This window comes from Strongylocentrotus purpuratus, unplaced genomic scaffold (genome assembly GCF_000002235.5).
Source record: "Strongylocentrotus purpuratus isolate Spur 01 unplaced genomic scaffold, Spur_5.0 spur5_scaffold_6, whole genome shotgun sequence".
Classification (NCBI taxonomy): Eukaryota; Metazoa; Echinodermata; class Echinoidea; order Camarodonta; family Strongylocentrotidae; genus Strongylocentrotus; species Strongylocentrotus purpuratus.
Window position 1 is genome coordinate 25,063,265 of NW_022145612.1, and position 57,321 is coordinate 25,120,585.

The 57,321-nt window shown below is 35.8% G+C and overlaps 4 protein-coding genes across 4 annotated transcripts; 2 read left to right on the forward strand and 2 right to left on the reverse strand.

Annotated features, from left to right (window-relative positions):
- Window positions 1-314: 314 nt before the first annotated feature.
- LOC592923 (splicing factor 45) lies at window positions 315-10,647 on the reverse strand. Its single transcript, XM_030972454.1, has 12 exons — window positions 10,494-10,647; window positions 9,581-9,697; window positions 8,582-8,955; window positions 7,560-7,711; window positions 6,833-7,014; window positions 6,089-6,160; window positions 5,108-5,297; window positions 4,393-4,547; window positions 3,871-4,007; window positions 3,099-3,197; window positions 2,171-2,243; window positions 315-1,548 (listed from the first exon to the last, which is right to left on the reverse strand). Exons 2-12 carry the CDS (start codon window positions 9,660-9,662, stop codon window positions 1,451-1,453), a joined length of 1,614 nt encoding a protein of 537 aa, XP_030828314.1. The 5' UTR covers window positions 9,663-9,697; window positions 10,494-10,647; the 3' UTR covers window positions 315-1,450.
- A 78-nt stretch (window positions 10,648-10,725) lies between these two features.
- Window positions 10,726-14,938, forward strand: LOC115917899 (ribonuclease P protein subunit p14-like). The gene is made up of 4 exons (XM_011671047.2): window positions 10,726-11,107; window positions 11,906-12,067; window positions 13,533-13,611; window positions 13,975-14,938. The coding sequence occupies exons 1-4, from the start codon at window positions 11,070-11,072 to the stop codon at window positions 14,044-14,046; spliced, it is 351 nt and encodes a 116-aa protein (XP_011669349.2). The 5' UTR covers window positions 10,726-11,069; the 3' UTR covers window positions 14,047-14,938.
- A 344-nt stretch (window positions 14,939-15,282) lies between these two features.
- On the reverse strand, window positions 15,283-21,678 carry LOC115917898 (cyclin-Q-like). The gene is made up of 6 exons (XM_030972391.1): window positions 21,525-21,678; window positions 20,152-20,327; window positions 19,307-19,515; window positions 18,369-18,483; window positions 17,749-17,997; window positions 15,283-16,907 (listed from the first exon to the last, which is right to left on the reverse strand). The coding sequence occupies exons 2-6, from the start codon at window positions 20,263-20,265 to the stop codon at window positions 16,821-16,823; spliced, it is 774 nt and encodes a 257-aa protein (XP_030828251.1). The 5' UTR covers window positions 20,266-20,327; window positions 21,525-21,678; the 3' UTR covers window positions 15,283-16,820.
- A 23-nt stretch (window positions 21,679-21,701) lies between these two features.
- On the forward strand, window positions 21,702-47,590 carry LOC592899 (POC1 centriolar protein homolog A). The gene is made up of 11 exons (XM_011671044.2): window positions 21,702-21,844; window positions 22,926-23,010; window positions 23,354-23,525; window positions 24,112-24,220; window positions 25,250-25,428; window positions 26,528-26,643; window positions 36,035-36,168; window positions 37,333-37,401; window positions 38,808-39,074; window positions 45,867-46,085; window positions 46,965-47,590. Exons 1-11 carry the CDS (start codon window positions 21,830-21,832, stop codon window positions 47,064-47,066), a joined length of 1,467 nt encoding a protein of 488 aa, XP_011669346.1. The 5' UTR covers window positions 21,702-21,829; the 3' UTR covers window positions 47,067-47,590.
- The last annotated feature ends 9,731 nt before the right edge of the window (window positions 47,591-57,321 follow it).

The window sequence follows — 57,321 nt, forward strand, 5'->3', positions numbered from 1 at the left end:
GTGTCTGAAAATAAAATTTCCCCAATGTTGAGATTATGGATTTGTGCATGAAATTGGTTAACGTGGTGTTCAAGAGAAGACGAGTCCTTTCTGTCTATAAGATTGCAAAATATAGAACAACACAGTCACTTACTTACAGTAAAATAAGTCCAACCATATATCTTCCGTTTTGATCCGAACAGGGCGTTAACTCATATACTTTCACACAGAGTTAACACCCATCTTGCTCTGAACAGACGATATGGTTATCATTGCAGTTTGTTAAATTTGTTTAAATAAACAATTACGATGAATAAGATCCACAAAACATTCCATTGAGATTTATTTCTTCACATTTATTTACATGACACTTTATGTACACATTCATCAACATGACCAGTCTCGAATTATTCATGATACTTGTTACCAGAGAATGATGATACAATTGAATCAATGTACACGTAATACCCTTGCACAAAAAAACTTGAAAATAAGATGATTTAATCCAAATTGAACTATTCCATAGAGATATATTTTTTCAGTATCAAGCACCTCTGTAACATGGAACTACATGTACCTTACTGCAGTACGTGTAGTTTTTGTTAAAGAGTAAACCATGATAAATCTGCTTTAATTTCTTTAATTCCTAGAATACATGTACATCTTTAAAGTAGCAAATAATCACAAAATACACTGTAGAAATGATCATCATGATCAAGAAAATACAAATTGAAAGTTCTTTGAGCCTTCATTTCTGTTCTAGTGTGTAATAACCTCACATTTTCATGAATACAAGTACCTACACACCAGTTTTAGGATCTATATTTTGCAAACAGTTCTTCTTTGTATATAAGTAAATATCAAAATAGCAATGATTGTGAATTGTTTCTCTTATACTTATTTAATAAATCATCAATATTATGTTACCATGAAAATAAACTTCAGAACTAATTTTAAACATCAATAGACTGAAATGGCTTTCTGTTTCACTATATTATGACTAGTTTTTATGGCCTAAAAACTCTTTTATTGTTAAGACAATTTTTTGGTTTCAAACTCTGCTAAGCAAATGCAAAACAGCTGTAAGATGGTCCAATCAACCATCCCATTACAATGGAATCTCGTTAAAATGGTGTTATACATGTATATCATCCATAAAGATCACATATTTTTTACTAGGAAATAATAATAATGATAATAATAATAATTAACTATTTTTGTATAGCCCATAGGAACACAAAGAAAGTCCCTATGCGCTTAGAAAAGAAGGAAATAGAAATGAACATTTATGCCTGATACATGAAAATAATTAATCAAATAATTAAATAAAACATGATCTGAGAGCAGTCCCAAAAGGGGGATGTGTTAATAGGTAGCATAGATTTGATGGTCAGTCCTAGTCGTGGAAGATGCTTTGGGATTCTTGACCGTCACTGGTCCGGCCAGCTGCTTCTTCACCATTTAAACAGGCTCATGCTGTGAGTTCAAACTTCCCAAACTTTTGCGGATCGTAGAAGGATCCCTTCACAATCCTACCGCCAAAGAAACGGCCGTTCAAATCCACCACAGCTAAAATGAAAAAGTGTCGAATATAGACAAAAGAAATTTGATTATTTAAGGCCTTCATAACTTTGGGTAGCCCACAAAATCAATGGCATTGAAGAATGTCACCTTTTAACTGAAATTTTGAATTCTGGGTATACCAGAATTCAAAATTTCAGTTAAAAGGTGTTTTTTTTTAAGTGGTTACTCAACAAATAGAATACAAAATATATAAAGGATATATCAACTGAAACAAGTATTTAAGTTTTCCTTGGAACTATGAAATCTCATTCATAGAATTTCCAATAAAAGGCCATTAAAATGTTTTTCATATCTAAATAAAGAACAGAATCGAACTCTATTTATTTGTTACTAAAGCATATACTGTGGCTATTCATGACAAAGTGCACTCTTGGAAGCATTTTCAGCAAAACCTCGGGGTTTCAGGACATAGATCTTCATATGCAGGGGGAAACCCCATATAACAAAGACGAAATGGAAAGATCTCCATATCTTATCAAGATATTCACAACAGGGCGATTGTTAAGAAAATCTTATCAATACATATCAATATATTACTGTCAATAATGAGTACCATGAACACTCATTAGAAGAAAATTGGTTATCAACGAAATTGATGTAGTGTTACCTTTTACTGCTGCTTCCACCCGTGTGAATTCTACAAATATCCTTACAGCTTCAGTGGCAACTTTGAGGGGATCCTGGAGAAAAACAAAGTTTCAAGTTTCAAGTTTATTTTATTTCACTTTATCAAAAATAACATAGTTGAACATAATGAACAAAGGTAATTATTATAACTAAACATACAATATAGAAAACATAATGTACATGATAATAGTTATAACAGAGGATACAATCATATAAATCAATCAATAAAGGGGGGGGGGGATCTACTAAAAAGTAAAGCTTGTATTATGTAGGTCCCGGTTCATGGGTTTGTGTATAAAGAAGGGTATTTGAAATAACATATTTACAAAAGCATATTATTACACAGTGTGAACAAGCACTAATTCTACAGTGACATACAATATTTGAAGAACATACAAAATCTTAATTGACTGGTATCACAAACTATTTATCAATTCATTTTTTCCGTCGCTCTCTATACCCAAGTCATGACAAGCTTGGATTTGGAAGGAAAACATAAAAAAGTGTAGCTAATTGCTGCTTTCAAAAGCCCTGGCGAACAATTTCAAATGTGAGGATGTTTTATGTTTCAAAGTATTGCTGAATGTTCGGGTGAGATTTATTTCAGTCTGTGGTTTAATTAACCCATCATCCCCGCATAATTTCTTTCAAAATGGGATCATACTAATTTCACCAACTTCATGCATGATGGAGATATTCCCCAAGATTCTCTGGGTAGGTATCCAACACAAATGACTCTGGGGCCTGTTTCATAAATTTTTTAATCTATAACAAATGCTAAATATCGATGACAAATTTGCTCTCAGCCAATCACATGCCATGATTTCAGTAGCTTATAACAGTAGCTTGTAAGTTGTTATTGATAACAAGTTTTATGAAACAGGGCCCTGATCCTTCATCACACTTACTTCATAGATGAGGACCTTGACAACCTCTCCATACTTGGAACATTCCTCGGCTGTCTCTGGCTGTAGATCATCATCTACCTCACCGGGACCTACCATATTCTGTAGAAAGAAAACAGGAATGGTACAAAAGGCTATGGTAAAATCGAATGAGGAAGAGATCAAATACTACATGTACTATTTTCTGACTAGTACCCCAAAAAACCTACGGTTGTAATTAAATGAACCAGTGATAAAAAACTATAAAAATTAATATTTGAAAATGTTAAGTTCTACCTCCACCATGATGCAATTATGCAAAGTTGATAACAAATCGGCATCTTGATTTATGCTTGCATAACGGATACTTAAAAATAAAAACATTGAATGAGATCACCACCTCACCGAGTCTAACAACATTCAGCAGAAATGACGAAAGGAATTTATACAAGGCCATCGGTACAACCCTAATTGTTAGGTTGAGCGAGGTATCCATTGACTATATGTTTTTTAATAATTTGAAGTGCTGTACAGACCAATATTCAATATCGGGAACATACTTAATTTGATAATGTAAAGTCTACCTGATCCATACTGCAAAGAGCGTGGAGGTGACTATGAAATAGTACCATTATAACAGGATGACCCAATTTACAAAATCTCTGGGAGTGTAAATTTGCAAATGAGTATGACATGCCCTGAAGATAGGGTCAGATAAAAAAGAGAGTGTCTATTGGCAAGTGGAGTTGTGGAAGAATACTCTCTGGCAGTCTCTGCCCCTATTTCATGAACCTACTGTAAGAAGAAGGATCTTGGTAGGATTCCTGAGAACATCTGTGATGGGTGCTGGTCCTGTCTTTGGGGCTGCTGGTGGAAATGCTGGAGGTGGAAATGCTGGAGGAGGCATTGGTGGAGGTGGCATCACAACTTGCTCTACAACAGGAGAAACATGATAGATACATTTATAATGTGACTTCTGAAAGAGTTAGGGGTCAATCATGCTATACATTTTTAATACTGGTTACATTGACATATTCTTATAATATAAATGTTATTATGTTGGTAGTACCGGTAGAGCTTTAGAATAAGTATAAGGTATCAATATTACATTTTAATAGTTCACCTGTATTTCAATTTCATATATTTCAATTTTCTTCTATTTCTGTCTAATCAGATCATGATTTATTTTCCTTCCATTTTTGTATTCCCCTGTCTAGTGTACAGCTGACATAAATGGAATGCAATAACATACCACGTACATTATAAAGATTACTTTTATATCAATTGCTATTCAAAAGATCAAATCTAACGATCATACCTTGTATTTCTTTGTCTTTATTGATGATCTTTCCTCCTCTCCTACTTGTCTTCTCCACCTGTAATGCTGTACTGATTCCCTGTTCTGACTTGCCTAACCCTGCTCCTTCCTTGAAGCCATACTTAGCCATGATTTTCATTGCCACTGAGTCAACACTGTATACAATAAAGGGGGAAAAATATTTATTGAAATTGCTAAAAAGAAAAGGTTGTATTTTTAAAGCATGAATACATAAACAATTTCATCTTTATTTAGGGGAACTGCAGGGAAAATGCCATTATCTCTCATCGAATTACCAACCCATCTCACAATCTAAATATATCTTTATTAAAATCATATCCAAGTTGAATGAATTGATTTGATACAGCAAGTCGTTTTATGGTTCTAAAATGTTGATAGATGACTATATTTTTCTTTTTTTGATCCAATGAGATTATGTATTATGTGAGAAACAGGCAGAAAGCATGTAATTGAAAGTTACCCCAAGTTATCAATTTTTTATTACAAAAATGCCACGAGAAGATAAGGAAGGATGCATGACATCTTTTTTTATTCATGCAATGATACTTCCGATAAAAATAAGTTTTAATCCCTACACAATTTTGTTATGAATTAGGCATAAATCCTGACAGATTTAGGCTTCTAGTCCCTGCAGATTGCACCCCCCCCCCAAAAAAAAAAAAAAAAAAAATATTTTTAAAAAATGACCACTTACCCCAGCCCTACTGGGACCTGAAAGTTTGCTTTCGGTGTCGGAGGCTTGACAAATGTATTCTGCTCTTGAGGCGGGGCAAATTCACTGATCCTAGGGGGTGTCTTAGCACCCTCAAGATCATCATGGTCGTGGTTCTTTCTCTTCATGTCTGCATAAGGCCTATCTCTTGCAGGGGGTAGAGGAGCTGCAACTGTATGAAAATTAGTGTGAAATTATAACAATCGATGTAACATGTCATATATAATTAACACTGCTAATGTTTATGGTAAAATTCCATGAGTCATGATTATTATTTTTTGAAATCAGCATACCTTTTTTCCTCACTAATGTTGACTTTTCTTTATAACTGATTTTTATATCGTAAGAAAACTCAAGAAAAAGTCAAAATGTTGAAGAGCTCCATTATATTTCATGCTATATATCCAGGATAGATAATATGTATCAATATCCGAATTATTTAACACAAATGATGAGAGGGCCAGAGGATGATCTACCCCAAATTTTTGTTAATTTCACAAGAACCAACCCGCATTTATTTTGCACCATCAAAGGGATCCGGTAACTTTGTCTTAGATCCTTTAGAAATAATCCTTGATTTAGCTCATGCTGCAATGATAATTATAAACCTTTAGGTCAGTCAGGAACTCCATGACTTTTACAAGCCAATCGCCTGTCTGATTATCAAGATATCTATGATTGGAATTAGAAATTTCAGAATTCGTTTTTCTAACGGTTTTTATAACACTACAGCCTATTGGGGAAAACGAGTACGGTAAAACCCGTCACTCAAAGATTTTTACTTTTTCGAGGCACTTCATGATCATTTTGAAGCGCAATTTTTGTAGAGCTTCAATATTACACCATATCACAGACACTGATAACATGTAGGGCCATGCATCTCAGATTTAACATCGTTAAACGATGACTTTAAGGTCCAAGTCTTTGTAAATTCATTTCTAGTATTAATCTAAGGATACTTACATCCATCATCTTTAGACTGGGAATCTTCATTGATCAGTGAGGAAGGAGGGGCAATAGCAGCTCGCTGTGCAGCTGTGGAAAGACAGATATACACAAGAGAAAAGAAATACATGTTATCTTCTTACTGAGAATATCAATGGATTTGTAGGAGCAAAGGTAATCAAGACATATGCTGCATCTGATCTTGATCCACAAATACATGTTTTAAAATGAAAAAGAATTAAAAATAAATTATCTTTAAAATTTGAGTATAATGCTTTACTTAATGACTAACATTCAATTCCATGACTAACCTAAGATTTATAGTACTACTTTTTAATAACATGTATAAAGCTAACTTGTGTAATCTCAAATGGTTGATTTAAGTATCAGGTGAGAAATGAAAACCCAAAATATATGTTAATTACATCAGAATTGTTAAAATAGGGCCTCTAATCATCCACAGGTCAAACAGCATTTTATGGTGATGCCTTACCCACAGACTGCAATGCCCCTCTCATTCTTTTGAAATGTCTAAAATTTGCAATGTTTTGTTTGTTATATATTTGTAAAAATGCAAAAGAAAAAGAAAATCAAACAGAAATAAATGAATCAAATAAAGACCACTTCAGCCTTGCCCTTTTGTTGTATTGTTTCTTCTTCTTTATCCCTCTCATTGGACAAATGTAATCTGTCCCTTCTTCAGGTTCTCTTCTACCACAATGTTAATATGGACCAAGGAAAAACCAGTGCATTTATACATACTGTTTCTTCTCCTCTCTCTGTCTCTGTCATCCTCATCATCCTCCATGACTGGACGTCTGGAAAATCCTTGTGGTTCTCTTTCTCGATCTCTTTCTCGATCGCGGTCACGATCACGGCGTTCCCTATCGCGGTCACGGTCCTTTTCTCGGTCTCGTTCACGATCTTTTTCACGACGTCTCCTCCTGGAGAGTTTTTAATTTTTTCAAATATTGTTGTTATGATAACACTTTTATAGTGACAACATAATATAAATTAATTTGAATATTTAGCAATTATGAAAGACTGAAAAACTGATGGAAACTAGTTTATTATCGAAGATAAAATATGGGGAAGAATTCTACATTGTAAGTTAGATATATATTAAAAAGTAAAACAATATTCTTCCTATATTACATGTTGTTCTAGACATGAAGTAAAAAACCAATAGTCAATGAAAAATAATCATGAGAAATTAATCAATGGCAAATCAAGAAATTCATGCAATAATATATCAGGTGATTCAGGTCATGCAACATGGGAAAATATGCATTTTCAAGTTTAAGTTATTCAATTTATAATCTACATTTAAAATTTGTAAACTTCATTATGATTCACAAGCTTAAAATCTGAACTAATTCCCCAAATGCATAGTGTTATCAAACCCCATTGCCGAAGACATTAAATAAAATTGTGGATTAACTGTAAATAACACATCATCGCGTTCCTAGTGATCACACCTTGGACTTACCTTTCTTCTCGTTCTCTTTTATCTTGCTCATCCCTCTCCCTTTCCCTCTTCTCTCGTAATTTCTTTGCAACCTTCTCATATTCATTTGGATAAGCTGGATCATACTCATTTTCACCATCTGAACCAAGGCTACTTGATGGCAAATAAGGAGCCTAAATACACACACACAGAAGAAAAAAGGGGGGGGGGAATAAAAAATTACATAAGTTGTCAAACCGGATTTCTTTTTGCAGGTCTACATCTTGTGATATTGTTGAACTGAATAATATATAAAGTTTATTTACAATGTCAGAACAGATGTGAAATATAGATCATTACATCATTTACTACAACTACTATGATGTTTTAATTGTTTGAATGGTGTTGGGAGTCTGGGACATGCAGAAGCTAATCACTGGGATTAAACCTGTTTGCTTGGCATCCAGATCAAATATTATACAAATAATGAATGGTTATGAGTTCAATAGTGCGAATATTGTCACGAGTTGAAAGATTAACATTCTATTCAACGAGGCGTCAGCCGACTTGAATAGAATTAACGTTAATCTTTAAACGAATGAAAATATTTGCACCATTGAACGAATGAAAAACATTCATTATTTGTTTTATACAAATTCGAAGAAGATCTAATAGAATGTTAATCAACAAATTATGCTTTACTCCTTGCATTAAAGATAAATTAAAGTTGGAGTCAAGCCTTCTCGATTACATTCAGATTGCCTTCCCGTCAGATACACACAGGGATACGTGCGCGCACGGCAGAGAGGTACGCAGTCTGCATATAACCAAAAATGCATGACCGTGCAATATAACATATTGAATATCATGTGACCAACAATCCTCCAATCAAAAGACAAGGATCCACGTAGGTGTTGTATAAATTCTATTATTTCTATCTATAAGAGTTTGTCATGACTCTAATAGATAGTACATACAGAATTCATGTACTTGTTTATGTTTTCTGCGCCAAAATGGACTTGATAACACAGCACTGCTTGAAGATGCTATTGTCAAGGGCTTACCAATCTTGGTGAAGATGAAGATGATGGTCTTGACGGTGGTGGTAGATTTGACGGTCTGAACCTGGGATGATCATCCAATAGTCCAGTACTTCCACCAACATCTCTTCCACCGATATCCCTTCCACCAACATCCCTTCCTCCTGCATCCCTTCCACCGACATCCCTTCCTCCTACATCCCTTCCGCTTACATCCCCACTTGACCTGGAACTACTTGCAGGTGCAGTACTAGAACCAAGACCAGGTGCTGGTACTTTCTTTGGGTCAAGGACTGGACGGCCGGATGGCTGTTTCATCTTGCGCTGGGCTTCAGTTAGAGCAGCTTTCTTCATGCGAAGATGCGACTGCATCATCTTGATACCCGCTGACCATCCAGCTGAGAAGAAAAAAATTGCAGGGTAATACAAGAGTTTAGAAGAAAGTATCATACAAAGTCTCTGAAAATGGCGATTCGATGGCCTGATTAATCTAAATGATCGACCGAAAATATAAAGGATTAAACAAAAACTTACATAACCAGTAGCTTAAGTTTCATTCCAATTATACATAATTTGAAATTTAGGACCTGTAGAGTATTGGACTCTATTTTGGTAGGTATTTGTATAACTACCCTTGCAATGAAAGACTAGGCCTAAAAGATGATCTAAAATTTAATCAAAACAAAATTAAAACAAAATTGTGTGGAAATTTGTGTTTGTATTCAAATAAATGGGGCTTGTTTTGAATGCAACTGGACAAATACTTAGCCTGCATATAAACACCCTGCAAAGTTCAATTTGAAGGTCAAAGAAGGATTTTATAACACATGCTCTAGCAGCTCTAGCAAAAACTATTCTGCTATCATTCGTAACACTATACAAATTTCTAACTTCAACCGTCGCCAAAACATAATACATAAATCCAATGGCAACCCAAGCCCTGATCCCACATCTCTGATGAAGGCCCAGAGCAATTGTCACCGAAGTAAATGTCGGATTACCACGATACATTTTTTGACTTACACACATCGCCCTTTTTGTCACCAGCAGAGCTGTCCTTCTTTGATGGTCCTGTATCCACTCCCAATCCATCATAGAGCGACATTGTATACAAACAGATCTGCAGACTTCCTCATCAATCTTCTGAAAATATATCAAAAACAAGGCAAAAATTTCCTTTACCATACCAGTAGCGTTTCCGCCACCAAGCCTCCGCATCATCATCGCGCGAGCCCCTTTTCTCGTTCATCACCAGTCATCATCTTCATTGGACTTTCAACATCATTTCTACTCAGTCGTATTCAATGAATTAATCATGTCCATGCATTTCATTTATTATTGGTCAATGTATCTCCGAAAATTTCTGACTCTTTCGTTCGTCAGCCTCTACTCTGTCTAGACCTAGACTCTAGATCTAGACTATCTCCCTGCAATGCCAATTCTCATTTCTTCTCATTCATGTCATTTCGAATTCATTTTTATTTGCCTGCATTACCGTAGAGTCTAGATCTATACTCAGTCATAGTGCACTAGACCTAGATCTAGATCTAGATAACTTAATATTAAAATAATGATAAATTAAGGGAATACAATTTAGTCTATCTTGTTTTTTATTGTCTGTGCAACCTTGCTTCCTCGTACGTAGCGAGAATAAAAATAGAGTTATTTTGTGTGATCAGTGTGAACACGCTTTCCAATCTTCATTCACAATACCCATCACATTCTGTACAACAGCTCTAGCCTAGATTAGATCTAGATCTAAGTTAAGTTAGGAGTCTAAGTTAGATCTGGAACTCAAGTGTAAAAAATGGTTCGTAGGTCTAGATCTAATCTAACTCCGGGAAGCTCCAACACCGGCGCGCCGGTGTTGGAGCTTCCCGGAGTTAGATCTAATCGTAACATGTAATATGCGTGAAACCTACACATTTTTACATACCTTGATGTGGCGGAATGTCAATATCTGTAAATATATGTGGTTGCGTACACCTACAAGTGGTTAGAAAAGTTGAATATAGATACGAATGGTAAATAACAGAAGAGAAATCGTGGCTGTCTTGCCTTGGTGGTCGCCGAAAAAGCCTAATGTGTAATCACATGATTTGGTAATTTACTCCAATGAAATGACAGACTTTGTTAATTAAATTACACTTTAGCGTAATTCATAATTAAATTTCGTAATAAATCAATTTTAATTTATTTCTCACATTTGAATAGTTGCACTTTTCATAAGTATTAAAAGTGTACTACAAAATACAAATTGTTCGAGGACATGAAGAGCAGACAACATACGTTTAGCGCGCGTACATTACCCCTAGAACAGGCAGATCAGAGTGAGCCCATGCGCCGAAGCTTCGGCTGGATTATCGTTGTCGAACCGCGTATGTGTCAGTAAACACGTGCCCTTCACTGGTGGTGTCTAGCTACTCCGTCTTCCGGGCTCTCCCCAACTTGTAATTCAGGATAACCAAGAGAAAAGAACTTAAAGAAGTCGACTATCAACCTTCTTGACATTATGGACAGCAGCGCAGACATTTATCTAGATGTCATGTTGTGAGTATCAAGTAATATGAGTACCATGTCTTAGATTTAGAAGTAGATCGAGAGTTGGACATCCACGACATCCACACAAAGCTGCATAGTGCATTATCCTGGCTGCATGTGATATTGATTCTCAACATTTCAAACACCACTGTACAAAACTCAACTGATTTCACTCAAATCGGTACTTTAGTGACAATTGATGACACCTAAATAGCAGTAAAATACAATTTTGGTCAACTTACTGATGTTAAAAAGAATATTTTTAAAATTCAAATTGTAAGTCTAGTACTAGTACTGTCAAGCAACATCGTCTTCATCGTTTGCATTTATAGTGTGCAATACATAAGTGTCGACTATCAAATGCTTTGCTGGAGTGGTGACATCCAGTGGCGGGGGGGGGGGGGGGGGGCCTCTCAAGTTCAAGATATCAATTAAGCTATAAAACAATGTTTCTAGACAAAAATCGATCGATTAGCTATTCCCGTTTGGAAACAACATCTTAGATTTTCATGGTCGCAGCTACCATTGTACGGCCGTAGGCGCTATTTGAAATTTATCAAAATTTACCGGGAGCACCAGTAAATTTTTATATTCAATTTTTCTTGAAAGCAGAAGTGTTTTAGGACCTAAATTTTCTAGTGCTTGTAATGCATCCACAGGGGCATCCAAATATATCAAAATTGTAAAGAATCACTATCCACCCAATTTTCAACATTTCCCAAAACTTCATATTACCTTAAATTACTTTTAGACGAATTTACCAAGTTGTCGATGTTGTAATTTTGTTTTATTCATATTTTGTGACAGAGAGTTTGAAAGCTCAGCACCACATGTTGAAGAGACAATGTTTGAGGGGATTGTAACTTTGGCCTTGAAGCAACTGCATGGTGATGTTGGGGCAGCAATGGCGGTAGATCTTGTGATGTACAATTCTGGGAATTTGCAGGGAGTTCTTAGAGTTCAGGAGAGGTGGGTATTTGTTCACCAGATCATGTCTTGGACTTCATGGGATATTTTAATGAAATTATAATGGGAATATATTTTTCAAAAATTCACATACTCTGTTTCATATCAAACAAACAAAATGTACACAAAAACAGCTGAAAATTAAAAATCTTGAATGGTTACTTCAACAGTATATCATATATTTCCTCTTTACCTCCATTATATACAATTATTTTAATTACTGGTACCATTTTAAAATTGTTTACTAGTCAATTGTCTTTGAATGCCAAATGCACAATTTTAAACATTTAAAAAATATGACACATAATGTACATGTACATGTTGCAAATTACACATGCCATGTTAAATGAATCCCGGACAACTCGCCACAAAGACAACCCGCCCCAAGACAATTACCCGCCACAATACCCTGGACATCCCGCCACAATACCCTGGACAACCCGCCACAATACCCTGGACAACTCGCCACAGCCTTTTCGGACAACTCGCCACACTTTTTTCCCCTCATGATTTCTAGATCTAAAATCCCTCATCTTAGATGAAATTGTCATTTTTCATGATTTTCGTGCTTTTAAAAACACAGTTATGACAGGAAACATGGAAATTGTGAGTATTTTGAGAGCTGTTCTAAAGAATAAAGATGATTTTCCTTGCGCTTGCAACAAGAATCTATTTTGGACGAACCCAAGCCAGGCGTACTACGACTACGAGTTACGACTACGATTTTTAAGTTCATGTCTCAGGAAACTTTTTAATGGTAGGAATATGCTGCTATGTATCTTTGGCGTATCTTTACATTCTAATATTACCTGCCCCCCCCCCCCCCCCCCCCCCATCAGTACGCCAGTGCTTCCAGTATCCTACCATAAAAAAATTCTGGGACAGAAAAATGCAGCTGTTATAGACCTCTAGATCAAAAGTATATTATTGTTACAAGGGAAATCAACTTTATTCTTTTTAATGACTGTTTATAAAAGCACGAAAATCATAAAAAATGACAATTTCATTTCAATATATATTATTGTTACAATTAGGGAAATCAACTTTATTCTTTATTCTTTGTAATGACTGTGTTTATAAAAGCACGAAAATCATGAAAAATGACAATTTCATTTCATTTTAGATCTAGAAATCATGATGGGAAAAAGTGTGGCGAGTTGTCCGAAAAGGCTGTGGCGAGTTGTCCAGGGTATTGTGGCGGGTTGTCCAGGGTATTGTGGCGTGATGTCCAGGGTATTGTGGCGGGTTGTCTTGGGGCGGGTTGTCTTTGTGGCGAGTTGTCTGGACCCCTGTTAAATGATTGGAGGAGAATTGACTGAATTCCAAATAATTTTGTGATCCAACTATGGTAATTATGTGATGTCCTTCAATTGCATTCAGTGTACATTCAAAGTTTTAATTCATTATAAAATGACTGATTTAGTATATGATGCCTAGTATATAATGCTCCACATTTCTTATCATTTAGCGATTTGGTGAAGCTGTGGAGTGCATTGACACTGTATGGATATTATGAAAGCCAGAGATGTGCTTTCACTGTGCGAAAGGTGAGCTTTATATTACACACTTAACCTTGCTATGTACACTCTGCAGTGTAACATCAGTCTATGGAAGTGGTAGTACATCACAACCAATTAGTCCTGATTCATGATTAGGGACATTAATATACAGATGGAAAATTTGAAAACCAAAATGCATTCATCACCTTCTTGTTTTTTAAATAAAATAGCAAAAGATCACTACAGCTGTAAATATTGATAGTGGCGTGTGTGAGTTGTGCAAGGGAGATATCTAGCCATTCTTGTGAGTAAAAATAGAACTGTTCTAGCCTTCCAGGGACCCTTTGTGAACTTACTGAAATGGATTTTGAAGTTTTAAACAGTTTTTTCTTTCATGTTCACATTTCACAGGAGCCTTCTGATTTCATCCCACCGAAAGAATTCAGAAAACTAGAGGAAGCAGAGCTCGGCGGATGTGGATGAATGGAATTATAAAATCGAGATGTACGTTTGAGAAATTGGTTCCAGACATGGACCAGCAAAAAAAAATATGCCATGGACAATGGAGATGCTACTCATTCATGGTGTTGCAATGTCCTTTAACACACCTGGATTAATCAGGATTGTGTTAGGGTGTACCCAAGGCAAGCTAGTCCAAGCTATTTTGTCTCATATGTAACTGACCAGTGACCACATCTCAGATTTTCATGTGTCTGATCATATATGTATTAAGAGCCCTTCTAGTAATCAGATCGGATGAAATATGAGGAGCAACGGCACGTTCGTTGTTGATTTAAGTTCAGAACTCCACAATACTTGGTAATGTATGGAACGCTGAATGAATTTTAGGGACCTTCGACTTGCCCATGAATACCAAGCTTACTGTGTTCTCTAAGCAGGTTATAATGCCACTATTCTAAACATTTCAAATCAATTTTGAACTGAGAACCATGTGTATTGATTTCCACATTTTGCCCAATGTCAAATACATGTAGTCACAGAACAAGAAAGGATTTTGTGTTGTAGACTCAAACTGAACAGAGTACTGCGGTATACATGCATTTGTGTCTGTGTATTATTAATCAAGTGTATATACCATGCCTGATATATTTCTCATTTCTCAATCTTCATTAAAGCCCCTCTAAAGTGTTGGGACTCTTGGGAGCCCCAAAAATTTGATGGCTAAATTTCATAATGTGACAGTGAGAGAGGATGTCATTCAAGACACATTTCTGCAAGATTTTCAAAACAAATGTGTTTGAAGTCTAATATTGATGAAAGTATACCAGTACTAAATGTAGGTTTTCTGCCTACAACAGAAAACCCAAATTATGTTTTCTTTTATCAATATTTGTCTTCAGACACATTTTTTTTTTTTTTTTTTTTTTTTGGGGGGGGGATTCTTTGCAGAAGTGTGTTTTAAATGACATCATCTTTCAAACTATGATACAATTTAAGTGAAATTTTGCCATCAAATTTTTGTCGACTTTGGGGCTCCCAACACTTTAGAGGGGCTTTATTATATAATACTGAGCAGTGATGAAAATTGTTCAATCTTGAATGTGTACCGGTAGGCAAATATGATTTTCTGTTTCATGATATACATGCATCAAAGAAATACCTCTCATGGACAATTTACTTTTTCATAAAATGTCATTCTGTTTGTTAGTGCAATTGAAAGGTGTGAAGCAATAAACTGCGAATTCTCAGAATGTAATATATGTTTCTCTATGTTATTTGTCCAAGTTATTCAAAATGAACAACTATATTATTTATTCATGTATTCACCCTTACAGATTTGTTACATAAAGGACATATTCAATTTGTCATTTGAACCCGACGATAACCTAGAGAATAAAAAAACAAAGAATTAAAATTTTAGAATCTCAAAAGAAATGCCACTTTTTAAACCTACAGAAAAGCTTTAAAGGGCTTCCTGACCATATCTTTTTCATACTTTATTAAATAGTCGAGCAGATAAACTACACACGAGACATTTTGTTGAATGAAAATTTATTTATTTTATGAGGGTGTAACAAATCTCATACAAAATTTAAAACAAGTTGTAGATATCATCATTTACCTCACCTTTAAAATGTCAAGGTAACTGATCATTGATTTATTACTGTACTATCTTCAAAAATGCAGGTACAGTACCAATAAAGACTCGTCCACCTTATTGCAGGGTGTAACACTTTACATTCTTCCAACTTTATTATTTTAAAAGGGTAAAATCAATATTACAGAATCTGTTGGGACCGCAATAAATACTTTTTGTTTGACTTACGCAAAATTCTAATTAGAAAGTGTAAATAAAATGTGTAGCATAATTTGTTCCAAGGATAGATTCGTCTTGGGGAGAATTTGAGTTGTGCAGAGTTAACTGTATTTTACAAAGGGATATAAACTGCTGTGGGTGCAAGTAGTAAAAACTTCCTGAATTGATTACAGTACTCTAATGATTAGTTATCACAATTGAAATCTACTCCTCCAAACTGGCAGCATTATAAAGTTTCACTATGCAGCATTTGGGTGTGATGCCCTCACAGTGGCATTTTAGCCATGCGGTAACGCTATCACATCAGTTGTCGAGTCCTTTCAAGAAGAAAAGAGTCCATGTACTACACATAGTTTTTATCATATTAAGTACATGTATCTGGAAATAGCATAATTAAGAAGGGATCTGGAATATCAATTTCTCAAATTCATTCAAATACACATTGGAATCAAGTTCAAACTTAACTTGTGTAACCAGCCATATAATATTTCAACATGGCACAATTTTCTTCCTCATTAAACACTTCTCTGTCACTTAAAATGAAACACAATATTTAAAGGGTTCAGGTGGACAACGCCCTTTAAACCAAGTTTTTTTTTTAATAAAATGGAATGAAAGGAGCTGGAAGGGGATTGGAGCTTATGTGTTGAATTCTTCATTAAGGAGCACAACTGAGGTTTGGTTCTTGTCCAGCAAATTGCATTTACTCATATATGTTGCACTGACCAAAATTCTTGATGTGTTGAACCAGAGGCAGAATAATATCAGAGTTGGGAGAGAATTGTCATGGTTGGCATGTTCTTGTCTCCTTGTCATGAAGCTGAATCCACTCCTGACTCTACAAAGACATAAAAATATGCCTTAACTTGGTTGCACTTTTGCAAAACTGTTTGGACCCGTTCTTAAGACTCAAGTTCACAAGAGGCGAGATGCACAATCTCTGCTGCTATCGTCACACTTAATAAAGCTGAATTGTAGGTCACCTTTTATCATCCAGTTCGTAGAGTTCAATGAGTTCAGTGACGATCTTCTGAATGATCTCTTCACTAATGTCCTCTGAAAATGCCTGCAAACAGAAGTTAAAATGGATGTCATAAATCACAGTACATGTAAATTGGAAATGGGCAATAAAGAGCTCTGGCATTATGAGATACTTGATAAAACAATGTCATTTTCATGGTTCAAATGTCACTCATTACAACACGTTTCCACTGTAATGGGTTCAGTGCAATGCGTCGCCTTGATAATCGACAGCGATCTAAAACCATAGAGTCTGTAATATTTAAAGAGATTAAAAATCTGGACAATTTCCCCCTACATGATCTCAATACAGGCAGGCCTGATGTTTTTCCTCCCCCTTTCTTGTTGTTGAAACCCCCTACTAATTCCACTTTCTCCTCTCATATTGGAGAAAGTAGTGCACATACTTCATGTGTACTTCATGTACACAGAACCATAGTTCTGAATAGCAATCTGAAAAATGCCCCTTACGTCCTTGATATACATGCAAATATCCTTTGTGCACATCCACAAAATTTAAGTACCCGGTAACTGCACACACTAAATCATCGTCATCATTTATTAAAGTCCACATTTTCCCTCTTATGAGGGGTTACTGACTTTCTCCCCGTGATGAAACTTCCACCCGCCACTTTTTCTTGTGTTCACGCAAATAATGCCTCCTGTACATCCAAGCTTGAACACATATCACATAAAATTATTCTAAATGATTCGGGATAAAACACTCTTTCATAATATTTATAATAATTTACTGTTCATAGATGTTTTTTAAAATAATTAGCAATTTTATAGGTGTAAACTTTTTTTTGACTCACACTGTATACGAGATTAATTATAACGTCATGAGGTCTACTCAAAAGGATTTTTTCATTCAAAAAATAACAAACCTTCCACCATGGATTGGCAGCCTCATCATTGAGTGGCACCTCCAGACCATAACATTGTAAAGAAAAGTACATGACAGCTACCGCCATGTGTTGAGGTTTGGTACGCAGGGCAATGTCACTATGGTAGCTATCCCTCAACATGGCCCAGGCTGTCCGACAGACTGGTGTCTGATCCCAAACATCTCTGTCCATCCAGTGTGACAGGGACTTCAGGTAATGTACAAGGTACTTGTGGGGTAGGTCACCAATCTAAACAGGAAACGGTTTTGCAGTAACAAATTCTGGTTACAAACTAGATAATTTTTAAAGACAGTTTTCATTATACCAGGGAAAACACTGTCCCTGTTTACACATGGATCCTGTACAAATTGATGAAGCTCCTATTTCAATGTTTGAAAATACAAATGAAACCACATTACTATGTTTATGCTTATGGAGGGGAAACATAGGGCTCAATATGTTATGTCATACTTTTGAACTCAAAGTGTCCCACTATGAAAAATTATGTGGTACAAATTATGTGTACAACAAAGAAAACAAGGAATTCATCCCTACAGAGCTGAGTAAGTTTGATTTATTGTAAATATTATGTCATTATTTTTTCTTTAAGGACAACATACCTTTGGGTTATACTTGAGCATACGGACCAAGAGCAGTTCGCAGTTGACAAGACTGTCCCTGAGTTCCCAGTATTGTTTGCCAACTTCCAATGGAGTTTCTTCTTTATGTAGAATCCTGAAAAATTATTTTGAAAAAAAAGAAAGAGATGAATGAAAAGTTGGAACAACAGAATGCTACTCCCTATGTCTTGAATTTACCAATGAATGACTCTTTAAATCTGACACTGTGACCACAGTTTATGTTATGCAGGTAACTTCTTTGAGATCAATAATGAATACAGAGTTTCATGTAACTTGAATTTAATGACCCAAACTTATATTGATAAAAAAGATCTCAAATTGCAGTACACTTCTAAAAGTCAAAATAACAATGAACAAATAATCATATAAAAAACAGCATTTATAATGCCTTCATCGATCCAGTAAACAATTCTGAGAGGAACGTTGAGAATGATTTGCATAGATCAATAAATAAGAGAGAGAGAGAGAAGTACATGTTTAACAAACAAATGTTACAATGACACAGAAAATATATGAACTTAAACAAATTGTGACCCACTGAGCCTTGACACTAACTTTCAATTTGGAAAGACAAAACATATAAACCAATAATACCAATAATAATGTTAGTAATAATGAAATTCAAAATAAAAATATTTTGATTTGTTTTCTAAATTTAGTTTGTACGTACGGATACATGATGCAGCAAAACACTTAAGGCCAAGTTCCTGTGATTTTGTTCTTTCTAAAAACAATATAATAATTTACGTCTACGGTCTACAGACAACTTTAAAGATCTGGTGTTTTTGCCAACATATAGCTACAGCAAAGATTTGTTAGACCTCTTATTGTTATATTGAAGCCCATGGTAAATAAACCACAGAGCTTGGCTCTGCTTTTGAATTAGATATAAACATGGTCCATCATTTCTGTCATACCTGTAGCAGACATTGATGATGTCTCTAAGTTTAACATGCTGCTCTTCAACTTTGGTGGCCAGGTAGATGGCTGTAGCTCCTATCAAGTATGGATCATAGTTGTTCAGCTCACACTCTGCAAAGAAGCGATGGTAGATACAGCATGCAGATGCCAGCGTCACAGATTCCAAGTGTAACTTGATTCCGGCTTCCATCACATAATGGATGACCTACACAAGGAGGTACGATGTGAATGAGCATGTCAGCACAGGGATGTGCTTGGCCGCAGGCATATTTGTTTTAATATACATTGGTTTCATATGAAAGAACTTCCTATTTAAAACATGCTAAATGCAAGTTGGCCCCACAACAATCTACAGTTTGTATACATGTTGATGTAAGTAGATAAAATCTATGACCAGAGTATTTCATCACTAACCATAACCTATAACATTAATCACAGTGGTGGTAAAGCTGACATGGTCAAACATTTGCCTGACTGTCTAACTTTGGAATACATATACACATGTATGGAGGAAGAAAGAAATGTCTCTAGAATGAATGCATTATGGAGAAATCTCTTTAGGATATATACTTAGGTACATGTATTTCTCAGTTGTGAATATCTCATTGATGAGTCGATTTCAAATTCATTATAAGAGGTATGGTTCTATTAATGTTGTTAAATTCAAATAATTGTTTATAAATTTGCCAAGTAGTGTATAAAAAGGAAAGAACATGTTTATCCAGCTAGATATGCAAACCTAACATATCTCGTCCTCTAAACCTTCAAAGTTTATTGAAAAATAAAACCCCCAAACTTTCATGATTTGGTTTATGAACATCACTTTAAAGGAAGCACAAACCTTAAAATGGGTTTTCTTGTCTAAATCTTCTCTGGCGATATTGAAAACTTCACCGCCATCAGCATCCATATCTATGTCAATAACTGTAGACTTTTCAAATTTGATGTGATTCATTGCTGCTTGCAGAGTTTAGGATAAGTTCTAACAGCGCTTGAATGTGACCTTGTCTCAGTTTGCTGTAAAAGAATAAGAAGATACAAGGAAAAATAGATTATGATCATTCTGTTTTCAGAATTAATAGTTATGGATACTGAGGTTGAACATCAGTGACACGGACTGGCTCTGAAAGGGGAAGTCCATCCTGATATTAAGTTGGTTTTAATCGAAGCAGAAAAAGAGAAAAAGAGAAAAACAGGTAAATGAAAGTTTGTTTGAGCAAATTTCAATTAAAAATAAGACAGCTATGAATTTTGAAGTTGCGATCAATCAAACAAAACTTATCAACACCTCAACGTACCTTGGGAGCTCCTCACCAATTTGCTCTGTACAGAAAAATGTCATAGACATTAATTTTCTTCGTTATTGATGACGGAATAGATTTTTTCATACTTATTTGCAATATGATACTAAAGGCCAAGTCCACTCTAAAAAAAAAATTACTTTCAATAGAAGCAGAAAAATCAGACAAACCAATCAAAAAAGGTTTGAGCAAAATCGGATAACTAATAAGAAAGTTACGCATTTTTGCATGTCAGAGGGTTAGTACATCGAAAGGAAGATAATAGGCAACATTTCAGAGATACCTAAATTACGTAATTTTTTAATCAACCTTCAACAATGTTACCACTGAATACCACATCACTTTAAACCAGATTACCTACCGACTACAATTTTTGAAGTATTTTGCATCTCGTATCCCCTGGCCCTGCTCCTAATTTCAATCTTTTTACTTCCTAAATTATTTTAATAATTGCAGTTTTTCTAAATTGGCAAAAAAAAAATATATAGATTCTAGGGTCTATAAATCAGGTGGTATTGCAACTGAGGCTGATTATTTCTTCAATCAATGTCTGAATGACTCACGCTTCTTGATTTTACGAGATGTTTGCTAGTGCTACCATGGCTACAGACTCTTTCAATCTTTGTTCATCAGTTTAGGAAGATCAGAGACACAAGACATCTCCGTAGCTTGGCCCATGGCCACCAGCAGCCGGACCAGTGCAGTGTAAGTGCTTGCGCTGGCGCTACGGCTCCTCAGCCTCGTCCTACCTTATGGGCTAGGGCCAGGATGCACCGGTAGACCGAGGCACAACCCGCGAGCGAGGCTCGGCAGGCTGCCTTGCGCTGGCCTGGCCTGAACTGAAGCCCTGGCCCTGAATTATAATATAAAATTACCAAGTTAGACTACGCGCGTCTACGCTTAGAAAACTTACAGTCAAACTAATCGGGGTATAGATTCGAATCTAAGTATGATGTCATGGAACCTGGACATATCTTCAGAACAGAACTTCCTTTCCATCGAGAGTCAAGAGCGTCGTGTAACTCAAGCTTGGCTCACATTTCCTAAAAAATCCATGGGGGCTGCCATTTTTCTCAGTTCACTTTACGCTGTGCGCATGCGTCGAAGACGGAATTTGAAAAAAGAGTTCTCGCAGCAAGACGCAGAATTCAGAATCATCAAATTTGGGAACTGATTTTGTTTTTATTGGCTCATTGTTTGCTGTTTCAGGTTATCGCCATGGCTAGTGTTTTGGTAAGTTTTTTTTTCTACATGTTTCAAATTTAATACAAGATTTGTATCTTTTTACGGCAATTTTTACTATGTTTGTCTTGGAAACAAATTGGTTTTAATGTTACCCACACGTTGAAATTCATGTTGGTTAAAATTTACTCTGCGGTAGTGTTGTCATTCAGCAGGGTCATCATTAGGATCATGGATGTGGTCATATTTGTTCATGCTCTTTGCAATTTAGGATCTATCTGTAAGCTGTTAATTCTCTTTGTGTGTGTGTGAGTGTGTGAATGCATTTCAATTATTTATGTAGACAGCTATGGGGACGTAGACTCTAGACCTCTAGACTAGTCTAGATGCGAAAAACAGATTCCGTATTGATTTTCTTGATGCATTTTACAATGACTTTTTACAGAGACTAGAATTTCACGTTATGACTATGAGCGATAAATCCTCTGGAAGACGGACAACCCATAAAAGTAGACGGTAAACTGGGGTTATTTTATTACGCAGAATCCTTTTTTCGCATTGCCAGCGCGGGGTTCAGGGGCCGAAACCCGCAGAGCGCTGATGAAAATAAAAGTCAGTGATGAATTTTTGATATTTCCAGTTTTTAACCAAAGTCTAAATCCTGTCAATATTTTTTGACATTTCATTGGGTTTTTTCCCAGCGATAGTCTTGGTCGTTCCATTTATCAACTTGGCCTCAGCCATTGTACAAAATTAGCCACAAAATGAGTTTTTGTTTCAGTGTGTTTAGCGCATGCACAGACTACAGAGTTCACTATATTTAGCAGGCTCCCTGCTTCCATGCCATTTTACACTACCGGTAATAGATATTATCACAAAGTAAGTATCAATTTGGCAACATGAAAAAAGCTGTATTTGTGTCCAAAGCTTGATTGTATTTAAGTTTCCTGCAGAACACTGGGGGATTAAGATTTTACTGTTAGATTATATTTTTTTGACCAAAGCTCAGTGAAAATATCACAAGTTCACAACAACCACACAAAATTTAATAACAAAATCTGCTTGCATTTCAATAAAAGTTAATGAAATTGTGATAAAAAATTAATATATTATTATATTTTCATCTTTTTAGGAGGATCCCACCTTGGAGAGAAACTACAAAGGTCATAGAGACACCATAACATGTGTGGACTTCAACCCAAACATGAAGCAGCTCGGTATGAAGTCATTTCATTGTCATGCAAGAATTTGTTCTGTATTTCAAGTTTTCAAGTTACGTTGTAATTTTGCCATTATGCAAATCTGTCACAATCAAATGCCATGATTGATATTTTTCTACTTCTTCCATCTCATTCAAAGTGGTAATTATTTGTTAGTTTGATAATTTTCAATTTTATCAAAGGTTGCTATAAAATTATTTCTTTTATAATGTCATGCTATGTGAAAAACCTGAAGTGGCGTAATATACATGCTCCTGCCTGGGCTGCCATACAGTTATATTACTTGTAGGATATCACCTTGACCAATAGTTCTGTTTTTTTTTCCTTCTCAATGTTCTAGCCTCTGGGGCCATGGACTCGTGTCTTATGGTGTGGAACTTCAAGGCTCAGATGAGGGCTTTCAGGTTTGTGGGTCACAAGGATGCTGTCCTCTCTGTCAATTTCTCTCCGTCAGGGCATCTTGTAGCATCCTCGTCAAGAGATAAAACAGTCAGACTTTGGATTCCTAGTGTGTACGTATCCTTTCTTTTGTTTATTTGTTATCTTTGTTTTGTTTGTTATAATATGTTTCATCTTGCATTGTTGTACAATACAACTTCTGAAAATGAAAAATTTGCAATTGGTTGATGAAATCCTAACAAGAATTACTCTTCACAAACAGGCCTGGTCCATGTTTGACCCCACACCTCTTACAGTAAAACCTTACACATTTCTAGATTTTAACAATAGACCCACGCATAGAATACGGAAACATAAAAGCCTCCTTGTTTAAAAAAAATTGTAGCCTCGTCTGTCATTGACATTTGTGTATTTTCCTCTGTCCGTCTCCCTGTTGAATAGGCCATTTTCCTAATTTAATGAGTTTTAATGCATAAATCTTTGTTAAGTGCAATGTTACATATTATTTCATTCACCAATTTTATTTCTATATCGGTAGTCAGAATGCAAATTGCATACATTAGTTGTTGCGAGGTAGGCTTAGAATCATGGCTTTTTCTACCTAACAACACGTCTATCGGGAGAGTTGGCTCTTCTTCAACACCCACACTCTAACCCCATAGATTCATATATTATTGTGCTATTCTATTTTTACTTCAGGAAAGGAGAATCTACTGTTTATAAAGCTCACACAGCCACGGTCCGCAGTGTCCAGTTCTCTAATGATGGTCAGCATCTACTCACTGCTTCAGATGATAAGACAGTCAAGGTAAGGGTGTTTTATAGCAATGACAAAACAAATTCTTTAGGCTTTTAGCTCAGTGGTTTTGGGTTTTATGGCTCAGAGGATGTAGTCTATTATGTTATAAAATGGTTCTTCTTTTTAGTCATTCAGGACAACATAATTTACTTACATTGACATCTATATGAGTACTTTTCATCCTAACATGATTTGTTAAAGTTTAAGTTACTTTGGTGTAATGGAAAGAAGTCCTATTATTTCATTTATGAAAGTTTGTGCATTTAGAAGGTTTGCTCCACTCAAGAAGGTTCTTAAACAGGTTGTTCTGTTAACGTTCTGTGGATTTCACAAAAAGGAAACTAGTGAAAATGTTATGAGAAGAGTTATTAGAAAAAATATATGCACATTGATTGTACATTGTACATGTACATGCCTTCTCTTTAGTAGTAAGCAAATAATTACCGTTGGTGAAGGTGATGGGACAAACTATCACTTCCGAGGGAATCTGGATGTAGCTATCTTTCCCAAGCTGAGGAAAGATAGTGTATACATTCAGATCGCAGAGGAAGTGATAGTTTGCCATCGCCTGAAACCAAAAGGTGATTATTTGCTTTATATTCCACATCAAAAGCATTTCACTGGTAGGGTATAATCTCATTGTTTAGGCCTAGTTCTAACAGTTACTAGACCATGGTGGCCGTGGTCGCCTGCTGCGTTGAAGGTAGTACACAGTACAATGCACTTTCACCGAAGATAGTACACAGTACAACACACTTTCACTGAAGATAGTTCACAGTGTGACACACTTTCACCAAAGATAGTACACAGTGTAACAAACTTTTCTTCTCTCATTAATGATGGGCGAAACTATGTTTCATCACGTGATTAACTGTTGACCAATCGTAGAGCAAGATTCTTTGTATGTGGAATGTAATGCTTTTTTTCTATCTTTGATTTATGAAGTATCAGTTATAATATTGTATACAATCTGTAAATCTGTTAGTATGCAGTAACTTCAGATGTTTTGATAATGCCCCTACATGATTTCATTTGCAGGTGTGGACAGTTCACAGACAGAGGTTCCAGTTCTCCCTGACTCAGCATAGTAACTGGGTGCGATGTGCCAAGTGGTCACCAGATGGTCGACTGATAGTATCTTGCAGTGATGATAAGACAGTCAAGGTGTGGGATAGGACCAGCAAGGAATGCATACATACATTCTTTGAACATGGAGGGTCAGTTGATTTACTCTTTTGATTACTTTTATTATCATGTAAACATTAAACAGTGTAAACAACATACTTAGATCAGTAATTTCCAAACTCATATAACATAAAATGAGAACATTCACAAATTTTGAAAGGATGATAATTTTATGGCAAGAAGATGTCATAGATGGCATTATCAAGTATCATTGTTGTGATTCATTTATTTTCTACATTAAACTTTTGATAATCTGGACTACTCATGAAATAAAGAACTTTCATGCATGAGAATATTGCTGGTTTATCAGTAATCTGATTGTTCAACATCCCATATCATGACTCTTGATATTGCTTCGGATAACAGTACATTATATGTTGATTTTTTGTTTTCCTTTATCAGGTTTTATGATTTAATGTAGACGTATCATTCATAATTTTATTACCAGATATTGTCAATTAATATCAGGCTGCTGATAAAAAAAATTTAAAAAATTATTTGTTTACAAATGCAAATTCAGACCTTTTCGTTTAGGAAAGAGCGCCCTCTTCATATGAATTTGATCTGGGGGGGGGGGGGGTTGCTAATACTACCAATTGAGCTCCTTTTAAACCTGTTTATGTATTGTTTTTTTTTTCACTTTTTGTAGCAGTGGTTATAAGTAGGGTCTGTGGTGTTGATACTATTACTGGCCCAGTATCCAAATGGGAAACTAATAGAAAAGCAGAAAATTAGCTTTGAATTAAATAAATGAGAAAAGTCTGAACTATGATGTTTCAAAGAGGGCTTATGCACTGTGCTTGGCAAGCATAATTATTTGTTTTAAGTGCTTAAGTTTGAGATTTAAATCACTCGTTTGTAAAGAAAACCCCATTGAAAAAAGACACATAATTATCTTGTTTGTTTTTTTTATTGTATTTGAGCAGTACTTTGTATTTCCTGAATTTTTTTCATTTACTTTATTCAGAGTTGCTTCATAATTCAATCCATATTTCTGTTTACTTTTAAGATTTGATATTGATATATGACTATATGACCCTGAATCGTGAATAATAAACATGATGTAAAATATGATAAGCAACATGAGGAATACACAAGGATTTTGAAGAATTTCATGTTTTTTTTTTCTAGGTTTGCTCATTCAGTAGCATTTCATCCCAGTGGCACTTGTATCGCTGCAGCCGGTACAGATAATACAGTCAAGGTGTGGGACATCAGAATGAACAAATTATTACAGCATTACCAAGGTTAGTCGACTTACTATTACAGTCAAACCTGCATGAGCGACCACCTGTATAGAAAGACCACTTTTCATGTTTCCCATGAGCAGTCTTTGAATACAGGGACCTGTTTCACAAAGCCTTTTTTCAATGAAAAACGACAAAAATCAGTATCAAATCTGCCGATAACCAATCAGAAGCAAGGATTTCACTAGCTTATAATAAAAACTGTCATTTGTCACTGGTGACAAGTTTTGTGAAATGGGGCCCTGGTTTCACTGTACCACTAAATGCATTTATCACAGCTACAGTGGCATAATTGTGGGGATGCAAGCTAGATGCGACCATTTTGAATTCGTTCACACTGCAAGAAAACCAAGAAATCAGGATATTCATCTGTCGCTAAGTTATTGTTTATTGCTCTGGTGTAGAGGCTACTGAGAGCATAGCACTGAGCTGTTCAGATCTATTGACCCAAGTTCATGAGAGAATTTTATCTTAACCAAAAAACATTCGTAAACATAGTGCGTGCGAGTCCTCATGTCCAATGGCAGGCAATGCACTTCAGTCCATGGTTTTAAATTTTACAGGCCTGATAAAAACCTGATTTTATTTTATTTTTCCCGATTTTCTCCTGATTTTTTTTCTTCCCGATTTAAAAAAAAAAAAAATCAGATTTTGTTTTTATTTTTTTATTTACTTTTTTTTACCAGATTTGTTTGTCTTCCCTATTTTATCCTGATTTTCGCTATTTTCCCCTTATTTTTTCAATTCTTCCCTGTTTTGCCCTATTTTTTCCCAATTTTTTTTTTTTTTTCCCAATTTTCTTATTTGAAAGGGGGGAATGTTGTTAGATGCCATTTTTTCCTCACGGATCCTCTTCTTTTTTTTTAACTCAAGGGGGGCGGGGTTGCGGGGGAAAACAAAAAAAACTATTTTTTGTTTAGTGCTCACTATCACCCCTGATTTTAACCAAGGTCTTTATAATCTAAACCTTATTGGTGAATTCAGGCCGTTGATTTGAGAAGATAAATGTTAATGACTCTGCACCCTTTTTAACAAACTACTGATACAGGGTTGTCTCCAAAGTTGCTTTGATAGCGACTCAGACACGAATAAAGCATTCTTCATTGCATGCACACCCGCATGCAACGCTAATTTATCTGCTCAGGCTTCAAAATATGACAATCTCCCTGTACATGTGTAGGGGCCAGGGGGCTGCAATTTGAAAGTAATGCTTGAATTTCGATAGTAATAAAAATGAATTCCAGCAGAATAAAAGCAAACTAAAACATGAAATTTAATTTAGTTTTAAGAACTGTTTATCAAAAGAGAATGGAAAGTCTTCTCTTCAACACTATAGTATAGTTCTAATATATATCCCAGTATATTAATATGGAATTTTGTATTCATACGTAGATGGTATGTATGCCTATAATGCAGTTTGAATGCCAGAGAAAACAGTATGCCTTACTTATTTCATTTTAAATGGCAACCTTTTAAAAGTAATTTTCTTAAGTTTGAAATCAATTCCCTTGTGATCATTCTAGCATTGCTCTTTAGATGGAAGGATTTTATTAAAATGATGAATGAAACCTCTCAACTACAGACAGAGCCATGGTAATCATTCATTATTGTCTACATTGAATGGGTTCTTATTGTCAGAATACCACAGGTGACATTCCAATTTCTTTGTAGGTTTCATTCAATCTTGCTAATGCCTCCTATTACCTGCTAATTGCTAAATGTCTGATTACAACATTTTTCCAATTAAAGAGAGAACGAAAATATTGTGAAGGTTCTCCTCCTACTCTACGGTTTCAGCCAGGCTCAATCCAGAAAATTGCCTGTGACGGACATTGAATGATTAGATCTTGACGAGGAAATTGATGACCCTAGTTGGCTGCTGTCCCATGGGAATGAGATGCTTGCTTGCTTGCGTGTTCTTGGAGAAATTGATGCTTTCCAGGAGCCCCTTCCCCTTAGATTTCCCTGGCAATTTGCACTAACCCATCTCATGATCTTGGAAATGCCTGGAAATTGGCACCAAATTGAATGTGTCCTGTATGGAGCTATATTTGAAGGGCAGGAAGGCATTGGATGTACGCCAACATTGAGCCAATTGGGTGGAAGTTACAGTGGGTGTGGTAACTAAAATGCAGTTTGTGATTCTAAATGCAGATCTAAAGCTTGGTCCAATTTTTACTAATGTCTTCTTTCCCTCTTTGCTTGATTTTTTGTTTATTTTTTTGATTATTTCTTCATTCCTTAGAGCTGGTTGGTTTATGTTGTTTCTTTCCTACAATTTACCATCAATTTACCACACATCAGAATCATGTGTAATATCAAGCCTCTTGCTTTCACTAGTCTTAATGAACCTGTAATATAATTCTGCTACTATACCTTTATCATAGCTGCCAACCACTCCTATTTTCGAGGAAGGATTTCTTTTTGGGGGTCTTCAAGCTACTGTTTTGAACCCTAGATTTCTCTCTCTTTCTGTGTGAAAAGTATATACAAAATAGACTGTATTCCTAATTTTGCCTTGAGAGATTCCTAACTTTGACTGTGAAAAGTTTGCAGGTATGCATTATGTTAATAATCACATGTCTGTATTGCTCATGTCTTCAATTCTTCCAGTCACTTCCAGGAAGTTTAAAAAAAAGATAAGCTTAGTCATTCATCTCAGAAGATTACCAGCTAAGGTTCATGAATGGATATCATTGAATTAGGTGTTAATACCTCCAGGTGTTACAAAAGAGGTGGAGCTGCTAATGTTGTATGAAAGGTGCTAACATGGATTATCCAATCAGGATTAGATGGATTATTAAGATTATATTTATTGTCGCTCTTTAGTCACTTTGGGTGTGGATGAAATGATTGTGCTCACGATCCAGTCATAACTCCTATTCTCAGATCATCCTCCCCGTTTTGATTTTTTTTTTTAATTCTATGATTTTGTATCTTCCTCATCAGGGGCAAGAATGTGTTTTCCCCTCTTGTAATCACTGTTTTCTTCCCATCTCCTAAAAGTTACATTATAGACATTTCATAAATATTGAATTAAGTAAGGACAAAGTATATCATGCCGATACTTGGATGTTAATATGCTTTCTCAGAAGGTTTGAATGATATTTTTGTAAATTACTTTTCATCAAGTCCTAGAAGAAAAAAAAATCAAACTTATAACTAAAATGGAAGCCAGTTTGTACAAATCATGTTGTGTATATATATTTCCTTGAATACAGGTTTGAAATATTTTCTGGGGAAAGTCAATTATAGTGTTTTAATGAATTTCTTCCTGGGGCATAGTGAAAGTGCAACCAGTTTGTAGTGGAGGTTCTTTTAATACCATTATTTGAATGTTCTAAAGCAAGACCAACAATAAATGGGTCACTGATAGGAGGTAGTGAAGTTCTTGGTTTATTGTTCTTTTACTTCTCCTTTTCTATTGCATATTTTGGGGGCATTTTTTTTCTCCATAAGAGGCGATGCTATTAAAGATGACCTGTTTGGGCATTAGGAACCATGACTAGCCTTGTGAGCCCTTGTACTTCAGCTCGTTCTCTCTCTAATATTGGGTTAATGAATTACTTCCCAGGGAGAGTGAAGTGGAACAGCAGGTGAAATTTAGTGGAAATCATTCATTTCAAGTCATGAAGAAATCAATCATGACCTGACAGTTGGTAGGTGGAGGAAGGTTGAGGAATATTCACACCGTTGCAGTCCTTGATAACTGAAAATCAAGAAATGACAAGATTGACCAAAAATGCCCTTAGTTTGGTCTAGTTTTCAATACTGGTTTGTGATGTTCGTCACTATCATCATTCATCACCAAGGTGCCAGTTCTGTTGCAGGTATCAGCCGTCAGCCCCCCCCCCCCCTCCCCCCTCCCCCATTTCTGCTAATCTGGGGGGTGTTTCACAAAGATTCTAAGTTGGACTTGAAAATTATGGAGAGCCATTTGTAGCCTTAAATAAAAGCAAAAATTCAAGTATTTTAGACTTTTCATGAATTCCACATCAAGAACATGAAATCTCCTTGATAATAGATAATATGAATGATTTGAATCAAAATGTTATGCCTTTTAAAATAACTATAACAAAATATTTTCAAAGATGCTAACTGCTTTCCATAATTGTTAAGTCCAACTTAGAGATAAGTTCAACTTAGGATCTTTGTGAAAAACCCCCCCCCCCCCCCCCCTGCTATACTTTATATGCTGGTGGTATTGCTGATTTCATTTTTGGTTACCCATTTGTTCAGGCTCTGCAAATATGTAAGGTGTTGCCTGCCCCTGCTTCTCTCTCCAATAATCTTCCATTGTTTTTTCTAGATTATCCTCTCTGTATTACGTGACCAACAAATTGGCTCTTTTTTATTGTTTTGATTGGTGATGGTTGTGATGTTATTTGTATGACAATGGCTATTAGATGTTCACTATATTCTGTTATTAGAAACATGGCTATTAGATGTTCACTATATTCTGTTATTAGAAACATGGCATCATGCAGTGATTCGGTTTCCAAAGTCAAAGTGCAATCTAGACACTGGACTTTTAAATAGCCTTGATTTTTTTTTAAAGTATTTTAGAATTTCTTCATTATTTTCTCTTTAGTTTACACACTGCTAGTGCTAGCTATCAAATAATCTGGACTGTGGGTATCCAAAAGACATATTCAATGCAAAATCTGTGCAAGTATTTGCAACTAATTCAGCTCTTACATGTATATAACCCTGCCATGACTTTAATTGAGTCCTAGTTTTCTGTGGCATTAAGTTAGCTCAATCCTATATGCTTTTGCCTCAGAGCTGTACATACAGTATGTATAGCAGATCTTTGTCAGTCACCCCCCTTGGCCCTATTTGAAGAAATTATGTGATTTTACACATAAATGATTGCTACGAAGGACAAACTAACATTGTTCAATCTTCAAAGTCAGAGAATAATTTTTTGTATGAAGAAAGGCCCCTCCCCAAAATAGACGAGAGCTTGTGAGTCATCAAGAAACACTAATCTTGAATGTACATGTAGCTCTTGTTGGTTCTGAAAGTATGAGTGCACTGTGTTATTCACCTAGGGAGTGTTTCATAAAGGCTAAGATCGACTTTAAGTTGGACTTAAACTATAGCAGGCCATTCATGCAACTGGATGCTCTCACTATTATCATCTTTAGAGAATATTTTTTCCTTCAATAATGAACTATCAAAAAATGTACATTTTGTAGATTTGTGACCATGATTTGTACATCCCTTGAGAGACCAATGCCAGTATAAATTGGTGAGAGAAAACAGTGGCATGTACGGCCTGCCATAGTCGAGTCCAACTTAAAGTCGATCTTAGTCTTTGTGAAACACTCCCCTGGAGTTATATGATGTAGTTATTATGATGTACCTGCACCAGTATATTCTGAAAAGAGAACTGCTAGAGTTCCTAACTCACAATTTCATTGCTTATGAAACACTATTGGACACAAGGTGCCAGCCATTAAAAAAAAAATTGCATGTTCTCTATGTACAAGAAAGGAAGCAATCAATTTCATCAAACTGATACAAGAAGATTCAGTACAAAATAATGCTGATAGTATGATTTCCAAAAAGAATTAAGATATAATATGCTGTGTATTTGGCTTCTTTTTTTCTTTTCCTCTTTTATTTTTATCATTTTTTTACTACTATTTAACTTTTAATTGAAAAGAAAAGAAAAATATGTTGTTTTATCATTTTCTTTCTTGACCTCTGCATAATTCTTTACTAATTGAGAAGCAATATTATATTACTTTATGTCCTCTCAGAACAACACATAGATATGCCTCTATTTTTCCTCTATCGTACAGCTTCTTAACAACCGACTATGATTATAATACTTTATGTCATGTTTGTATTTATTGGTTTTTGCTGATGAATGCTGATCATCCCTTCTCTTTTCCATCACTCATTCTTCCATCCTCTCCTCTTATGTACTGTTATCTCCTTACTTTTCTCTAACTCAGCAAATTAACTATTACAATTATTATCATTTACATGTCAGAATGAAGCATCTTTTGAATGCAACCTTTTTGTTCTTCATGTGTATCTTGTCTTTATGATTGAATAGTTATCTTATCTATTTATCAGTTATGATGGTGGGCGGGGGCTGTCTATTAGGGACTGCTTTGGGTTGTTTTTTTTTGTTTCATTTAAAGGCCATAAAAAAAAAACATGTTTAGCGTCCTGCCTTTTTGAAAAATAGGAAGGAGGAGGCCTTTTTGTTTCTTCTTTTTTTTCTTTCCAAAGTGGCCGCTCGGTACATTTCCCCTGACAGTCGGGCTATTTTGCAAGATGGCCGCCAGGATTTTTTTTTTAAAATCAGAAATAGATCATTTTAGCAGTATGTTTTTCATGTGTTTTTCATTACCCACCTAAAAAAAAGATTATTATAAAAAAAAAAAAAAAATTAGGAGGTGACCCCCCAAAAGGAAGGGGGCAGGGCCAGGACGCTAAAACTTTTTTTTCTTTTTTTTTAATGGCTTTACCCACAGTCGATGGTTCTCCACATTGACATCTTACATACGTAATTCCCTCTCTTACTGAACTAAAATTTGTCTATTAAGGCGATATTTTTGTGAAATTGCCTCATATTCCTGAACATGTTCAAGTTAATTTATCCTTGATTACTTAATGAAATTGCCTGAATTATTTTTTTGATAATTACTGATCCACATCTTTGATACATTTCTAAAGCATATGATATTGCTGTATGATGTTACCATTGTTATATTGTTTTTGTATTTTGATGTTTGTAATATAACGTAACTATTACATGATTACTTTGTAAAAACAGACAATATAAGCCGTGAGCTGCATGTCATGTTGTTTTGATAAACCAATTCAGTTCAATACATGTAATATAACAGATACACTGTAACCGGCATGGACATGGACAAAATAGGCCTTAGAAGAATATTAGTTTGGTAATAGAGATTTATCTTCTACCGCAGCTAGACTGATTAGAGTAATGGACTCTTAGAGTTATCGTGCTGATTCTAATTATTCTGTCGGGAGCAGGAAGGATTACTCCAATAAGGCTTGTGACTAGGGATGTTATTCATTCTAATGAGTTGAGTTGATCAATCCAGCATGAAAAATAAAAATCACAAACTCTCAAAGATGGTAAATATCTTAACTATCATGTATATCATCAAACTGCTTAGATGTGTTTCATTCTTGTTGTGTTGACTTCTCTTGTCTGTCTACTTCCTCCACTTATATTTCCCTATATTTTATTGAGGTCTTGCGACTCCTTGGCTTTTGTTTATACAATACTTAATTTTTGTTTTCTTGACATTATTGATTTTTATTAAACACCTCTCTTATGCAAGGCTTTTACAAAAAGTGTTGTTCTTTTGCTGAATGTAAAACCAATAGACAAGGTGGGATGGGTGGGGGGTGTGACCTGATGTCAGTTTTCATTGCTCCAACCAGCCCTGAGTTTCTGAAGTAATATTACAACTTGTAAATGGAGGGAAAAAAAAGTGAGGAAACAAGAGATAGTTTAGAATGTATGTCTTTTGATCTGCAAAGTAGCCATTTTTCTAAAACATTTGTCTGTAAATCCTGTAAATCATCATTTGGAGCTTTGTAATCTGCATTCGTGTGATAGATTGATTTATATCTGAAAGTTCATTAAGAACTTCCTGCATTATTTGTTAGTTTAAAAATAGGATAACTGAAGCTTCAGCACACAAGAAGGGTCATCTACTCTTTTTTAGATATGTCATACTGTACTTTTATTTTGGGGTGACACTGAAGGGGAAGTCTTTAAGGGAGTGTCAAGACCATAATTAGAACAGAGTGGCAATGAAGATTCCTCCTGCCATATTATAGACTGACATTGATGGCCCCTCCTTTTCCTTTTTTGATTACAGAATGGACCTAAATGTCCAATTACAAATCCATCAAATTGGGAATTTATTTTAAAAAAGGGGCCTAATTTCACATACTAATTTGCTCATCATGAGGGTTTAATTGCTGTCAGTCACAATTTGATGAGGCATGCTAAAAAGAAGCACTGGGATGATTTAGTTCCTAACTTCCTATAAAGCTACTTAAATATCCTCTTTACCTTAGTGAGTTTGCAAGCTTTGTAAACGTGCATGACATTTTCATAAGTCCATCAGGAGAAATAATCAGATGTGTCCAATAGTTAGGTTGAATGGCCTTTTAAAAGTGATCATACGAGTATCTGATTTGATGACCTCTTTAGTTTACAGAGTTGTAAAGACTATTACATGTACATACATAGCATCCAATAGCATGGTTTGATAGGGAAATTTGTTGATTTCATGCGTTTGACTTGAAATGTTTAGCCTGTGTGATTTGATTGAGTGGAAATTCAACTGGGAAGTATTGCCAGGCCTTGGATTGATGCTTGGAAATGAATATCTTCCTCTTCCTCTGCTTCTGCATGGAAGCAGATTTTGGAATGTGAAATTAAGGGTATTAAAGGTTTACTTTGAGAGTTGAGACAGCTGTTGATAATGATTATCCTAATAATCCATGACATGGCACGATGTAATGTTTAAAATGCACTTTGAAAAAGGTAAAAGTGACTGTAATTATGTATTCCCAGAATTCACACATTTTGAAATGTCTCTTCTCTTCTTTCTCTCATTATAATCTGTCTTTCACTTATATAGCTTCAAAGTTGAATAGTCATTGCAATGATTGCATATATGATAGAGATCCATTCTTTTACATTTCAGTTCTTGAATGTGTGTTATTAATTTCCTTGTTTTATGATAGTGTAAATTATGGAATTATCTGGTGGCATTGTTCTTAATCTCCACTGTAATGTGCTTTATCACTGTGAAAGACTCTAATGGACGTACTCGTCTGAACAAACCCCAGTCCTATGTATCAGTCCTTAATGATTCAGATAGCCAATATTAAAAGCACTCACCTTAGATTATAATATTCATCACAATGAGATAATCAATTATTTTGAAAAAGAAGCAAACTCTCTTATAAATTAGCATTTTGGATACAGGATATTTCCAATGTTTTTTATCAAAAGTAGTGTGAAATAAATTGTTAATTATACACCAACTTTTATGTTCGAAGAAGAAAAAAAGGATAAATAAATAAAAAGTAGAGCCTATTTGTAATCGTCAAAGATATGTATCATGCATTATTGAGTATCTGAAAGACTAAAACCCAAACAATCTTCTACACCTTTTTTTAAATACTTTTTTTTGTAGCATCGGTGGAGCTGTGAATAGCCTGTGTGTTACAAATTATATTTGTATAACAAGTTGCATGTTATACAAGTACCGGTAGTCAAAGATATGTATCATGCATTATTGAGTATCTGAAAGACTGAAACCTGGACATTCTTCTAAAAAAAAAAAAATCCCTTCTTTTTATTTTTGTATTGTAGCACACAGTGGAGCAGTGAATAGCCTGTCTTTCCATCCGAGTGGGAACTACCTGATCAGTGCTTCCAACGACTCTACACTCAAGATTCTTGATCTCCTGGAAGGTCGTCTCTTTTACACCCTTCACGGCCATCAGGTGAGCTTAAAGATGTTCCTTCAGAACAAGGATATATATGATCTGTATCTGACTCGATTGCATTCCCAGAAGGCCTGTCTTCACTAGCTCGAGATTGCCAAATATCCCGCTATTTAAACTATTTATCCCGATCGCAAATTATCCAGCTAATTTGTGTCTTCATCAGCCCGAAGTTGCAATTAGCTGGATATTTGGTCATGATAATCATCCCAAGATATCTTTGGGATAGTTTGCAAAATATCCCGCTATTTGTCCGGTGCGCCATCACCAGCCCGAAGACTTAATTGCACTATGCGCGAACGCTGAGCAAAATATCTCAAGCTAATTTCTCTAGGTCGAGTTTCAAGTTTTGAGGTCGAATCTCGAGCTGATGAAGATGTGATTTGTAACCTCAGGATTATTTCCCAAATCAGAAATAGCAAGCTATTAGGCAATCTCGAGCTGATGAGGACACGTCTAGAGTTTCAGACTTTTTTATCAGATAAAAAGCTCTAAGTTTCTCAAGCAAAGATTTTGAATACTAAATGCAACTACCGATGCTATTTGTACAGGTGTTGTGTGTACATGAATGTTTACATATATGTTACATTTCGAGATAACAAAGTAATTGGTTCTCTTTGATTATGGTTACAGTGCTGTGATTATGCTCTTTTGTATGTATGTGTACATGTAAACTAGTATCATTCTCAAGCATATTCTTTGTTTGAAATAAAAGAAGTCCTAAATTGGAATTCATAATGATCAAACTTTATCAGTCAGTCTCTTGTTAATCATAATTTAGTACTCAAACTAAAGGAGAAGAGAATTCTGATACTGTAATGTATGTACATTCATCCAGAAGCTTTGGATATTTTAATACAAACACATGGACATTATCATTGAGTCAATTAGGAAGAAACTGAATTATTTGTATTTTGACATTGTTTTGTAGAGTTTTCACTATACATTTTTTAATATTTAAATAATTTTAATAGGTTTAATAGATAAAACTTTTCTTCAGGTAATTTGGTAAAAATGTTGAATATTGTAGCATCTTCCCACCAGTTAACAGTAACACCTGAATGGAAAACATGTAAAATATTGTATGTACAGTAAATCTCCATTCTGGTGGTTTGTTCATCGTTTTTATGTTTTGCTTTTATTATTGTTTTTATTGTTATTAAGGGACCAGTAACAGCTGTAGGCTTTTCAAGAAATGGAGAGCACTTTGCATCCGGAGGAGGAGATGAACAGGTTGGTACTATTATTTGAGTTGACTGGAAATATTGGTGTAAATCACACATTGATATAATGGAAGGACAGAGAGAGAAAGGGTAACTGTTGGTGATTCTTTTTTGCATGTTTCTCATACAAATGTCGGCTAACATTTTGTCCAATTTTCCCACCAATGTGCCATGTACTATGAATGATCCTGCATTAATTGCCACATGCAATGCCCAAAGCACAAAATAAGCGGATTAACCTTGTCTCAGGTCCTTTAATTGGTCTATTTTGAAAGTAGCCCTATGTAGGAATGATGCCTGTCTCATTCATGGCATACCATATTGAGTTTGCCCATCCATTCATGTTCTATTGAAAGTGCTTTGTCAAGTAGGACAGTGAGGATTAAGATCTTAAGGAGTGACTGTGAGCCTTAATCTCTTTCCCTTTGACTGCAAGTAGATATGTGACATCTTTGTACATCTACATGTAATTATACTAGTCAAGTTTTTTCTTGTGATTAGATAAATTAAAAAAAAGTACACATTAGCTTGGTATGAATATGTGATTAAAATCAAGAACTCTAAAAGAGAGAGTATAAAGATCAATAGATGATAAAAGCTAATCTTGAGCCCTGGTATCGTATGTTGGGAGAACATGGCTATAAATCATTCTGGATTGTTTATCCTGTAGTAGATTGATAATTTGAACCATTATAATAAGGACAAACTCACAAAAACTTGCTGGAAATCATCTTCAATAAAAACCAAAACTCTCATTTGCCCATTGTGACCTGTGTTGGGCATATGGCCTAATTGCCTTGATTTCCTTATCTTTCTATGATCTCTACTCAGCCCCTATACCAGGCGCGTACGCAGGATTTTTTCAAGGGGGGGGGTTTTAACATTTATAAATCGGGCCAAAAATTTCGCAACGACTCAGCCGACCGCTGAATAAGCGGGGGGGGGGGGGGGTAAGGTCAGCCATGGGAATTTTTTTTTTTTTTAAATAAAAAAAAAAAAAAAAAAAAATCCAAAGGGGGGGGGGGGGGGTCTAGGGGGGTTATGGGGGAGTTAAAACACAGAAAATACCAAAGGGGGGGGGGGTAACCCCCCAAATCCCCCCCCCCCCGTATACGCGCCTGCCCTATACATTTTCTAGCAAAATCGTTTGGCGCATGTCATTTATTTGTTATATTGAACATTCATTGTAAGTTTTGTTGGATCCTGTGAGAATTTATTTTCTATAATTACCAGAACTAAAGCTTATCTTTAAGTTATTCCATGAAGACCAGCTCCTCGCAATGATGTAGCTGTAGTTGTAGTTGTGCACTGGTAGTTGTATAGGCAGGTGTACACAGGTTTATATACTTTTGAGCTTAGCCGGTGTGCTTTTTATGTTTATCAGAATATGAACAAACGATATCATTTCCATTTCAGGTTTTAGTATGGAAGACCAACTTTGACAAGATCGACTACAACGAGGTACTCCAGAGCCACCGAGCACGCTCCCAGACCCAGCCACCCCCACATATACACGATATCCATCCCAGGTCTCCTCACCACCAGCACCAGCACCATGGTGGTGGGGCAACCCGTCAGACTACCGGTAGTACCGACATTAATGCCCAGTCGGAGCTGAGAAACACTGTGACTGCCCCACCAGACGTCATGAACCTAGGCCCGGCACTCTTTTCACAGAATGGGGTGAGTTAATACTGGAGGTCCGGCCCCTCCACTCAGTGTTATTTAGGATACGCATATGCATGTTCCCTCCTTTTGAAAACACCCCCTAAGTCCGGTGTGTAAAGTCTTTTTTGTGTATGTACGAGCCGGACTTTGGTGCGTGAAAAGTACCCCTTTACCGGACATTTTGGTATTAACACGCATGGTATCCCTCCGTTCACGGAGTGGGGGGGGGGGCGGGACTAGAGGACACTCTAAGACAGATGCATGCATTTTCCTTTCCAGGATACTCCCGTCTTTATGGATGAGCTGCATTGCAGTATGTTGCATTTTACCTCTTTCATACGATTGCTTTTGGTATATATATACATGTATCATGCATTTTCCACAACTTAAACCCGAGCTATCTTAGACTTGGTATTCAACAGGTTAAGTGTTGTTCTTTGCTCTTTGTTTGTTGTTGGAACATGCCAGAGCTCTGTAGGATTCCATTTTGTATTTCTGTTTATCTTATGATTGTTATGACTGCAAAATGATTACTTGTGACTCGTATATTCAGTTCCCCAGTGAATGTCCATATTGGCATAATGGCCTTCATTTCATGTTTCGATCCAAGTGCTCTTGAAAACACATTCATCATGGTTTCTGAGTGTTATAACAGATCAGGAATTTCTTAAGTAATTGACTTAAAATCATGTAATTCTTCGCTCCAAGAACAGTTTCTTCCTTTTTTCTGGATGTATTTGGTAAGCAACTAGTTGAATTCATAGATTTTGATTAGGATTGGCAGATTTTGATATCCCTTTGAATGATATCTAGATCTTGACAAATCTTGTGCAGTATTCACATTAAACACCCTGTCCTGCTTTGCTATTCATCATCGCATATACAGGCGATCTCCTCCCTTTCCTTTCTCTCTTAGCAATGAATTACTGCCCTTTTTATGTGTTATTGTGTTTTATTATATTTAGTTTGATGATGAATGGCCTTGTGTAGTGCTTGAGCTGATTACTGCCAAATTTCCTGGCCTAAATTTCAGAATTCATCATCGTCATCTGTGCCGGCACCGAGCAATGGATAGTTTTCCCTCACTCCCTCTGGATTTTTAATTTTTGTCACTAATCCCCGAACTGAAGTCAATGCCCGAAACAGGCAGCGATTCCCAAAGTGATGAGATTATGTCCTTACCTCTGTATTCTCCTCCTGCCAAACTGGGATTATTGTATCCTGTAAGCCTAGCTCTCACAACTCCCTTCCTGTTTATGATACATTGCTTCTGCATGCTCATTTTTTTTAACCTTGCTTCTGTTTACATCTCCCCCCTCATGCTTGTGACTCAATGTGTCATGGCTCAGCTATCATATCTTCCCCCTCATCTCTCCCTTTCATCACCCTCCCCATTCTCTCTCTCTCTCTCTCTCTCTCTCTCTCTCTCTCTCTCTCATTGAACATCACATAAGATTTTCATTCTGAATCCGATTACATTTTATTAGTTCAAATCCTATGGATCATCACAGGTATTCTATTAAACTTAATAGCAACAACAACAAATAAAGGTACCGTATACATAATTAAATGAAATCCAGAGCAAGAGAGAGAGAGAGAGAGAGAGAGAGGTTGGGGGGGGGGGAGAGGGAGAGAAGGGAGGAAACAAGATTGAAGAAAGAAAAATATCCCCATGAAATTTGAGAGGACATGTACATAATTATCATACACCGGGTATTTTGAAAAAAAATGTCTTATTACATTCCAACTAATATCAATCAATAATAATAAAGTAGGCTGCACTGCAGCGCAGTTCTTCAACTCTTAAATAAGTATATTTTACATTTGTAGGGGTTTTGTGCTTTTTGTCTCGCCTGCGAGACATAGGCGCCGCTTTTCCGGTGACGGCGATGGCGGCGTCAACATCAAAAACTTAACCTATGATAGGGCTAGGAGGGTGATTTAAAATTTCTACACAGAATCGTGAAATTCATTATCTATGCTAATTTATGCCAATTTATTCGAAATCATAAAAAAGGCTTCTTCTCCTTCATTTCTCGACCGATTTTGATTTGGTTTGCTTTATATTGTACAATATTTGGTACAATAATATTCTACACAGAATTTTGAAATTGTTCTCCTTTAATTAATTATGGTAATTTATGCAAATTTATTCCAAAAATAACAAAAATTGCTTCTTTTCCCTCATTTCTTGACCGATTTTTATTTGGTTTGCCTTATCTGGTGGAGCTAAATTTGGAACACTAAACTTCTACACAGAATTGTGAGATTTTGCTCCATTGATTATTTACGGTACTTTATGCAAATGAAATGAAATTATGTCCCTTTCAGGGCATCAATTTTTTATTTTTTGACCAGTTCAAAAGTGTATCACATAAAATTTACGATATATTTTTTGTTGCTAGATGCGGATGAGCCCTACGTCATTGACGTTCTGGTTTATCATATTGAATTGCGTTATGCAGACGAGACCGCCGAGAGCGTTTCCCTTGTTTTCTTCAGTTGACTGTGGAAATATTAAAAACCAATCAACAAATTATGGAAATGTCAAAATAGAAAAACAAATAAAGTAAGTTTTGATTTCAGAACTGCTTTATTCAGGTTTATTTCTCTTGGGCTGCGACAGACACTGCGTCATTCACTTCTACCCAGTTTAATAGACAAGTAACATTCTTGATCGTGTCCCCGAGGCATCATACCTATCATGGAATGGTCAAATGACAGAACATCAGCTGTTTAGGAGTGAATGAAAGATGTTGAGAGCACCGATGTGAGTGGGTGGAATCCATGTGGGAAAACAGAAATGCAACCTTGACCCCATTAACTGCGTAGATTGGCAGGGGGGCAGATAGACATGTCGGTGAATGGTGGGTGCAGGAATGGGTCAGGACTTCATTCTTGGACTTGGTGACAACCTTGACAGATTCATGTGTCAGATGCCACACATACATGTTCCCATTGATCTGTGTATAAATCACTCAGGGACGGTGATGAGCGCCGTCATTCACATCCGTCACATATCCATATGATAGCAATAATTTTCCATTATTTTTGCAGATAATCAACCATTTTCATACTTAAGTTGCGCTTATTTTACAGCTTTCTTTGGTGATAGTGAAGAAAAATGAGAATTCACATCCTCATTGTTCATTGTTTTAACCTTCCCCCCCCCCCATCTTTTTCATATTTTTAAGCCTCTTTTCTCCAACTTCTTACCGAAAGACTGCTGTATTTTAATCAAATATTATTACTGACTTAAAACTTCAATTTTTGCTGTACATGTCCATGCCTTCTCATTTGTTTTTCCTCTTTTTATTTTCTTGTTTTGATATAAATCTGTTGATTATTAAGATCACAGACTTCTGGTTTCACATATTGTGTGCTGAGAGCCAGAAGGGCATAGTTAGAGCAAACTTGAAGGCCCTTCTGGCTCTCAGTAGATGATACTTAGCCAGAAAGCATGAGCTGCTCCCAATGTAGACAGGATATTAGTGATGTTTTTAAAGATCACCTTGGTTAGATATAAAGTGCTCCCCCCCCCCAAAAAAAGGACATTATGAGCTGTATGAAAATGGTTAATTGGTTTTTATCCAGTAGAAGTAATATGCCTCTAACTTTGATTACATCAGTCCATACACGCTTCATCGACCAGCATTGTTTTGAAAATGGCATGTCCAAATTCATTTTTGCAAGATTTGGGCAAAAGTGTGAAAATATCAGTATTACTTGCGAACATGACTAGACTTACGGGTAATGTAGGCTTTAATAGATGATTATGCAGGATTGCCACTAATGATAATCTGGAAAACATACAAATGAAATCTATCTCCTGAGGCTGAGATAGAGTTTGTTGCCTTATTCAACACTTCATGTTTGCTTGTTTTTGTTCTTTGTTTTTGGTATATAGCCTAGGGCTATTTATAATTTGGTTAGTGTGACAATACTCAGAAATACATGTTGATAGGACATGTCATGAAATCTACATAAGCAAGAAAATCATCATCAGTTCTTTCATTTTATGTTTCATAAGAACAAATCTCTCTATATTTGGACATACTGTACAAAAATAACTTGAAAAAGCTTTGATTAAATTTTTTTGTCATTAATACCCAGATTTCCTCTTTTTTTTTTCTTTTTTAATGATTTTTCTCTTTTTTAATGATTTTTCTCTTGGTGCAATATCCAACTGAATAAGGAGAAATATACGGTACATGTAATGTGTATTTTTACTATGATGACAAGTGGAAAAGAGAGTTTCCTGAAAGAAAAAAGCGTTTTTTATTATTTTATTCAACAAACATCCTACATACCAGTTGAGAGATTATTTTTACAGTGAAAAGAAAACATGACAAGAAAACCTACATCATGTACCAAAGGAATGAATTAAATTAGTGGCAATGTCCTTTCAGTGAAAGATGGTGAGATTCTAGCAAAGGTCGAGCATCTTTTCTTGACGGTTGTCGTGAAGAGAATTGGATAGGAACCATTAAAGCTCATCTGTACTAGTTGGCCAGAAGGGATTAAAGCACACAGCGAGGTCATTGATAGGTGGCTATCTCATCAACTCAGCTCTCAAATAACATAAGAAATAGAGGATCATGGGGGACCAACAGGCACCGATTGGGGAAGTTTTCTATATAGAGGGAGCAAGTAGCTACAAGTAGTACAGTGGGGCTTTAAAAGCCTTCCAACGACTAATGCAAATGCCCTTCTCTTATCTTCAGGGAGATAAATTATAAAGGCAAAGGACAAGTTGTTTTACCAACTACCGGTAGCTCATAAATTTATAACGATCGATGTCTCACATGACCCCTTGAATATTACAGATGTATTCTATGCTTGACAGAAAATTCTCCAATACCCTTTCACCCAAAACATGGGTAATGACCTCAAATTAGAATCTTCCAGAAGAAATTAGAACCTTCATTCAAGAAGTTATGGATCCACTTGGGCTTCCCTTTTCAAATGAAAAACTTGCCTCCTCATACATACCCATGAGACTGTGAGCTGTTGATGTTGTTGACAAGGATCTGAGTTATTCAAGCAGTACGTCAGAAGGATGTGTGATGCCATGCAGCCTTGACCGCCCGCCATCCTTTTACTGAAAATGATTGCTAACTGAAAGGACCCATTCACACTAGAATAGACTCATTCACACTAGAATAAATTTATACAGAATTTACACTTATAACTACGAAGAAACATTGTTTGGTGAATCTTTGTGTTTATTGTTGAAGTGGCGCAAACATGTGGGGCAATGTGTGCAGCGCTTTGCTAGTGCAAATAAAATGTGCTATATCAAATAAATTTTGGATTGGATCGAATGGAGCATACACAGGTGTTAAGAAGGTCATATAAAGAAACTGCAACTTGTTTGGGGAGGTCAGCTGACATAAGTTTAGTGTCAACCTATGTCTTGGGCATTGCTTGAAGGTACAAAATAAAGCCTAGTAAAGAAACAAAAATCTGTGCATTCAGTACTCAAGCCCAAGACCTACATGTATCAAGTTATCGTAAAGCTATGAATTTTGTATAGCTATTTGATAAACGTTGCTAGTCTGAATGAAGAAGCGGAAAGTTTACCCAAACTCTTGAGTACTTTTGACAAACTCTGATCTCTTCTCATATCTTGTCATGGAATCCAATTATTATGAAAGCCTACTTCCCGGTGGTCATTACGCTCGTCTCTAAAAGGCTGCAATTCATTAGAAAACTTCCTCTCAAAATCAAGGAAAGAGAGTTTGGAGAACTAATTGTTACCTTTGAATCACTGTCTTTTTCTCATCATGTGAGAGCAGGGCAGTGTTCTCTTGGATGTCGGTTAAGAGTTACGTAGGTTTTACAGCTCATGGGGGAATAAACTGGTTTGCTATTCTCGGACATACTTTTATGTGAAGCCGATCTTTCTTGGCCGGTTTCCAAAAGCTTTCCCCCAAAATGTTGTAAGGTTCTTGAATCTGACTCCTATCTAGGTTAAAATGGTCTGATGATCATACATGTATGTTAAAGATGTCTCTGGTTGTGTTTAAGTAGAAGCTACCCTATATGTATTTGATTAAATACTTTGAACAGGATATAGCTATAGGATATGGTGTATGTTTTGATAGGGCCCTAATCCATGTTTATATCCAGAATTACTTTTAAATATTTTTGTGCTGCATGTTCACATTTTCTTTTAGGCATTTTAATCCCGCTGTTTATATAATATGCATTGCCTAACCTGCCTGGCACATTGTATTGCCCAAACAATGTCCATAAGTTTAATTCTTTTCCTCTTTTCACAATGTCATAAGATTATTATGGTGTATTTCAAATTCAATATCTTGTTGTATGTATTTTATCAATTCATAAATGTATCTATTTCTCATCATGTTTGGAATGTGAGGGTATTTGGAGAGCAATCTTGTCCAGGGTACATTCCTACTATGATATTCTTCCATATATAACAAAAAAATGAGAAATCGCACAAGTTATTTTCCATCTTTTACCAGAACTCAACCTTAAAAGATAAACTTGAGTTCTGGTTTAAAAAAAAAAGAAAATGAATTCTCACAGAATCAAATGAAACTTACACTGAATGTTCAAGATTACAAATAAATGTCATTTGCCAAACAAGTTTGGTAGAAAATATATACTGGCTGAGCAAGACTGGGCCAAATTTATTATGATTTTGAGGACTCCAGAACCTTGCAGTGCACACCAATACTTATGATCAACTTTTTCTGATCTATTCCACACCTTTTCTTTCACAATGCAATCGCATGACCAGAACTCAACTTTATCTTTAATTATGTCTCCACCTCACAGGCGATGGGACAGTCCAGCAGTCGAGCCGCTCCGTCTGGACTCCATGAACTTAATATCACTTCCAGCGACCATGAGAGGCGAGGTATGGTGAATGGGATGGGGGCAACATCACACCTCTCCTCTCCTCCATCCACGGTACCCTTGGAGGTGAAGGAGATCCCTCCAGGGCTGGCCCAAACTCTGGAGAACATGGTGGGCCAATTGGATGTACTCACACAGGTAAGCATCAAGTATTCATCCGCAGCCACAGGGGTGGATCCAGGGTTCTGTAAAAGGGGGCACAACATTGAAGAAGAAGAAAAAAATATGTACCAAAGGAATGTCAGGTTGGGTTTGAAGGAAGAGGGGGCTAAAGGCCAGTTCATGCCCCCCCCCCCTGCCCCCTCCATTTCAATCCTCCCGTGGCAGTGTACATCTAGGATCCACATAGTGGAGGCATGATGGCTCAGTGGTAGAGCAGTGGTCTCATAGCCAGGAGGTCCAGTCTTAAAAACAAGTCGATATGCTTGTGCCTTTTGGTATTAAGGCATTAATCCTCATTACCAAGTCACTTGTAGAGGACTTAAAGCCCTCATTCTCCTGTTGTTAATTTACAAGCTTATACATTCTTTCCTAGCAGTCAGGTAAAACTGTCATCATCAATCAAATCTTGTAAAAATGGCAGAAAATTTCGAGGAATATTCGCTATGATCAGATAAAGAATATTGTGTGTTGATATATTCAGGTAGACATGTATTATCATAGCTTTTTTTAAATCATAGCTTCTTGTGATTGTGACAGTGTTCTTTGCTATGTAATATTTGTCCAGTCCCAGATTACTGATACCAAGCTTGCCAAAGGATGATGATAAGTGTGAATAAAAGCATTACCGTACAATAAACAATTGACAAACAATGGGACTGAGTTGGTCACACATGACAAACTGGAGTTAGAGGGTGCCATCTGAAATTCTCGAAAACAATTAAGATGATTTTGCTGGTTTATCTAATGATTTACACTCCCATATGTTACTCCAAAAATGTATGAACTCAAAGGATTTTGTTCCTCTCTTGGATTTTGTTTCTCTCATAATCTACCCATCTTTCACATCATTTGCAGACTGTAAACATTCTTGAACAGAGATTAACGATGACTGAAAACAAGCTACGTGAAGTCCTTGATAACCAGCAGAAGATCACGCTACAAGTCAGACCAACCTAATGAGATCTTCTTTCATAAAAGGATGCATTCTTATCACCAAGCTTGGGTTACAAGAGTGGTGAGAAGAGGACTGTAGGGTGTGGCAAGTGTCTCAAGGCTGACCTTTTTTCAGAGTTCCCCGCTCTCCTAGAAAAAGGGAAATCTAGAAAAAGAGTTCTCTGTTTTCATTGAGGGAAGATTCCAATAATTTGAAGGAAAAAACTCTCCAAAAAAAGGACAAAATCAGGGAATTTCAATGGCCCCCAAAGAAGTTGGTCAGCCTAGTATACATTGTCTTGTGTACCAACTGTCTATCTATCAAATGACCGGCTACGGTGGAATTTTAGTTTTTAATGTGGCTACCATAATGATCCTGAAATTGAATCTCCATCAAAGAAAAATCATGATAGTTTGTATTCATGAAATGCTGGGGACTTCTGATCGTGTTAAACATAGAGCACCTATTAGACATGTGAGCCACATAACTCTGTTCACCTGAAAAGAAAATCAACATCTATATTCCTGTGGAAAAGAAAAGCCATCTCTTTGTGAATTTACCCTGTGTTGGAAGGTCACTTTCAAAGTGCTCTTGATAATGCAAATTCCAGAAGAAGAAGAAAAAGGTATAATATAGTTGGTCACCTTGTTGAAGTTACAACCTGTCAGGAAAACATTCTCATTCATGAGATAGACATAGATCATCAAAACAGGATTTCTGATATACATTTGGAGAGACAAGGATTCTAAATTATCTTTTATGTATTCATCTATAGAGTGGTGAAGTGTGACGTCATCAAAAATCTATTTTTAGAATTTCTAGATTTTTTTTTTCTTCATTTTCCAAAAGAGCATAAAAAATAATGTCCAAATGCCGAAAACCAATTGAAAATGTTAAGTATTAGCTGAGTTATGACCATTAGGAACCAGAGCACTATAACACTGAGTTCCCATAGGACATATATTTATTCAGATGGTCATATCTCAGCCAATACTCAACATTTTTAATTGGTTTTCGACATTCAGACATTTTTTTTTTATGCTCTTTCGGAAAATGAAGAAAACATTGAGAAATTCTAAAAAAAAATAGATTTTTATTATGTCACAGCTTCGGTACTCTATTGCAATTGACTCGAAGGTTGCCCGTCTACAGAGTAGCCTACCTGAATATATCAAATATGATAATGCAAAGGGTTTCTTGCTTTCTGAATATTCAATTTTGTTCACTTTTGATGACCAAATTGTATAGGTGAATAAATGCATGATAAATTAAATAATATTGCCAAGACCTCCCTGACCGTTGCTGTGTTGACTTGAGCTCATATCATCATTTCACTTGTTTTGAAGAGAGATCATGCATTCTTCATCCAATTCTCAATAATGATGTAAATCTAAAATAAAATCAGCGTGGATACAGCTCCATTCCAGCATTAAAGTGACTCAGTAACATTGCCTCAGATTCTGAAACAAAATCCTGGATTTAGCTCATGCTGCAATCATAATTATCAACCTTTAGGTCAGTCAGGAATCCCATGACTTTTTCAAGCCGATCGCCTGTCGGATTATCAAGATATTCATGATTGGAAATGTAAATTTCGCTTCTCATTTTCCTAACGGTTTTTATAACACTACACTCTATTGGGGGAAATGAGTATGGTAAAACCGGTCACTCAAAGATTTTTTACTTTTTTTGAGGCACTTCATGATCATTTTGAAGCGCACTTTTTTTGTTAGGGGCTTCAATATTACACCATATCACAGACCCTGATAACATGTAGGGCCATGCATCTCACATTTAACATTGTTAAACGATGCCTTTAAGCTTTAAAAATAAATTACATTTCTGAAAAGAAAATGTTCATTCAAGCACCAACAAGGAAAATAAGATGTGTTCTTGTCATACATGTGATTTCCACTAACAGATTTTGTATCGAATTCCCCCTCCATCTTTATACTCAATCCTTTTATGTTATTGGTCAGCATCAGAAAATAAACTCCAGAAACAACTCACATTTTGATACAAACTTAATTCAGGAACTTTCATATTTTGTTCTTGTATAAATTGTTGTTTTGATTAAAACAGTGAAATTTGTGAAGTCATGAAGTTGCATTATGTTAACTAGTGTATGCTTATAAAATAAGGATTTTGTAGAGGGAATACGACGTATAATTCTTCTTTTGCAATCATTTTGTTTAGTATTTGAATCTATGATATCAATCAAGATGGCTCCTGATACATTTATTCCTCATTCAGTCGTTAATAATATATATCTTGTGGTGTCTTTTAGGTATGACCAATGTTTGTAAAGAGGATTTACCTTAATAATAAAGGTTTTCTGTGTGTTGAATATATTTATATATTAAAAAATGTTTTCCTCTTGTAGATATGTATGAAATTGTAAATTCTGATACATAATTTTATGTAAATACATGTACATACATGTATATATAGTGTACAGTCAGATTGAATTTTCTTGTACTAGTCACATGTAAAAAGATTGTAAAAGTTGTTTGCATTATGTTGAATGTGACAAAACATTTCAATAAAACAATTTGTAATTATTAAAAAGATGATTGTCACAACATAATTTTGTTATGTTTATTAAAGACTTACCCAATATATAGGTATGGACACTACATTTCAAGAGAATCAGGCTTAAACCACATTTAAAGGTAAAATCCTCCCTCAGATAATTATTTATAAAAGCAGAATAATGAGAGAAACAAATAATTAGTGAACGTTTGAGCAATATTCTACTAAAAATAGGAAAGTTATGAGTTTTTTAAGTTGTCAATCAGCAAAACACAAATTGGCAGCCCCCTTTTTTTTTTAGTACAGAGAGGAGCACTATTTGTTTTTATTTATTTTTTTGTGGGGGGGGGGCAATTCGTGAGAAAAAAACCTTTTATACTTTTGGGGGGGGGGGGGGCCGGGGGGCATCTTCATTTTTTTCTTAAAGGGTAAAAACTCACATTACCATCTTTTTTTAACCTCTTTTTTGCCAACCCCCGTGGATACGCGCCTGGGCGCACGTAGTGCAGTCTCTTACTTTATGAAGGGCTAGTAATTCTTTAACTAGGAAGGAAAGTTCCACCCCTCCCAAATCGGGCTCCGCTTAAATCCTTCCCTTTCATTCCTCTAAAGAGAAATAGAGGTATGTTTACACTGCCCCAAACACATATTTACACTTCCGGTTCCAAAGTTCCGCATTTTGTCTTCATCAAATGAAATGACATTTAAAGATTTTTTTCTCTCTCTCAATGAATAATTGTTCTACCTGTCTTTCCGGATTGTCTATATTTACACTGCAAATATCAGTATCTGATTAGCAGAAATAAAATATCCGAATAGCCCTAAAATGTTCGACAACATTGAAACGGGATTTCCTTTGAGACGAACATGAAACGAATGAACCTTAAATGTCAACTCTCATCCGCCTCCATGCTTCCTTTTCCAGAAGACCTTGTTTCTATAAATGAACCTGTCAAATATCCGTTTCTGAAAATGATGAGGGGAAACTCGGTTAGGAAGAATAGAGTCCTCGCCGCTCTTCTCCTTCAGCTTCGCTTTCGATTCTAAGTGACACGGTTTCATTTTCACGAAGACGGAAAGATTCAAATGAATAGATGGATAGCTGTATCGACAGTGACAGGTAGCCTACTATTCATCATTTTCCGCCTTTCGTGTAATATGGATCAATTTTTAAGAATGCATTTGTTAATTTCCCCTCGTGTTTGACCGAAAGTGAAGAAATAGAAGGCTCGCGGTTTTCATATGCCGGATGTAGGGCACGTGTAGTGTTGTATACCAACCTTATTATACTGTTTACGATGTCTTTTCTTTGAAGGGGGTTATATGCCTAGCTATTTCTTCTTCTTCTTTTCTTTTTGCCCCAATTTCCCTCAATAATTTGTTATGATACTATTAAAACCTAAAGCAGTTAAGATTACATTTAATATACTGTTACACTTACTTAGTGTGACGCATAGTCGGTCCGAAAAAAATCACAATACCATGGAAACCAACATCATTTGAAAAATCTCATCGGAGACAATATTTTCATAATCGACAATTTTTTTTTCGTGCATTGGAAGAATTTTCCTACCACATAATTCGCTATTCATTTTTTATTTTTATTTTTTATTACAAAAATATTAAAAGAGTGTTAAAAGGGTTATTCATTCTTTCACTTTCACATAAAGTATAACATGTGATTGGGAAGGGGAAGCTTTTTATTTTCTGGTATATTTCATATCGCACTTCTATAAATACACATAAAACAAATTGGATATTTATCGTATTTGTTGTTGCTTGTCGAACACTGTTGCTCAGTCGTTTGAATCCAATGGATGATGATGTCATGTTTACCACCCTACTTATTTATTTACTTATCTATTTCTATATTATCTTTATTATCATTATTATTATTACAAGTAGTTCCTCCATTTTCATTTATCTTGCATGTAATTTGTTATCGTGTTCTTGGTATTACGTACGCATGCTGTCTGTATATAAGGACGATATTTGCTTGCCAAAATGATGAAGCTAAATAGTCGATAGTTTTTTAATACAGGTAGAATATTATTGTGAGCAAGTATATCGGTTGAAGACACATGTAAATGTACACATTCTTCTTATTCTTCAAATTTCATTTCATCTTCGTCTTCTATCGCTTTATTCGTCCTCTTCTATCTGTTTTCGTCTTCTTCTTCTTCTTCTTTCTTCTTCTTCTTCTTCTTCTTCTTCTTCTTCTTCTTCTTCTTCTTCTTCTTCTTCTCTAATGAAAGTAATGATATCATTACCGCTATCATGTTAAGCTGTCATTATTATATCACCACCACTATCCGCTCATTAAGCCGCCACACGGTGTTTATTTCTCCATCTATATCAACCCACGCAATATAGTCACGTCTTTCTCCCGTTACCGTTTTCTCTACCGAACACGTTCATAATAATTATAATGAGCATAATATTCTTCTGAAAGACATGACAAACATTAATAGATAATTACTCATCGACATTGACATATACGAAACCGGAAGGAAATAGATATAAAGACAAACTAATTAAAAGTTTTAAAAATGGATGGCATTTCTATATAATTATATTATATGCTACATGCAAGTCATTGGGGAGGATTATCATGCGAGAGAGCTAAGCGATCGACCAAGTTCGGGAAGGTTGAAGGAAATCTTCCACACAGGAATGCCAAATGTTATTCCTTATGTTTTCCTTTTCAATTTCCCATTTATTTTTCTTCCTCTCATTAAGTAATTCTATGAAAAGGGAGGGCAAGTGCCCTGACCCCGGCCCTTCGCTTTACTGTCTTGAATGTCATAAAATTATTTGTTTCTCCGGTGACATTTATGGAAAAGATGTTTATTAATGGAATGTTACATCTAGCTGATCAGTCTCACCTTCTTTGAAATAATTTCTTTTCACGAATTAGCCAAAATTTGGTTAGTGGCTTTCCCGCTGATTGCCATTTTTGAATTAAACGTCATTATTGATTTTGTTTATAAACAATTATTATTATTTTGGCTACGTTGACAAAAGACTGCCCGTTGAGTAAAACTTTCTTATAGCAACCATTCAACGGTGAATGACAAACCCGTATACCTTTATACTTCAACTGCTCGCTGAAAATCTCCTATATATATAGTACTATACGGAATTGAAGAAAAAAAATAGAAAGACGAATACATCATGGAGCATATTCTTTTTAATGCAAGCACCTGTAAAACTTAACCACTGAACAGCAACCACTGATGATATCTTGTATTTACCTTTGTTATCTCTTAACCAAATCAGTGCTATTTTTACTAACATTGATTATTATTTTAAACAGTGTTTGTTATTAATCAGGAAGTAGTTTAAAGAATACATTATGATTGATATCTTATTTCATGCTTCTACACGTTTTGGGGGAATTGAGGTATACAAGCGTGGGTGTATATTGATTTTCTTGATAACACATGCAATGGCAGGAAAAACGGGAGTGGAGATTTAATATGCTACTGTAGCAAGATCTCTTGAGATTATCATGAGTTCATTCTCAACCGTACATTCATTAAAAATTACAAGAAAAACATAATAATAGCAGAAAAGGGGAAATACCTTTGGGCTTACATCGCTCTTTTCGTGAATTTCAAAATATGACAATTATGTTGAAGTGATTATTGTGATATTTAAGATGGCATTGCGCCAAATCACTCCGACTATTCATGGGCAGCAATAAACACACAAACCATATTTTGAAGAAGAAAAAAAATCTTTATTAAATGATTTACAACAGGTTAAGCTTCACTCAGGATAGGTTATCTTCGGGAAGTATAAATTGATAAACAGACGAAGAAATTAGATGTATACCCAAATGGCGGATTTCGGGTATTGGGCACACCACGCCGGGCTACTGGCCCTTGCACGTTCTTGAAACCAAAGTGTAATCACAAAATGGGCACCTTTCAAATTTTCGAATAAAGAGGCACGTCAACAAATTTGATAACTCTCTTTTGTTTGTTCTTACTCTTCAGAAAGGTGTTTGAATAATATCATTATTGTGCACCATCCCTCCATGTAAGAAATTCTAGATCCGTCCCTGGGTTTACCTTCCCCCTATCCCAACTCCGTAACATTACTTATCGTCTGGTCTATGTCTAATTTTCTGGGCAGTGATTCAGGTGTCCAGGTTCAGACTGTGAAATCGCCGAGATCAAAGCATTGTATCGGTTATTGCTCATGGAACCACATTATAATCATCTCCAGTTTTTCAATAGGTCTTTATAATAAGCTCATTCGTATAGGAAGAGACGGATAGGTAACCTTTGTTTGGTATAATAAGTCACCTTTGACCTCGTTGATCTTCTTTTTTGGGGGGTAATACTACTCATGAACTTGAAAAGGGGAAATGACTGTCTGATAAAAACACAACTTTCGGGCAGCGTAAACAGGGTTCAATTATTTATTGTGAGCGGATTAAACCTATAGCTCAGACTGAATAAAATCAACCCATTATTCCTGACCCTACCACATCCAGTCGCTGTTGTTGTTGTTGTTGTCCTACCACATCCAGTCGCTTGTACACAATGCGCTATTTAATGGTTTGCTAATCCGCCATTGATTTCGGTTTTAATCCGATCGAGATGAACTTCTACAAACGGCGCCAATGAGCGAAGTGTTGTAAACTTCCTTTATCCGCTCAAAGTTGGTCAAAAAGGGGGATACATAATAATTGTCGTCATATTGGGCAATATTACCCAGAAATATAAGAGTGTAACTGTGTAAGAGTGTTTTGCGAAACACCAGAGTGTAGAGTGTGATAAAATAGCGATTTCCCCCACCTATCCCTTCCTACCCCCCCCCCCCCCTTTTCCACTCTTTTCTCTCTCTCTCCCTCTCCCTCTCTCCCTCTCTCTCTCTCTCTCTCTCTCTCTCTCTCTCTTTATTTCTATCTCCCCCTCTCGTTTAATGTTCCAATTGATTGGAGTTAGATAATAGGTATAGGATTATGTCTATGAGCAATATCCGATTACCTTTCATGGCTGTTGGGCCGTGTACATAAAGTGGTATCGACCGGTGCGTCGGAAACAAAAGACCAGTGTTTGCTACACAATCATGTTACAGGTATTTTGCAAGCGAAGCCAAGTTACACGCAATAGCACACTGATATTGCATAAACATACATCATTACGGCAATGCTTTTCAAAATAGACAATAATTTTGTTTGAGCAGAACAAACTTATTTTTCTCCAATAATTATAGCATTTTCAAAGAGCATGCATGATGAGTTTCAAAACACGACCACGCCCCCTTCTATTTGTTCATTCACAGTCTCTATAGGGAGATATCCTAATATCCTATATATCCTGGTTAATTTGGCAATAGAAATAAGTAAGTCGTCAATGTGTTCGATTAGTATTATATCGATTTTCATCAATATTGGGTTTATAAACATAATCATCTAGATCAAATAAATTATAGTAAGTAAAATTATGACACAAAATTAGAACGAACAGTAAGGTGTCTGAAAATTAAGATATAAAAAGTTAATGAAGCTATCATTAAAGTGCATATTATTCCAATAAATAACAAAAGTATTCGTTCTGTGCTATCTAAAGACACTGCAAGATATTTCGTTTCATTGTAAGTTTTATTTCGTTTTATTTCCTCAATAAATTTCAAACTTACATAAAGTATTCATTAAAAGTCATTTTGATGTTCGAGACCCCGAGTGTTGCTCGGACTTTAGACATGGCTATGTCAACTACGTTTTGTTCTAATTGATTCTGACAATCGGATTAAATTTGATAAAATGTTTCCGGGCATAATATAACTGGAAGGTCACCACAGAAGATTACGAAGCTATAAATGCATCTTACCTAACTTTCATATATACTCTTTTAATAGCATACAGCTTACTGTTTAGAAAACTATACGGATAAAATAAGACAGGATAAGCTGTATCATTCAGGTACGAACTATGGCACAACGATCAAAACCCATAAAAAGGTGAATGAAGTTGATAATTTAATCGACCATGGACCCAATTTCATGGTCGTAAAGAAGGACGGAAGGAAAATAGGAAGTTACAACCATGGTACTAGTCGATTATTATAATGGCGTCAAAGTTTGCTTACATACTATAAATTGCAGCAGTCATCGCATTAAAAATAACTTGCTTTTTTTGTTGATTGTCAAAAAACGGTGAATGAAATAAAATGTGTAATTTTAAGAATAATTTGGAAATACACGATGTATGTATGAATCCCAAACTAATCTCTGCAATATCCAGTAAATGAATAAAAAATATATTTTCGTTTGTCATGCCGATCAAATTACTCTGCCGTGTCAAATCAGACGTCACGTATGTTGAGCTAATAAATTGAATGGGGCATACAATGTGCAGTGAGTTGAGAGGGGCTATAGTATCTGCTCAGGTTCGTCAGCAAAAATGATCATATCGATATTTCAATATAGAAACATCTTATTTGAAATTAAATAATGACACACTAACAAATTGTCTAGACACAGGTTGGCATATAATCATGGGAGTGGGTAAAATTACAGACAATGTGACGGTCGCCCCTAGAGAGATTTTGAGAGATGTCTTCGACGTTATACTTTCCATTCCAACCTGTTTGGTGCTCTTTTTAGGGGTAGGGGTGCAGTCGAATGTTGTTTTTTTTTCCCCTTCTAAATATGGAGAGAAACGACACTACAGAATGATGCACCTATGAAAATATGTGTTTTAAAAAGCTTAAAACCATGTCAAGTTGTGAAATTAAATTAATATTTAATAAACCCATTTCGTCACTTGTCACCTTTTTTTTTGTGTGTGTGGGGTGGGGGAGGGGCTTTGTGCTTGACAAAAAAAATTGAAAGGGTTTGAGCCCCCTTCCCATCCCAAACCCTCTAGAACCGACATTGATGCCACCAACATCTTTTCCTCATCGAACTGCATATACTTCGCAATCCAATCAAACGGGGGCTCACCTTTTTCAAAACGAAATTACAGTTTCTGTAATGTTTTTAATCCCCTCCACATTAGAGGTTCAATATTAATTTGCGGTAATGAAAAAAATAACTAATCGCCGTGGGAAAGTAACCGATGGCCTGACGTTTGGAAGGATAGACGTGCTCGGCGGTAACCTATTTTTAAATATAACCTGTCCTTAAATATATGGTGTGGTATTAAAGATAATCCGGTGTTTAACCACCGCGGATGTTATCTAATTAACGTGGAAACTTGTAAAGTCCTGTAAAGATATCTTAACAAGCATTTTCGTCTTGAAATCTTGTGACAGTGATATTGTAGATACTATGTCCTTTTTGCAGCCAACGTCAAATTCTGTAGAATTTTGCAGGAATTATGAATATGTCATGTATGTCCTATCTGTGAAATTTAAACGTTAGGAGTGTCCTAATATTCAAATTATGCAAGGAAACTCGTTTTCTTGCTAGACTTATAACCTTGTAACTGATCATTGGATCGGGGGCCGATCTTGAGCCGATTAGGTGAAATCGGACATTAGTCAGACACTATTGAGTGACTGACTGGCTTCTTTTTCTTCTTTGGTAAATAACATACATAAAATGAGCTTTGAAGGGTACATGAGCAATATTATTGTCTACATCAATAACCCACTTCTTGTAATGGCCAAAATTAAACTGAATCTTTGCGCAGCACAAAACGTTCGACCATTCAACGGTACAATGGCCTGAAAATCAGACTATTACTTACTGACTTGGTAGCACTTAAGTAGATTCGACAACTAATAG

Excerpts from the sequence above, each read along its gene's own strand:
- LOC592899 (XM_011671044.2), top strand. Across the intron at positions 36,169-37,332 it reads ACACCCTTCACGGCCATCAG|GGACCAGTAACAGCTGTAGG; the intron begins GTGAGCTTAAAG and ends ATTGTTATTAAG. Across the intron at positions 37,402-38,807 it reads CCGGAGGAGGAGATGAACAG|GTTTTAGTATGGAAGACCAA; the intron begins GTTGGTACTATT and ends TTTCCATTTCAG.
- LOC592923 (XM_030972454.1), bottom strand. The coding sequence starts at position 9,662 with ATGTCGCTCTATGATGGATTGGGAGTGGATACAGGACCATCAAAGAAG. Across the intron at positions 7,015-7,559 it reads AAAAGAGAACGAGAAGAAAG|GAGGAGACGTCGTGAAAAAG; the intron begins GTAAGTCCAAGG and ends AAAACTCTCCAG. Across the intron at positions 6,161-6,832 it reads CAGAGAGAGGAGAAGAAACA|CTGCACAGCGAGCTGCTATT; the intron begins GTATGTATAAAT and ends GTCTTTCCACAG.
- LOC115917898 (XM_030972391.1), bottom strand. The coding sequence starts at position 20,265 with ATGAATCACATCAAATTTGAAAAGTCTACAGTTATTGACATAGATATG. Across the intron at positions 18,484-19,306 it reads ATCATCAATGTCTGCTACAG|GATTCTACATAAAGAAGAAA; the intron begins GTATGACAGAAA and ends ATAATTTTTCAG. Across the intron at positions 17,998-18,368 it reads TGCTCAAGTATAACCCAAAG|ATTGGTGACCTACCCCACAA; the intron begins GTATGTTGTCCT and ends TTTCCTGTTTAG.
- LOC115917899 (XM_011671047.2), top strand. The coding sequence starts at position 11,070 with ATGGACAGCAGCGCAGACATTTATCTAGATGTCATGTT. Across the intron at positions 12,068-13,532 it reads GTTCTTAGAGTTCAGGAGAG|CGATTTGGTGAAGCTGTGGA; the intron begins GTGGGTATTTGT and ends CTTATCATTTAG. Across the intron at positions 13,612-13,974 it reads GTGCTTTCACTGTGCGAAAG|GAGCCTTCTGATTTCATCCC; the intron begins GTGAGCTTTATA and ends CACATTTCACAG.